The sequence below is a fragment of the Phaseolus vulgaris genome, chromosome 4 (genome assembly GCF_000499845.2).
Source record: "Phaseolus vulgaris cultivar G19833 chromosome 4, P. vulgaris v2.0, whole genome shotgun sequence".
In the NCBI taxonomy this organism is placed as follows: Eukaryota; Viridiplantae; Streptophyta; class Magnoliopsida; order Fabales; family Fabaceae; genus Phaseolus; species Phaseolus vulgaris.
In genome coordinates this window covers 24,254,679-24,326,767 of record NC_023756.2, presented here as the reverse complement: position 1 = coordinate 24,326,767, position 72,089 = coordinate 24,254,679, and the positions used below count along the sequence as shown (strand labels likewise).

Below are 72,089 nucleotides of genomic sequence, written 5' to 3'. Positions count from 1 at the left end.
AAGAGGCCCCAGCACCAACCCTTTAAGAGGCCACCAAAATGCTACATTGAGGCAACCACTAGAGTCATAGTCAAAGAGGAGTCAAGAGGACACTTTTTACATATCATAAACTCTAGTGTGTAATAGCTTTTTACTTTCTAGTCAAAATAGCATAGGAGTTTTAATGTGTAAAATGTTTAAATTCTAATTAGGATAAATTTTGGTTCCTAAAAACCAACCTAAGTTAGATTAGGGTTTCTAGAACCTACTAAGCTAACTTAAGCCGGTCACTTTAGGCCTTTAGGCAACCTAAGAGACACACCATGTCACGCTTGCCATGTGTGCTCTCATTTAGGCGCCAACTTCATTTCATTTGGAGCACATTTCCCTTTCATTTGGCTTTTCATTTCCGGCCTCCTAGTCCTATATAAGGAGAGCTTGGGGTGCTGAAATTGTAAGATTAATTTGAGTAATGAAATGCTGCCAAAATGTGCCATTCTTACTCCTTGCCTAAACTCCCTTGGGATTTAGGTCTCTTAATCTTCCAAAACCGCAACCTCAAAGAGAGTAGGCCTCACCTCTCTCACTTTCATACTTCTCATGCACCTCCAAGGCTACCATCACTCCTAGGAGAGCCTTGTCCACCAACAATCCATGGATGCTTCCGTCAATTCCACCTCAAAACCGCAAGGATGAAGAACTCAAGCTATTACAGGGCCCCCAACGGATTCTTCTTCATCATCCGAAGCGATCTGAACCACCCCTTCGTTCAAAGGGGCTTGAGGTGAGACAGCTCTAACCGTGGCCAAAGGGATAGCCTCGATTGGAGCTGTAGAAACAGGTGCAACCCTTGGAGAAGCAAGGGCGGGAGTTGTCGGGGTGAAGCAGTTGTTGGTAGGGTAGGCGTGGAAGCTGCCTGGGGCGTGGTGGTAGAGGTAGGGGGCGCAGAGGGACCCGTCTTGTTTGCAGCACCACCACATGTCAAGAGCCCAGCCAGCCTGGAGTGTTTCTCTTGGGTCATCACCATGGCTGCACCAAAAAGGAGTAGATAAGAACGAAGTTAAGCAAGCATGAACAAGCTAAGGCGTAAGAATTAGTTGAAGCAATATCAGTTATCAGTTAAGCATGCATGCAAGTGGAAATGTGAATGAGAAAGCGTATGCATAGTATATGGGTAGGGGGTGGGAGAGCAAGTTCCTATACCCAAATAATTAGCAAGGGTGGTGGGGTCGCACTCATGCTTGATAAGGTTAGCTGTGTTGAAGACAATGCCCAAGCTGGCCAAGACCTGGCACATTTCGCGATCAACTGATGAGAGCTCGTCCAGAGTCTTGGCCTTTTTGAACTTGAGCCTTTTTGAACTTGAGCTCCTCCACCCAGTACAGTGGGAAGCCATCGAGGGTTGTGGGGTCGTGGTCAGAGGCGCACACCCTAAAGAATTTTCCTCTAAATCCTTTGTAGGATTGTTGAAAGAGGGTGAAGAGAACTCTCCCAGTGACCCCGCTCAGGCTCACCCAGAGATTGTTTCCAGGGCTTTTGGCTTCAAAGAAATGAAGGAACACGTCGAATGAAGGGGTAAGGCCGAAACTCCCTAGAAGGATGGAGAAGGCCTTGATGAAGGCCCAACTGTTGGGATGCAGCTGGGCAGGGGCCACATTCAGCTTTATGAGGAGCTCCCTCTCGAAGTTGTTGAAAGGAAGACGTTGCCCTATGTGCTTGAATACCGTTTGGTAGAAGAAGAAGAATGGCTACCCGTTGTTGGAGCGATTGTCAACACAAACGGGTTCACCGGCGGTGCAAGGGTGAACGGAGATATAAGCGTCGTGTTCCCTCCCAAACGCTTTTCCTACGGGTTCGCTATCGAGGTGGGCCCTCCAATCTTCGACATTGAGTAGGGTGGAAGATTCGGCAAGAAGCCTATCGGAGGCCCAAGTATAAGAAACTCTGTAGTTTATGGAAGGAGGTGGTGGGTTGGCCGTGACTTTGGTTCTCGCCATGGTCGAGGAAGCTGGGGAAAAGAAAAAGTAAAGGTTCAACAAGGGGAGCTATGGCGTAAAACTAGGATAAACCCAAAAACCCTACCCACGCGAGAAACCCCCGAGAAACAGGGGAACAAAGGAAATGCAGATGAAAACAAGAAATACGAGAATTTAAACAGTCCCAGACAGTTTATCAAAGCAGATTGTTAAGAGGTAAGGGCAATCAACGGAGAAAAAAAGTACCTTATGTGGTTGATCGGAGAAAGTTCTAGTCTTTGATGGAGAACGAGAATGCAGAGAGTCGCGGAGAAGATGAAAGTTTGTGTGAGAAGTTTTGAACGATGAAACAGTGAAGTGGAGCGTGTTTCAGAGTAACTTAACGTAAACATGGAAACTCAAACAACGTTGAGCCTCAACCTTTGGATCGAACCACGTGTAAGCTGTTTAAACGTGGGAAGAAAGTGCCTTTAGTGCACAGTGCACGTCCAGTCATGGAGTGCCACGTAAGATAATCGGGCGTTGCCATAGTCTCTTCGCTGCACGAGTCAACAGCTCGAGACTGGGGGGCTTGTGTACCGTCCAGGCCTCGGCCTCGGCCATTGACCAAAAGTCAAAGAGGGACCCTGCAGGTTGGGCCCGCAAAGGAGGTTCAGTTGACCAAGGAGGAGCCTTGTCAGGCTCACGAGTAAGGGGAACCGAGGAGGAGGCGGCATCGTATATGGGCGAGGAGGCCTCGGGTCACGAGTCAAAAAGAGGTGGTTTGAAAGCCACACATCAACCATTCATACGGAAGCGGCAATATGCCCCACCGTTAGAGAGCTACTGGGACCGATACGACTCGCCAGAGTCTCGTTCCAGGGGCGATTGGCAAGCACGGCACGTGAAGGGGCAGAGTGCGCTCAGCATGGATGAGTCCTCTGATATTGAGCGCATGAGTCGACGCCTGAGTGGTCATCCCGCGCCAGATGCATTTCGAGAGGGCAGCCTCGCGCACAGGAATTTCCCTAAGTTGGGTTACAGGGTCGCGAAGGCGCGCCTGCAGTAATGCTTAGGTCAGAAGAAAACACATGGCAGAAACACTTAGAAAAGGTATATAAGCCTTTCTGAAAAGCTAAGAGAGGTACGTTTTTACGACTGACACACTTTTCTAGAGACTTAGGCATTTCTGGCAAGCTCTGAAAGGGAGATAGAATTTTGTTAGAAAATCGTTAAATTCAGTTACGCGCTACCAAGAACACTAAGCTTGTGGTGTTCCGCGACGGTAGCGCGGTGGTGTTTTCAGCCATACTGACTTGAGCGTCGGAGTGCAAACGGCCGCGAGGGCACCCTTTGCTCTTTTGTTTCAGGTGCTCACGACGGAGGAAGGAGAGCAAGATTGAGCGAAGACGAGGGAGCTTTCGAGACGTGGATCGTTGAGACGCACAATGACCTCTTAGCTCAGCCGGTAGAAACAGGTATCTTTTTAAAGAAGGAAAACTTTGTATACCTCAAGGAACACATAGAAAACTTCTTGTAAAAGAATCTCATGAAGGAGGTCTCATGGGCCATTTTGGAGTTGATAAGACACTAGAGCTTTTAAAAGGAAAATTCTTTTGGTCAAAGACATTGTTTTTGATGTATATCATGTTTAAAAGCTAAGTCCTAATATAATGCCTCATGGACTCTATACTCCTTTACCTTTTGCAAGTGCTCCATGGGAAGACATTAGCATGGATTTTATTCTTGGACTTCCTAGGACTGCAAGAGGTTTTGATTCCATTTTTGTGGTTATGGATCATTTTAGTAAAATGGCACATTTTATACCATGCCACAAAGTGGATGATGCAAATAATATCTCTAGACTCTTCTTTAGAGATGTGGTAAGACTTCATGGACTACCTAGAAGCATAGTGTCCGATAGAGATCCAAAATTTATAAGCCATTTTTGGAGAACGCTTTGAGCAAGACTTGGAACCAAATTGAATTTTTCAACTTCTTATGATCCTCAAACGAATGGACAAACCGAAGTTGTAAATCTATCTCTTGGTACTATGCTTAGGGCAGTCATAAAAGGCAACCACAAATCTTGGGATGAGTATCTTCCTCATATTGAGTTTGCATACAATAGAGTAGTTCATAAAACTACTAATATTTCTCCATTTGACGCTGTTTATGGATTTTTACTCCTTTAGATTTGTTGCCCCTTCCTAATCCACAAGAATTTGTTCATAAGGAAGGAGTAACAAACGCGGAATTTGTTAAGAAAATGCATGAGAGGATTAAAGAACAAATACAACAGCAAACTGAGAAATATACAAAACATAACAATAAGGGGAAGAGAGAGATAATTTTTGAAGAAGGAGATTTAGTTTGGCTTCATCTTAGGAAAGATAGATTTCCAACTAAGAGGAAGTCCAAACTTAGTCCCCGAGGTGACGGACCCTTCCAAGTCCTCAAAAGAATCAACAACAATGCATACATTCTTGATTTACCTGAAGAATATGGAGTTCATCATACTTTTAATGTTGTGGACTTAATTCCTTTTGTAGGAAGTAATGAAGAAGAAGAAGTAGCAGCATTGGATTTGAGGACAAATCCTTTTCAAGAGGGAGGGGATGATGGAAGAAGCCCAAGGACAAGTCCAAGTGCAAGCCCAACAAAGAGAAGATTCGGGCCTACCACTAGAGCCATGGCCAAGAAGGATAAAAAAGATTGGAATACTACTACTGATGGCAGAAAAACCTTCTTGTACATGTTTAAAAAGCCATAAACTCTAGTGTAGAAGTAGGATTTAATTTTGTTAAAGTAGAATAAGAATTTTTACTTGTAATTTCTTTTTAGGTGAAATTTGGTACCTAAAAACCAACCTTGGTTAAATTAGGGTTCTTTGAACACCTAAATTAACAAAGGCCAGTTATGACAAAGCCTTGGAGAAGAGAGCACATGTTCCATGTGCTTAAAGCTTTCCATCACATGCTCCATATGCTAAGTCTCAAATTAGGCGCCAAATGCAACACATTTGATTTACCTTGTATTTCATTTGTATTTGACTCTTCCAATTTTAGCCCTCCAATCCTATATAAGGAGGTGCTTGGGTCATGAAATAGCAAGATTATTCTAGAGCAAATTGCTGCTAAAATTGTGCCAATTTTGCTCCTTGTCTCCTACCTCACTAGGATAGACATTTTAATCTTCATTCTTCATCTTTGCCAAGTGAGATGGCCTCACCACTCACTCTCCACACCTAGCATGCACCTTCAAGGAGTCCACCACTCTTCATGAGTTCCTTGCTCGTCTTCTTCCATGGATGCTTCCGCCAATTCCACCAAAGAAAAGCTACGGTTGAAGGCACACCTTCATCACCTTTTATGCACATCACAGATGGTTTCTCCCTTTTGCATTCTAAAGAGTTCATACTCTTGAACCATAGCATGTTTTCTAGCTCACTTGACATCGTTTGTTCCTTCATGTGTGACTTATAGGATGTTCCACATTTCCTTTCAAGAGCTACACTGTGAAACCATGGAAAATTCATCACAACTCAAAGTAAAGGTTATTATATTCTTGGCAATCCAATCAAACTTGGCTCTTTTACTTTCAGCCTCAATCCACTCAGATGAAGGTTTATCAATTAAAACCTCATCTCTTTTGACTTGAGGTATAAAGGGACCATTTTCAATTGTTTCCCAAATACCCTTATCAGTTGAATGCATAAAGATTTCCATTCTCACCTTCCAAAACTGGTAATTAACCCCACAAAATAGTGGTGGCCTGTTTATGGAAGCACCTTCCCTAAAAGGCATTTTGTCAGCCATCAAAAAAATTTTCAGTAAAACAAAAACATGAACTTGAGTATTTTTCAAGAACCTAGCTCTTGATGCCAATTGTAAGAATAGATGGATTAAACAAGAGGGGGGTGAATTATTTTATGAAAGATTTTCGCAAAGACTTGATTTAGAATTAATATTTATCAAACAATCCAGATAAGCAATTAAGGGAGGCAATTAAACAATCAAATAGAAACTGTTTTCAGAATTTAATCGGTTAAAATTGTGTTTAAATTGGTTATTTATACCAGCAGTAGAAATATAATTATCAAACAGTTGCAAGGTGAGAGAGATAAAGAGATTCACACAGTAGGAGTTATACTGGTTCACTCAACCTTTAGCTACATCCAGTTCTCATAATAACCTCTGAGTTTCACTAGTAATCAAAACCAGATTACAACAACACACCACAAAGAGGTGACCTTGAAATCCACAAGATCTACTCACCCTCTTTGCAATACCAAACACCTCTAGACAGAAGTACTATTACAAGAATCTACACAAGGATAGAAAACACCTGAATTCGCACAATACAGGAAACCCTGTGATCAGATCTTGTTACCACATCAAAGCTGGAACAACAATCTTGCACTTTGAAAAAATCCTTTCAAAACACAAATCTCTTTCTTTATCTCAAATCTGTATCAATACTTGTTATATTTTTTGTTGTTTTTGCTTTGAAAGAAGGGCTATATTTATAGCACTTGAAATGTAGTCGTTTAAGGCACTTTTAATCAAGTGAATCAGTTAAAACAAGTTTTCAAAAAGTTATTGTGAAAACATACATTTAACCGGTTGAATGAGTCAGGCAATTGCATAACTAATTCAAAAAGCAGTTTCAAAACCTTAAGCCAGCTAAGTGACAAATATCTTATTATTTCGATAAATCAACCGGTTGTTTTCCCTTTGCTTGGAAAAAAACACTTTGTTTCTTTTAAAACTGTTTGATCAAGCTTTGTGTAGGATTAAGAACTAATCTTAACAAAGATTCTGAACAATCTAATCTAAACTCAAACCAAAGAGTGGCATATCTTCAAGCTCCATGTGGATTTGAAACATCAAAGCTCCCATGTTCAACAACCCTACCTTCTATAACATGTGAAATGGTGCGGCATTGACCAATGTCAACACCTAGCCGCACCGTATTTTGTGTCTTCCCATTCTACCCTTTTTTCTTCTCTTCCAAGGCTCCTAAATCTATAAATAAGGAGGCCTGCCTCATGTATTGACAAGTTGAAATTAGAGTAAAGAAATTTTGCACAGTTTTTGTGTGATTTGTGAGTGAGTGAATCTCCTCCTAAATTGGTCTTATCTTGTGATAAATGAGCTCTCAAGTGGCGGCCTTCCATGCACTCTTCTTGGTGATTCCATCCCATCAAGTGGCGTGTCTCATCCTAACTTCACTTCCATGAGTTCTTCTTTCATATTCTCTTCCATTAATCCATTCCATTTTGATTGTGTCAATTCGGTTTTCTATTCTTGTTATTTGTTTTGTTTCCTTGCTTACAATTTGGTCCATGTTCTTGTTCATCTAGTGTTTGTTAAATTTTTGCACCATATTTGTCATCATTCTCGCCATTGAATTGTGTTTTTCCTTTGCATCTGTGAAATGAACCTTCACATCTACTTAACCACTTGTTAAGTTAATGTCCAGTTGGGATTTTCCTTAAGTTCTAACCTATAATTGTCTTAAAATCCAAATCTAAGTAAAGTCTCACCATACAAATGAACAATCCTAAAATCAACTCACATCATATTATTTTGAATATGAAAGATATAATTGTTATTGTTTAAATTTGTTGTGATATTATTGTGAAGATGAAAGATATAATTGTTTTTGTTTAAATCTGTTATTGTATTGGACAAAGTGCTCAAGTGCTCGGGACCTCGACTCACGGGTGTGAGTGTGGTCAGCTCAACTATTGGGCCATGAGCCCATCCCATCTTCATTGGTAAGCCTGGTGATGGAAAAGGCTCAAGCACCACTTCCATTGAAAGCCCACCAACATGTCATATTAGGCCAATCACTAGGGTCATGGCGAGGAAGCTTCAAGAGGATTGGGACACTACCACTAATGGCAAAGAGACCTACCTACACATGCTCAAAGACGCCATAGTCCCTAGTGTAGAATAGCATTTAAAATTCTTGTCAAAATTAGCATAGAATATTTATTTTGTAATTTCGTTAAAAATGACAATTGGTACCTAAAATATCAACCTAAGTTTAATTAGAGTTTCTTAAACTCTTAATTAAACTTAGGCCGGTCCAAGCTAGCCCAAATTGGAGCGTAAGTTCTAGAATTCATTGCACATGCTAGATTCTAGAACATACCTCCCATGTGCTCAAACTTTAGGCGCCACTTTTCATTTTAGATTAGCTTTGAATTTCCCTCTCTTTTTGCCTTGTGTAAACCGACCTCCAATGCTATTTAAGGAGTGCCTTGGCTCTTGATTTTGGAAGATTAATATACTTAGAGAATTGCTGCCAAATTTGAGCCAATTTCACTTCTTGTCTAGAAACCTCTCAAGGTTAGACTATTGATCTTCAATTCTCACCTTACCAAAGAGAGATGGCCTCACCACTCTCAATCCTACCTAGCATGCACCTCCAAGGCCACCACACCTCTTAGGAGGTCCTTGTTCATCATCCTCCATTGTGCTTCCGCCAATCACCAACAAAATCTCCAAATCATGAAGACACTTCTCCATCACCTAGGAAGGATAATTTAAATAAAAGAAAATAAGAAGTTAGTCACGTGTTAAAATAAAGTTATTAGTTAAACATATACGCTAAGCTGTTAAAATATGATACACGTTAATATACACAGAGTTGTTATTTATGTAAATATATGCACAAAGTTGTTAGTCAAAGATATTGTCATATTTATTATATGGTGAGCACCCGAGAATAAGGGTGCACGAGATTCCCTTCTACAGTTAGCACCGTGAGTAAAGGTGCAAGTAAGCAGAATATAGTTTGTTATGCTGTCAGTTGAGATTATATTCTCCTGAGAAAGTTTTTAAAGAGATAAGTTATAAAAAGGGGTTAAGACCCTCGGTAAAGGTATGCAATTTTTGAATACTTATCTTTGTTTCGTATGCTCTCACTGACTTGATCGTCGGAGTGTGATCAACAAGTAGAGCCTCCTCTATCCCAACGGAGCCACGTTCCAGCGCAACGAGAAGAAGCAGACATCTCGGTGAGGATAGGTAGGTTGGAGGAGGAGCACCCCATCATAGTCAACAAGCGAAAAAAGTCAACTGGCGAGAACAATTATCATATTATTTTGAAGATAAAGAGATATTTTATCTTTTGTGATAATATGCAAGTTAGTTATATATTAATTAATACATGTTAGTTACATATTAATTAATAGTTGTTGAGAATAAAAGAGGAACACCCGGAAATAATGGTGCACAAGTTAAACAAAATGTTTTCCTGCTGTTAGCACCTGAAGATAAGTGGTGCCCATGAGCAGGTGGTTTTCTGTTATTATTTTATGCTTTCAGTAGAAATTATATTCCCGTAAGTGAAAGTTGTTAAACGAGTAAGCTATAAAAGGGGCTTGAGACCCCAGGTAAAGGTACGTTGTTTCTGAATAATAGACTGAAACTGAATACTTATCTTATTTTAGTAAGCTCTCACTGACTTGATCGTCGGAGTGTGATCAACAGGTAGAGCCCATCTGTCCCAACAAAGCCACATTCCAGTGCAGCGAGAAGATGCATAACAGAATCTAGAGAGGTTAGAAGCGGAGCTTTCCACTTAGATCAACTGACGAGAAAGTCAACCAGTGAGAACAAGAATTATTATTGTGTCTCGTGATCTTATTAAGAATTCATCAATTATACCACTGATCTTTCTTAAGTTTATCAGTTTATCAAACTTTATTTGTGATTACTTCCTTTATTAAAATTTTTGTTATTATGTTTTCAATTCTTAATTTTTTATTTTAATTGATTCCAATCCCTAACTTTAAATTCATAATTTTTGTGTTAATTTTATTTTGAATCTTATCACTAATAATATAATGTACCAGACACTCCTCGGACCTCGACGTTGACCACAGTCATGGTGGGTCCACGAGGAGGACGGGCCAGTGTCTCGCGAGGCACGTAAGTCAAGGTAGCTGAGGTGTAGGCAGCATCGGGGTGAAGGGCGGGGAGGCCTCGGACCTCGGTGACTCAAACAGTAAAGATGGGCCGAAAAAGGTGGTTTCCAGGCCACACTCTAGTTATCAGTAAGGGAGAGGCCTAGATCACGTGGGGTCCATGCATGGGGTGTGGATGACGCGGTAGGATGTAACACAAACAAAGAGACACTGGGAAAGAGACGACCCATAAGGGTCACGTTCCAAGGGTGATCTGCATGCATGGAACGTGAACAACTAGGGCACTCCCTGGGCGGATGGCCCCAGAGATTGGGTGCATGAGTTGGGGCCCAAGTGGTCATCCCGTGAGAGGTTGCACTCCAGTAAGGGAGTCTTACGCGCTAGATGGCTCTAAGAGTGGGTGATAGTGACGCTAAGGCACACCTACAGTAAGCCTAATTATAGTTAGCGAAAGGGGTGGGAAACCCTAGAGTATATAAAGGGTAACAACAAACATAATAAGGTACGCAATTCTAACGCGAAGTAATACACAGAGAGAATACACACACAAAGCTCTCAAAGTTAAGAGCGTTTTGGTGTTTCATAGCCCTAAGTTTTACTTGAGCGTCGAAGTGCAAACGGCCGCGAGGGCGTCCTTTGTCTTTGTGTTTTCAGGTGATTCAATAGGAGGAAAAACACGTACGGACGTAGGGGTTCTTGGACGCGAGATTGTCGTAAACGCACGAAAACGTTTAGGGTCAACCGAAAGAAACATATGTAATAAGATCTTTGTGTTAATTTTTTATCCGATCGGTCATCGGTCGTAGATGACGTCAGCAGCAGAGAACCACGTGGACCACTCGCAGGGTGACACGTGGACCAGGTGACAGAGAGACCAGGGAGGCGATCGCCAAGAGCGGTGATCGGGGTCAGTAACCAGGGGACCATCGGCAGATCAGGCGGCAGAGAGGTCAAGAGACAGATCATCCAGAATGGTGATCGGTGGTCAGCAGCCAAATGGCCACCAACAGACCAGTTCTCAGACTAACGCCTGGGGGCAGAACGCGAGAAACAAATAAGCACTGATCAGTCATCGGGTGCATTGTCATCAGGGTCTCGTGTTATACGCAATTAAACTGGGACTGAGGTTCCCAGCGAGAGCGTTACGCATAGACCTCGCATGAGCACATCTCAGGGAATCATGCACGAGAGTGGCCTGAGGGAACTAGTAAACCAGTCAGTGATCGGTGATTCCCTCAACCCATTACGTGCGTGGCCCCGTGAAGGGTAAGCTGTATACGCAGGGAGCAACGTTTGGTGAGTGTGCCTAGACCAGCCACACCTGACGTTCTCCAAAGAGTGTGCGGTTTACCCGGGTGAGAGAAATATCCTAAGTTACTCCGCAAGGGCGTAACTTAGGCACACAAAGAGAAGCGCTAGAGCCCTTCCAGTAAGTGACACGTGTGTGGTTAGATGTGAGTTGCAGGCCTCCACGTGTCATCATCTGAGAGGGGTGCGGTCCAGACAAAAGTGCACTCCGTACCACTAAGGGTACAGACAGGCGCAGCCAAGCGCAGAGACGCGCAGACATGCACAGACTCTCACGCTCTCACTACTGATTCTGCAGGTACACTGTCTCTGAAAAGCATAACAGGGTTCTGACACATGCCAGAAAAGCATAACAGAATTCTGTTATGCCCAGAAACAGAGAGAGAAACATAAAAGAGGGAATCAGGGAGAGATGAGGGATACGAGAAAAAAGAGAGCAAGAGTTTTTCACACACACTGCTAGTTTTCTCATCTTTGGTGGTTCTGTGGACTAACTTGATCGTCGGAGTGCAAACGGCCGCTAGAGGCGTCGTCTGTGTGTTTTGCAGGTCACATTTGGAGCACCAAGAGAAGGTTCTGAGGGTGATTCTGCAGAAGACGCAGAGCAGAGAGTGCTACGAAGCGATTCCTCCACGTTCGAGTTGCCGGCAGGATCATTTGGCGCCCACCGTGGGGCCCGAGTGAATCGTGGTCCCATATACACCACAGTTTTGAAGCTTACCAGAGTTTTGAATCGTGGTCCCAACTTCTTTGATAAGGAAAGATGCCAAGGAACAGACAACCATCACCTGCGCCATCTGCTGACGAAGGAGCTGTGACAATGGCGCAGGTCCTGGAGATGGTGCGCACGCTGCAAGATAACGTTGCGGCGTCAAAAGCTGAACAAGAAAGGATGCAGACGGAGTTGGCTGCGTCGCAAAGTAGGAACGACGAGCTGAATCGCGTCAACGAAGAGTTGAGAAGGACGTTGCAGGCACAGAGGGAACACGTGGTGGACAAAAGGATGGCTAGGCAGCCGTCACCACCAAGAGCGTTCCCCATGCCATTCTCCCCTGAAATCATGGGAACCATGGTGCCTCCCAACCTGGTGGGGGTAAAAGCGTCGTTCAAGGGGGTAGAAGACCCGGAGGCGCATCTAACGGCATTCCACACCCAGATGATGTTGTCTGGAGGCTCAGATGCTGTGTACTGCAAAATGTTCATGAGCACATTGAGCGGAATCGCCATGGAGTGGTTCGTGAGTTTACCAGAAGGGCATATCACGTCAACAAAGCACCTGCAGTGGTGTCATACGACTTGTTCGACGTGCGTTAGTACTAGGGTGAGTCGCTGAAAGACTACCTCAACCGCTTTGGAGCACAAGTGGTTAGACTGCCCAGCAAAGATGAAGATATGCTGGTGCACGCATTTAAGAAGGGAGTGCTGCCTGGCCCCTTCAGCGAGTCTCTCATCAGGAACCATCCCAGCACCTTTGCAGACATCCGACGACGTGCGGTGGCGCACATAGTGGCAGAAACAGAGGTTTCTGAGAAGAGGGGAAGTGCTGCACCACCGAGACCGCGTGGTGGACCAGGAAAACCACAGCAAGCAAGGGTGCATGAAGCCAAGGAGGGGAAAAAGGTGCGGGAAAAACCTCCTCCCTATGCACCAGGCAAAGAGCAGAGCAGGGGGCGTGCAAGGGAGAATAACGCACCCCCAAGATACAACTTCATGGTGGGATTGGCGGACCTCATCGCCCTTCCCGCTGTAGCAGCAAGACTACGAGTACCGGAGAAAACTGATAAGGTACTGGGTAGAAAGAAGAACGAGTAGTGTGAGTTTCACCAGGCCTTTGGCCATACACTTCACTCCTGTTTAGCGTTGGGGCACCAACTGGCGGAGTTGGTGAAGTCTGGCTTCCTAGCAGATTACCTGCGTGAGCCGCAAGGTGATCGCGCGTCAGGATCCCAGACTGGAGAACAGCAGCATGAAGTCCCTGTGCACGGGGAAGTGCAAACCATCGCAGAAGGCTTCTCTGGTGGGGGATGCACAGCGTCACAAAGAAGGAGATACACTCGATCGGTGATGGCGGTAGATGCGGTGAATGAGAGTCATTACCCTGAAGTAGACATTATCTTCAGGAAAGCTGATCTACGGGACATTGTCCTGCACGACAACGACCCTGTGGTCATTTCTCTCATCACAGCGGGAAGACGAGTGCACAGAGTACTCGTAGATCAAGGGAGCTCGGCAGACGTCATGTTCTGGCCAACATTCAACAAGTTACAGTTGTCCCCTGATCAGCTGAGGCCATATATCGGGTGTCTCTACGGTTTTGCAGGAGATCAGGTAGAGGTGCGGGGATACATTGAGCTGAGGACAACGTTCACTGACGGAACGACAGCCCGCACTGAAAAGATAAAGTACCTGGTGGTGAACGCCCCTTCTGCGTACAACATTTTGTTGGGTAGGCCAACACTCAATAGGTTGGGCGCAATACCATCAACGAGGCACATGAAGTTGAAACTGCCGTCGATGGAGGGAAACGTGATAACCATCAAGTCGGATCAGGCTGAGGCAAGACGCTGTTATGAGAACAGCCTGAAGCAGAAGAGAAGTGTTTGCCACGTCACCACGAAACCACCACCAGGTTCGCGCGGAGAGCGATCGGTGGTTAGGGAGACACAGGGCGCTCAGAGGATGGAGAATGCTGCGGTGGGGGGCTCCCAGGTAGCCCAAGTTGAAGAAGAAGAGGAAGACGTCATCGCTCCTCGCGAGTCAGGGATCGCGAGGGCGGTCATCGCCAGTGAGAGAAGGCCCCACCCAGCTGAAGGATGGGTCGAAGTGGACATCGGGGGGAAAAAATTCAAATTAGGGGAATCCCTCGTTGAAGAAGAGTGAAGGCTGATCGTGGGTGTGATTGAGAAGCACATGAATGCCTTCGCATGGTCAGCATCCGACATGCCAGGAATCGACCCCGATTTCCTTTGCCATCGTCTGTCGATGGATCCCAAGGTTCGACCTGTGCGACAAAGGCGAAGAAAATTCAACGAAGAGAAGAGGAAGGTGATCCACGACGAAGCGCAGAAGCTCCTTGCTGCAGGGCACATCAGAGAGATCCAGTACCCCGAGTGGCTAGCGAATGTGGTGCTGGTTCAGAAGGCAAGCGGCAAGTGGAGAATGTGCGTGGACTTCACTGACCTCAACAAGGCATGCCCCAAGGATTCTTACCCTTTACCCAGTATAGATGCCCTAGTTGATAGCGCATCGGGGGGAAAGCTACTCAGCTTTTTGGATGCTTTTTCAGGGTACAACCAGATCAGGATGCACCCCATGGATGAGTGCAAGACCGTGTTTATGACAGAACGGTCTTGCTACTGCTACAAGGTCATGCCATTCGGGTTAAAGAACGCGGGGGCTACCTATCAGCGGCTCATGGATAGGGTACTCTCGCCCATGCTGGGAAGGAACGTACATGCCTATGTAGATGACATGGTGGTTACGTCCCAAGAGAAGAAACATCATGCAGCTGATCTGGAAGAGCTATTCACCACCATTGCCAAGTACAGGCTGAAGCTCAACCCTGAGAAATGTATCTTTGGTGTGGAGGCTGGGGAGTTCTTGGGCTTCCTCTTAACAGAGCGGGGAACCGAAGCTAACCCCGAGAAGTGTTCGGCAATCGTGGCAATGAGAAGCCCAACGACGGTGAAGGAGGTGCAACAACTCACCGGGCGCTTGGCAGCTTTGTCCCGGTTTATGTCCGCTGGAGGGGAGAAGGGTCATCCATACTTCCAGTGTCTTAAACGCAACAGCAGATTCCTCTGGACACAGGAGTGCGAGGAGGCCTTCATCAAGCTAAAGGAGTATCTGGCGAGCCCACCAGTCTTGCGAAAACCCCAGGTAGGCATCCCTCTTCGTCTATATTTCGTTGTGACGGAGAGAGCAGTCAGCTCAGTCCTGGTGCAAGAGCAAGACCAGACCCAGAGGACTGTTTACTTCGTGAGTAAGGTGCTGCAAGGCCCTGAAACAAGGTACCAGGCCCTCGAGAAGGCTGCCCTGGCAGTGGTGTTTTCAGACAGAAGACTCAGGCATTACTTCCACAGCTTCACAGTGGTGGTGATGACTGATCTGCCTATCCAGAACGTGTTGAAGAAACCTGATGTAGCAGGCAGGATGGTCAAATGGGCGGTGGAATTATCAGAGTTTGACATCCAGTACGAGCCCCGAGGACCGATCAAGGGGCAGGCGTTCGCAGACTTTGTAGTCGAGTTGTCGTCGATCGCGACACCTGCAGAAGGATTAGATTTCCGATGGGTATTATCGGTGGACGATTCCTCTAATCAGCAGGGGAGTGGCGTTGGAGTCATTCTGGAAGGCCCAAACGGGGTACTGATCGAGCAGTCCCTCCGCTTTGCCTTCAAAGCTAGCAACAATCAGGCGGAGTATGAAGCCCTGATCGCAGGAATGTTGTTAGCAAGAGAAATGGGAGCAAGAAATCTGCTGGCCAAAAGCGACTCTTTGCTGGTCACCGGGCAGGTTACAGGGGAGTTCCAAGCAAAGGATCCCCAGATGGCAGCCTACCTGGAGTATGTACTGCTCCTGAAGACGTCCTTCACCGAATTCGAATTGGTACACGTGCCAAGAGAGAAAAATGCCAGAGCAGACCTGCTTGCCAAGCTGGCCAGCTCAGGCAAAGGGGGGAAGCAGAGGACTGTCATTCAGGAGACCTTGAAGGTACCGCGAGCGTTCGTGTCGGATAATCAGGTATTCCATGTGTGCAAATCAATGGAGCGTCTAACGATCGGTCATCGGTCGTTGACCCAAGAAACGCTGAGAGCACCGAGGGTGAGATCGCGACCGTCGAAGACCGATGAGTCGATGGAGGTCCATGCGGAGAAGGAACCCGACACCTGGATAACGCCATACCAGTTATACTTAGAAGATGGTGTACTCCCACTCGACGTGGCAGAGGCAAAAAGGATAAAGAGGAGTTCAAGTAAGTTTACTCTAATAGATGGAAACCTCTTTAGATTTGGATTTTCTCACCCTGTGCAGATCTGTGTGCACGGTGAGCAATGCACCAGACTCATGTCTGAGCTGCACGAGGGGGTGTGCGGAAGCCACGTAGGTGGTCGCGCTTTGGCAAGTAGAGTACTCCGCGCGGGGTACTACTGGCCAAAGCTGAAGGAAGATTGCATAAGGTTTGCTCAGCGATGCAAACAGTGTCAACTGCATGCAGACTGGCACAAGGCACCCCCTGAGGAGTTGAGGTCCATCCATAGCCCGTGGCCATTCCACACATGGGGAATCGACATCCTAGGACCTTTTCCCCTGGCGATAAGGCAGATGAAGTTTCTCATCGTGGCCATCGAGTACTTCACCAAGTGGGTGGAGGCAGAACCAGTCGCACACATCACCGCACAGAAAGTCGAGCACTTCGTCTGGAAGAACATCGTCTGCCGCTTTGGAATACCCAAGAGGTTGGTCTCCGACAATGGCACCCAGTTCACGAGTCATCAGCTGAGGAAGATGTGTGAGGAGTTAAAAATACACCAGGTTTTCGCTTCAGTGGAACACCCACAAACCAATGGGCAGGTGGAGTCAGCAAATCGAGTACTGCTCAGGGGGTTGAAGCGAAGACTAGACAAGGCCAAAGGAGGCTGGGCAGAGGAGGTCCCCAAAATTGTATGGTCTTATCATACCACCCCACAGTCCAACACCCATGAGACACCCTTCAGCCTTGTCTATGGGACAGACGCCATGATTCCCGTGGAGATACAGGAGAGCTCCCCCAGGTTCTTGAACTTCGTTGCTGAAGAGTCCAATGAAGAACGAAAGGTGAATCTAGACCTGCTGGACAAAGTGCGAGAAGAAGCCAGAGTCAGTGCTGAAGCCGTAAAGAGAAGAGTAGAGCGGAGGCACAACTCTAAAGTGAGGCCCAGGCGCTTCCAGGAAGGTGATCTGGTGATGAGAAAGGCGCATCATAATGACATGCAGAACAAGTTGTCCCCAAAGTGGACAGGCCCGTACAGAGTAGTGGAGACATTGGAGAACGGAGCCTATCGCCTAGAGACTTTGGAGGGAGGAGCAATCCCCAGAACGTGGAACGCCACCCATTTAAAATTTTATTTCAGTTAAAGTTGTACAGTAATGGCGTTCTCGCGCTAAAAGATACATGCTTTGTATGTGGTGGAAACAGTTGAACAGACAAGGGGGCACTCTTTTCCCTAAGGAGGGTTTTTAACGAGGCCACCCAATTAAAGAAAAAATTTCCAACATATCAAGTGTGCTCAAGTATTAAAGTTAAAGTCCTCCTTGCCCCAGGTGCAAGTGCAGGTGATTGGTTAGGCCCTACTTGCCCTAGGCGCAAGTACTGACACCGATCTAAGTCTTCCTCACCCCAGGTGTGAGCGCAAGCAGTTAAAGGTTCGAAAAGCCAGGGGAGCTAGTAAGACCAAGGGAGGGAAAGGAAAGGTTTTGACAAAATGTCCTTACCCGCTTGGCATGCACCAATATTGGCCCAGTAAAGCTCTTAGTCTGAAACCCTTCTCACCCCAGGAGTGAGGCAGGGAATGAACGACTCAACGCCCCGAAGGGTGATGACCTTGGGGAAAGTAAGAGGGGTTAGCGAGAAACACTTTTATTTCCCCAAAACAAGGCATCACCTCGAGCGATCGATGTCAAGGTTCTCTATGCACTTAGCGCTAGAGCGACAGAGAAGCTAGGTGAAGATCGAAGAACGATCACTGATGAGTCGTCAGTGATTGGTTAGTGGTGCAAAGCAGCGCACAAGAACTGTTAAACACAAGGCTAAGGGAGTAGCTAGTCGTGATCAAGTAGAGGCCAAGAACAAGGGGGGCAGATCGCGCTAAGCCTAAGCTGGTTAACACTTAGTCATGCGCAAAGTGAAAGACAAAGCTCAAGATCGCGCTAAGCCTAAGCTGATTAACACTTAGTCGTGCGCAAAGTGAAAGACAAAGCTCAAGATCGCGCTGAACCTAAGCTAGCTAACAGTTAGTCGCGTGCGTAAAGAAAGGTGAAACTTAAGAAAAAATACAAGAGAAGAAGCTCATACAAATTGAGAGTTTATCTTCATAACCAAGTTTTATACAAATTTTGAGTTCTAAGGAAAGTGGTGCTGAAGTGAAAATTTACAAGAAAGAGAAAAGTTTAAGGGGCAGGAGGGATGAGCTTTCCATCCACCACTTCGTGATAGATGCTGAACTGCGAGAGGTCCAGGTCTGGGAGAACGCATCTGATTTGCTCGAGTGCTAGCTCGAATCCATCAGTAAGGGCATCAGCACCCACGTTCATCAAATCAGCCTTCTCCGCCTCCAGTTTTTGCTTTGAGGCCTCCGCAGCATCTCTCTCAGTGGTAACGGCAGCAAGGGAGGAGGCAGCTTCAGACAGTTTGCCCACCACCTCCTCAAGTCTCTTCTCTCCAGCAGCAGCTGCTTCCTTGGTGGACTCGAGCTCCCCCACTAGTTGAGAATTCAGTTGGCGTAGGGAGGAGGTCTCGGCCCGTAGCTCCACCACCGCGCAGTCCAAAGAGCTAACAGTCTGCCCCCATCAAGATCTCCGTCTTGATGGTCTCTTGGACCTGCGCTAGGTACTCCTTCCTAGCTTTCTCCACCATGCCCCGCATCAGCTCTACAGACCCTTGGGCAGCTTCGAAGTCACTTCGCAGTGACTCCTTGTCGTGCTCAAGATCCTTCACCCTCTTCTCCAGGGCTAGTTGCTTGCGATGCTGGGTGGAAAACTCCAGAGAGAGCACTACCTGCTTGGCCAGGTGCATGTCCACCTCATCACCATTCCATTCGACGAGCTCCCGGTTGCTTATGAGCTGTCAAACCAGGGTGATGACCCTGCTGAAGTTCTCGTGACTGGCCCCAGAAGCGCTTGGGCGCGAGCTGGACCCACCACATTCAGCAGTGGCGGTAGAGATTGGCAGCAGTGGTGGTGGTGCACCCCCAGTTTGGGCAGAAGCACCCCCAGCAGGATGAGCAGATGGACCAGGTGATTGGCCTGCTGGGGGGAAGATGGCAGTTGAGAAGTTGGAGGCAACTGCTGGCATGGAGAAGGAAGGCAGGTGGGCTCTGAGGCAGGTTGAGCACAGGGAGGTGGGGGAGACCCTTCCTCTACTTCCACCACCTCGATCTCTCCAGGCTGGAGAGACGAAGCCCCCTCGACCACTGGCATCTTCCTCTGGCGGTGTACAAGAGGAGAGCCAGAACTTTCCTCTTCAGTCGAGGCAGCAGCAGCAGCAGCGAGTGAAGTAGAAGCCTTCACCAGTCTTTTTCTTTTCCTCCCTTGCTCGGGGCCTTCAGCTGGCGCGACCGAGAGAGGGGGGGCTGTAATGGGCTCAGTTGTAGAAGAGGAGGAGCCAGTGCCCTTGGTTCCCCGACGCTTGGCAAGCTCTAACAAGGCCAGCCTCCTGTCTTTCCCCGACATTGAGTCTGCATAGATGAGAAAATGAAGAGTTAGATGGCCAAGTTATGCAAGTAAGTCAAAAAACACATAAAAGCATGCATGAGAAGGTGCAGGTATCCTAAGAGGTGGAAGAAAAGCTACCTATATACTTCTTCAGGGCCACCACATCGAACTCATCTTTGATGAGTCGAGCAGAGTTGTACTTGGCCCCCAGGAGCAGCCCACATAGCTCGTGCTCGTAGGGGGCCATAGCTTCGAGGTCCCTGGATTTTTTGAATTCAACCCCAGGAACCCAGTAGAGGGGGTACCCCTCAAGTAGATTTGGACTTTGAGGGGTGGCAGATATCATGTAGAACCTGCCCTTCCAGTCTTTGAAGGATTGCTGGTATAGGCCCAGGAGCACCCGTCCAGCAACCCCGTTCAGGCTAACCCAGGACCTGTCCCCAGGGTTCTTCGCTTCGAAGAAGTAGAGGAACACGTCCACGGAGGCGTTGTGCCCGAAATAATTGCAGAGGATCTGAAATGCCCGGATGAAGGCCCAGGCATTGGGATGAAGTTGGCAAGGCACGACGTTCAACTCCATCATCAGCTCCTTTTCGAAGAAGGTGAAAGGGAGGCGCAGTTTCAACCTCTTGAAGATAGCGGAGTAGATGAAGACGAAGGGCACCCCATTGGTGGCCCTATCGTCCGCGCAGATGGGCATTCCTCGAGGAGGAATGCGGATTTGGATATTGAAGTCATTCTCCCTGTCGATGGCGCAGGAAGGCTCATCAGGATTGTGGCTCAGCAGGGACGTGAGGTGGCCCTGGGGCAGTAGAGTGGAGGTTTCAGCGAGCAACGCCAGGGGGGCCCAATCGTAGACCCTGGCATTGTCGTGGTAGGAGGTAGCCACAGGCGGTGGTGGAGCTGGCGCACTCGCGGAAGGCTGTGCACCAGAAGAAGGGGCAATAATACGCGCGGTTTGTTTCAAGCGAGCCATCGCGAGATAGCTGCAAATGGAAGAAAAACGAAAAGTCAGAATGAATGGAAGAAGAGGGAATGATGAATGTTTCGGTGAAAACAGAGGGGGGAAAGGAGAAAGAGATGCCCAGGTGAAGAGAGGAAGAAGAAGAAGCAGAAGTCAAAGCGAGAACGTGAAAAGAACCCTAGCACGGGTTCGAGAGAGGGAAATAGAGAAGATGAATGCATGATAACCAGAAAGATAAATGCAATCGGTAAAGATGATCTAAATAGACCCAGGAAGAAGAAAAACCATACCTTTGGATGATCGCAAGAGTTCTGGAAGCAGAAAATTTGAAGAAAGATAGGTGCGCAGGGGAAGAGTTTGCAGGGGGTCTGAGAGTCGATTGAAGAAGATGAAGTAACAGTGAAGGAGCGCGCCAATTTGAATAAGAGAAGCGCTAGCGACACACCACGCTGGCCGTCGATGGGGCCACGTGTCGCGAGATTAAGGAAGGAAGTTCAAACGTTAAAGAAGCCGCACGTGAGGTGGCACGTGATGCAGTCCCACTTGCCACGTGGACTGAGGGCGCGACCACTTAGTCTCTTCGCTGAGAACGAGTTCTCGACTCGAGACTGGGGGGCTTGTGATCCGATCGGTCATCGGTCGTAGATGACGTCAGCAGCAGAGAACCACGTGGACCACTCGCAGGGTGACACGTGGACCAGGTGACAGAGAGACCAGGGAGGCGATCGCCAAGAGCGGTGATCGGGGTCAGTAACCAGGGGACCATCGGCAGATCAGGCGGCAGAGAGGTCAGGGGACAGATCATCCAAAATGGTGATCGGTGGTCAGCAGCCAAATGGCCACCAACATACCAGTTCTCAGACTAACGCCTGGGGGCAGAACGCGAGAAACAAATAAGCACTGATCAGTCATCGGGTGCATTGTCATCAGGGTCTCGTGTTACACGCAGTTAAACTGGGACTGAGGTTCCCAGCGAGAGCGTTACGCATAGACCTCGCATGAGCACATCTCAGGGAATCATGCACGAGAGTGGCCTGAGGGAACTAGTAAACCAGTCAGTGATCGGTGATTCCCTCAACCCATTACGTGCGTGGCCCCGTGAAGGGTAAGCTGTATACGCAGGGAGCAACGTTTGGTGAGTGTGCCTAGACCAGCCACACCTGACGTTCTCCTAAGAGTGTGCGGTTTACCCGGGTGAGAGAAATATCCTAAGTTACTCCGCAAGGGCATAACTTAGGCACACAAAGAGAAGCGCTAGAGCCCTTCCAGTAAGTGACACGTATGTGGTTAGATGTGAGTTGCAGGCCTCCACGTGTCATCATCTGAGAGGGGTGCGGTCCAGACAAAAGTGCACTCCGTACCACTAAGGGTACAGACAGGCGCAGCCAAGCGCAGAGACGCGCAGACATGCACAGACTCTCACGCTCTCACTACTGATTCTGCAGGTACACTGTCTTTGAAAAGCATAACAGGGTTCTGACACATGCCAGAAAAGCATAACAGAATTCTGTTATGCCCAGAAACAGAGAGAGAGACATAAAAGAGGGAATCAGGGAGAGATGAGGGATATGAGAAAAAAGAGAGCAAGAGTTTTTCACACACACTGCTAGTTTTCTCATCTTTGGTGGTTCTGTGGACTAACTTGATCGTCGGAGTGCAAACGGCCGCTAGAGGCGCCGTCTGTGTGTTTTGCAGGTCACGTTTAGAGCACCAAGAGAAGGTTTTGAGGGTGATTCTGCAGAAGACGCAGTCGCGTAGACAGGGCAGAGAGTACTACGAAGCGATTCCTCCACGTTCGAGTTGCCGGCATGATCAATTTTATTTAGAATAAATTCCTAATGAGATTTCAAGGAACAAATTTTCTCTTTATAACTACTTTTTTATTCTAACAATGAACATTAATGTTTCAATCTATCTTATATTTATTAAAGTAACATTATTAGATCAATAATCATCGAACATGACAGTTTACTTTAAAACATGAAATTCCATCACAATTTTGTTATGCATGTTAAAAGATGAAATTGTATTTAAAATGTTGACTGACATGTGATTACTGCTTACCATATCAAAATAATATTTAATTATAATTTAGGTTATTTTTAAATGTTTTAAAAATACAAATAAACATGACACGACGCTTGTCTTTTATAGTTATTAATATAATTTTAAAATGTATTTAAATTTTAAAACACAGAATTAATATGAAAACCTGAAGCAGATAGTTTAAGGCAAAAAAAATATAATTAGTTAAATACATAATTAAGTCATATTGTTATACATTTTTTATGTTTAGTTATATGATGAAACAATAATAGAGAATAAAAGGGAAATAAATTATCTCTATCCAGAGAAAGACAGATGGATGGGTAGTTGGCATTGTAATGATTTTAGAATCTCTAACAGATTCAGTTCTTCTCCATGATTCTGTCCACGTGATCAGTTATCATTGGTCACTCTCATCACTACAAGAATCTATCACCGTCCAAAATAAACACAAAAGAAATAAAAAATAATCAAAACTTAATTTTTTTCATATATTAATTATTAATTGCATTAACTATATGCATGTAGTAAGATCATAAATTTTCTTATATATTGGGTCAGAGAGTTCCTTGTTTGCAAGCTTTCTTTTGTTTCACACCATTTTTTTTCATATCCAACCATATTCTTGGACAAGTTCTGATTTCCTCTTCTGCTTCCAGGGTCAGTTCCCAAATCCCAAATTTTACTCTTTTTTTATTTTCTTTTCTTCTTTATTTGGGCTTTTTGATTTTTGATTTTGGTCTTTCTGCAACTGGGTTTTGAGGATTTTGTCATTTTTTATGCATTATTTCTGCTTAGGTTTATTGGGCTTGATTTTCTCTGCAACCTTATCTGCTTCCAAGGTGAGTTCATGATTCATCATTTTGAGGTTTTCCTTTTGTTGATTCTGAAACAGTTCTCATTCTTTGAGTTCGTTGGATTCTTCCTTTGTTGCATCTCTCAGCTTTGATCACTGCATCGAATTTTCCCTGCCGAAGTTTGCCCTGTTTGAAGCTCCGAATATATCTGTTCATCTAGTAAGATCCTGTAATCCGAATTCTGCTAACGGATTTTGTGTTTTTCCTAGATCTGATTATATTTTTCAGCGGAAGGGCTCTTAAATCCTTTTTTACGTATTCGTAATGTTTCCACTTCCGACTTCTCTCTTTCTTAGATGGATTTTAAAAACCTAATTCAATACGAGAAAGGCGAACTTTCAAACCAAGATCATCATTTATGATGTTTTCTCCCAACTGGGTCAGCAAGGGTTTCTGCTTTCTCTATGTGCTTTTGCATTTATTGCATGAAGTGAAAAACTTGGATGAATTTCTAAATTCCCATTTCATCAATTTTTTTGTAGAAATAGTTATCCTTCAGGCAGGACTATCAATTGGATCCTTAAGGCCTTCTAGTGTTTTTTTTATCATATGGGATGGAAGAACTTATTTGGTTGTTCAAATCTCCAATTCTTGATAGTTTTTACCTAGAACAGTCGACTTTCACCCAGGATCATCGATTATAATGCTTTCTCCCAATTGGGTCATGGAGGTTTTCTGCTATGTTTCTGTTTTATTGTATGGTATCGAGGAACTTGGGTAGAATTTTAACTCCCCAAATAAATATATTTTGTACCAAAAAACAGTTAATTTTCACACAGGATCGTCAGTTATATCACCAGTTATATGTTTTCTCCCAATTGGGCTATCAAGGTATTCTAGTCTCCCAATATTGCAATGGATGGAAGAATTTAACTCTCTGTTTCAATTTCCCCTGTTGTTTTCTTCAGAAGCAGAGCTCTGTTTTTAACTGATCTTTGATCAAGGATGGCCATAAAGGCAATTGAGTTGTTGAAAGGAGGTGCAAACCATGAAGAGATAATGGAGGTTCTTGCAGCGGTGGCTGCAGATTTGGGAGATGTAATAGATGATGTGAACTCTTTGCAGGTAAAACCTCTAAAGGGAGCAATGACCAATGAGGTTTTTGAGGTAAATTGGCCAACCAAAAGTGATGGTCATCAGAGAAAGGTTCTGGTTCGATTATATGGTGAAGGTATTGAGGTTTTCTTCAACAGGGTTGATGAAATCCAAACCTTTGAGTCCATGTCAAAGCATGGACAGGGTCCACGCCTTCTTGGACGGTTCACCACTGGCAGAGTTGAGGAGTTCATTCATGCCAAAGTATGTAATTATCTTATTGTGTTTTCCTCTTCTGATTAGATAGTTTTAGGGTAAATCTCTGTTTTAATTCTTAACATTATTAGCACAGCACCAATTATTTTAGTGACGTTTTTATATAAACTTTATTTTGGTAATTGATTTTACAAGACACTGTTTAAGGGTAAATAGTACATATACATACAGTGTAAAAAGTGATATTCTAAATTTGCTAATTTTTACAATAATTGCTTCAAAAGTTATACTAATGATTTCTTATTGGTTGAAAGTATAATTATCATGTGCTATCTGAAAATTAACCTTATATTATTAGGTTCTTTGTAGATAAATTATCTGGGATAGTAATAGATAAGTGGATGCAATGACTGCATTTAAATTGATGGTTTCTGTGACTTGGAGAATATATACTTAAAATAAAGTCACTTTTGCTTTTCCAATGTCCTTTATTATTCCATTTAAAAAGTTTTTCTTTGGCCTTGGCTGTTAGCTTTTGTATTTTTTTCTCTTTTCCTTTGGACGAATGGAGGGTGTTAGCATTCCCTGTTAGTTATTTAGAATAAAAAAGAAGCATCTTTTGCATATTAAATTGAGTATTATTGAGTCAACGAGTGCTCCACGATACTTGCTTTCACATTCTTTTTGCTCCAAATTCCAACCACCCTAAATGATATTTCTTACTTTATCGATGAAGACTTATAAAAATTCTATTAAAGTAAAAGAGTTATAAATGAAAATCTTATTTTGTCCTTATCCTATCTTCTTTTGAGTCCATATGTTGACTATTAGTAAATATATATTTGTAATTTATGCAATCAGGCCTTTATTTGAAGACATCATTTACCTTTGTTTTTCCTTCTTCCGATTAATTAATTCAATAAACTCTTCTTGAATTTATTAAGTTCTCTATAAATTAATATTAAATTTTGAATCATTTAATTTCTTTAAATTCTCTTGCATATCTTTTCATAATTTTTAGTTTTAACTTTGTATAAGATAAATTTACCTTATCAAGAAGCCTATTTCATTTTTATGTTCTTATTTTTCTATTATATAAGTGCTTATTGAAGTTCAAACAGGCACGTCTAGGAAATTCAATGGAAAAATAAACAATATTTATAATTTTAGAAACTAAAATGAAGATCTAGCTGTTAATTCTTACATCAAAACCACGTGCTTTGGAGATAACTATATTTGCTACATAGTGTTATAATATAAAAGTGGCTGCAATGATTATATTCAAACTGATGCTTGTGAGAAGGAGAATAATTGCATGATGTAAAATCACTGTTTTTCCCTTTTCCGTTTTATTTTATTATTATATTCAATCAGTTTTCTCTGCATCGTTGGACATGGCCCTTCACTTTTCTATTTTATTCTCTTTTCCTTTGGATGAGTGGAGAGTCAACATATCTCTCAGATGAGGAGCTGCTTAATTTTGGCATCATAAACAACAGTGCTTTTTTGTAGTTTCCATGATAGAGATACAGAGATTTCTACCTGAAAAGGAAAAGCTGTCCCATTTAATAGCTAGGAAGATTTCTTTATCCACCCAGCTCAAAGATGGACACTTTGTATTATGTTTAAAGACTGAAAGACTTTATTTATATACAATGAAAAAGCAAAATTAGTAAGACAAAATGCTGTTGATTTTGAACAGTTCAATTAGAGGAGTTTTGGTGTAATTTTTTTGTGATTGTCTCATGACATAGATTATCTGTTAGTAAGTAACCTGATATAATCCAAATACCTGTAATACATTCCCCTTTATTTTCCTGTGGATTAAAATCAATTTAACAGACTAGGATAATTGTGTGTAACATGCTTTTTCTTTTCCTATTTTGGATTTTTAGACACTCTCAGCAGCGGACCTCCGTGACACTGAAATATCTGCTTTGGTAGCATCTAAGATGAGGGAGTTTCACAATCTTCACATGCATGGTACAAAGAAGGCTCAGCTTTGGCAGCGATTGAGGTAATAAAATAATAGATATCATGCTACTCTTCAAAAACATTTATATTGTTGTACACAATTATATAAGCCCTCTTTGTTCAACCAGGAAATGGCTTAGTCATGCCAAAAGTCTGTGCTCTCCAAAAGATATCAAGAAGTTTGGCCTGGATCATCTAGATGCTGAAATAAATATGCTTGTGGAGTTGCTATCGCAAGGATATCAAGAGATTGGTTTTTGTCACAATGATCTACAATATGGTAACATAATGATGGATGAAGATACAAGAACAATCACTTTAATTGTAAGCTATATATTGCTATATTTTAGTTATTTATTCTATTTTATTGGCTTTGTTGATGTTCTTTTTAAAACATTAATAGCAATGCAAGATATGAGCTACTTTCTCTCTATATTATCTTAATTTATATTCATAGTTGTGATGGATAAATTTATCTATATTGTTGAACTTTCACACTCTTATTTAGTCATCTTTAAAAGGTGTTCATCAAAAGTTATTGGCACAAGTATTATGACACTTGAGTTCCTTAACCAAGGTTTGATTGAGATTTGTTTTCCAACTTGCCCATGAAACTGGAGATACCACTTTACTCCAAAAATGTGCCAATCGAGTGAGGGATTAGTTCGGTGTCAAATAAAAAGTTCTAGATACCTCTTTTGGTAAAAATATACATATAAGAATTGTAACTGAATACCATGTCAAATATTGTTTTTTCATATTTCTTCTATCATATTTTTCTATAATGATGTATTCATTCCTATTGTTGTTTTTCAATGATACAGGACTACGAATATGCTAGTTACAACCCTATTGCATACGATCTAGCAAATCATTTCTGTGAAATGGTGGCAAACTATCACAGTGACCAGCCTCATGTTCTTGACTACACTAAATATCCCGGTAAGTTAATTGTTGATATATTTTACAGCCTCCATTACATTTTAGTGCTTCATTTGGTTCCCCAACTTTATGCGTATTTTATTCAGATTACTCTTCTGAGACTATAAATTGTATGACAGGTCTTGAGGAGCGTCAAAGGTTTGTTTATAATTATTTGAGTTCTGAAGGTTAGTCCACTAAAATTTTACTCCAACATACCACAAAAATACATATTATTGGAAGAGATCTGGATTTAGGTAACCGCTATTGATCTATTCCCAGCTGAAAGAATTAACTTTCTCTACAATTTGGTTGACCTTTGATATCACTCAATCTTTTTTAGTTTCTATACTTCGATTGTAATTAAAATAAATTGTAAAGGTTTTTTACCCTGAATATCCAATTTTATATTACTTCAGATCAGAAATTATTTCTTTTCTTAGAATTACTTCAAAAAGTCATATCTCAAATTATTTTTAATTGGTTGACATTTGTAAAATTCCTTAGATTAATGATTCAATTAAAAAAAAATCTTGGAATACAACAGGGAAAATCATGTTTGTCCTAAGTATGAATTGTAACAGCGTTTACACTATTGATCAGTCTGTCCTTGCAGATGTGGAGCATGCATTGCATGCATTTGTTTAACTTATTCGTAGGCACGATGCAAGTTCCCCTTATCTCTTCAACTTCAATGTGAATGTAATTTTAAGAATTGTTTTACTGACCAAGGATAACTCTCATTAAAGCTTTGAAAATCATGTTTCAAATACTGAAGTCATTTCAAAGACGATGCTTCTGAATTTCATACATGTTTACCAAATTTATTTGGAAATTTATACACAGGTAAGAAACCAAGCAACAGTGAAGTGGAACAACTACTTAATCTTGCAGAAAAATACACTCTTGCCAACCATCTATTTTGGGGCTTATGGGGACTTATTTCGGTATGCTATGCTTTTCCCTTTTTCGAAATATGTTTTCATCCTTTATCTAGAATTTCAGTTTAAATCTTTGTAAAAATATAGTCTCTAACTATGAACAAAATCCATGTCACTTTTGATAAATGAAGGGACTAAAGTGTATTCAAATTTTTTAGACGAAAAAATATATTACCCTTTTTATTCTTCTTTCTGGTTACACTTTGCTGCAGAGTTATGTCAACACAATTGACTTTGACTACAAGGAGTATGCAAGGCAGAGGTTTCAGCAGTACTGGTTGAAGAAGGCTACTCTATTGGAGTCACCTGGTATCATTTCTGAGTATGGAATGATAAATGGCTCACACCATTGACATGATTGCTTCGTATGTATTTAGTTTAGTTCTCTTGTATTGATTAATAATATAGATAGGCATGCTATGATGCATAAAATCTGTAAATACAAATAAGTATAATGTGTGATGGGCTTTTGCCATGTTAAAACAGTTATGTTAGTAATCCCTCCTTTTGGGATACGTTGATGAATGAAAGGAAATTTCCTAGTTGTGTTGTCATTTGCTAGAGATGAAGTGTTATGCAGTGAATGAAATTTTTGGTAATTATATAAATATGAAGAACAACCTATTTTTGCCACATAAGACTTAAAAGAGCAAACGAGAACTACAATTTATATATTTGGTCTTTTTTTTTATCATGTTTTGAATTGGATCTTGCGATTGTTTATCTTACAAAAAAACCTTTATAGCTATTATATTAGAACTAAATACAAAAGGACGAATCACTTAAAATAATGAAAACCTTATGTCAGAAAGTGTGAGAAATTATATAAAATTATTGATAACAACTAAATGACAGATGGTTATGGTCACAGTGATGTTCAGTTTTGTTCTTATGTTGTGTCATGTGACAATCCTACCCTTTACACACGTTTTAAATAAGACAACTTATTAACTACATTATTTGTTCATGATCTCTTCATTCACTACATAATGTAGAGTCTTCCCCTTATCAATAAACTGTTTTTCCATATCAAATTCACATACAAATTATTCAGTGGATTTATTATGAAATTGTGTGAAATTTATTATGTATGAATGTCATTATGTTTTACAAGCGTAAGAAATGGTCCTAAAGGATGTTTCTTCCTGTCCTATATTTTGCTTCCTGCCATAAAAAATGTGAATTGACAAAATAAACGTTGAATGTGAATTGACAAAATAAACGTTGAGAGGTTTTAAGAGCCCAAGCACAACGTCTCTTTCTTTGGCTTTTTCGTTGTCATTCTTTAGAGCAAGCAACGATAAGTATTCTAGGCGATTGGTGATTTTAGTGCTGGACATAAACAAACATGTGTACTTCCCAACGTCATTGCAGTGGTTAGTGAGTGGTTTTGAAAATTTTTGTTAGAGAAGAAAGATAAGGTTTTTTTTTTTTTTGTGGAATTGATAATATGTAATATTTATGGAAATGATAAATCTGGAATGAAATGGAAGAGTGCATGCATATTACATTCTGAAAATGACAAAGTCTTTTAACCACTCTCATGGAAGGGATGGAAAAAAAATGCTCCTTGCATATAATGCACTTTTAGTTCAAAAACATTATTTTTCTGAATACATTCTCTTTGGTAACTGAAAAAATAAATTGATGTCACGTTAATTATAAAATTAAGAAAATTCAAAATATATTCTTAGTATGTCTAATAAGTCTTCAAGCATAACTATTTACTGATAATTTAGTTTTCAAATATATATTAATGCCCTTATTTTAGTAACATGAATTTATAAATTTAGACTAAAGTAATTACTACCTTCAACATCTAGAGTTTTCACTTTTTGATAGACAATCCAACAACACTTTACAAACCTTATTTTCTTTGTTCTGGCGGGCTAGTTAGAGATACTTTTATACAACTCAAAAATATTATTTGACAGGTTTTATAGCGAATAGGGAATTTAATTAGAATGCAAGACTATTTAATCATGAATTATTAGTAAGATAATTAACTTTCACAATTACATATTTAAAGTGATTTTTAATTGTTTTCGAACGAGGTTGAGGCCAAGAGAACGATTGAAACCGCTCTTTTGATTCCTTGGTCTTCAGCTCCTTTCCCTACAAGCTCCTTCCTCTCTTCTACTCGTTCCATTCCTCGGCCTTCATGAAATCCTGACTCGGATGGTACCTGCAAAAGACACTCCGATACTCAAGTCAAATTTAGTATTCAGCACTCGGTATTCTGAGTATTGTGTAATGACGTACCTGACTCTTGAAATTTGTGCTATTTATATTATTTTAGTGGGCCTTCCTTACTGAGATGGATTAGGGAGCTAGGTCACATTTAGGAATGTATTACCTAGCTCTTGATTGTTGATTAGTCTATCTAACTTCGCTTAAGCATAATTGTATTTGTGGTGTCAGTCGACCCATTGACGGAGACCGAGGCATGGTCTCGGTCGGGCAGACTCTACCAGTACACTTGCCCCCCAAGCTCGAGGATGGTTAGTCCGAAGAGTCTTTACCCGGGGTCTGACACGACGATTGGGATTCCCAAGGTCTGACGTGACGTTGGGCGACGCGTGGACATGTGATATAACGTATATTAATGAGGGTTTTTTTTGCATCATTTGATGAGGATCGTTGGATCAAGAGAGTGTCGAGACCCAAGGCTATAAATTGTGGTCCCATACAGTGTCGAGACACTACTCTTACCCTCTTGGACATCTGAAAGCCTTACTCTAGCGCGTTGCTTAACGTACGTCCCAAGAGGTTAGTCATATCCTCTCTGTCTTCTTCGTCTTTTTCCTTCTCTTCTCCTTTGTCTCCTTCGTCTTCTTCTCCCGACTCCTCCACGACCGAGTCCTTATCGATCGGGACAATCCAGGTATTGCACCCAATGGAGAATGTAGCCAGGGGGACAACCTGGAAGGTGCTACCGACCGATCAGGCTCCTTGGAGCAATCATCCCCCCTCTTAGGGCTTGACTGGGTAGATCCTAAGGTGACTAGGATCACCTCCTTCTTGAGCGAGGTCTCCATTTCTGATATTTTGGGGAGGGTACCGATTTGAAGTCAGATGTTGGCTATGGTATCATGACCATTCAACCCTACCAACCAATCAATACCATATGTATGGGTCGGTCTCCTTTCGAACGTCCCTTTTTCTTTCTGTACTCTTGTTTGTTTTCTAATTTACACACTTCTCTTCCTTTTGACAATTTCACGATGAGCGTCCTTCAGGCGCTCAACGTGGCTCCTTCTCACACTCCTGCCACCTTTCTTAGCTACTATACCTCCCACCCGGCCAAGCCTGTTATTTGGCATTCACTTAACAGTTGGTCGGGTAACGTTCTTTTCAATTCCTTCAACACCTCCTATAAGAACTTCAAGGGTGAATTTTTCAAAGTTTTTATCCAATTCAAGGACATGAAGTTCTTTTTTTACAAAGTCGGTCGGTCGAGGTTTCCTATGTTTTGGACTAGGAACCCTTCCAAGTTTAGAGAGTGGACCCAGTCGACCCCAAGTGCCGAGAAGCGAGAGATTTACTCTCTCTTTAATAAGCTCCCGAGAAAACACCCTACACGGAAGCTGCTGACCGTGTACAAGTCATTTCACCATTGAACGGCCTTCCAGGGAATGTTTGTGTTTTCTCTTGTCTTGATCGTTCATTTTTATATTTGACTTATGTTCTTTTTCTTTTTGGCGCAAAAACCATGCATAACGATGTTCCCCAATCAGATAACCTAGTGACTGCCTTCCATGCGAGTGCTTTAAAACGGGGCAAAGGTCATGGAAGCATAAAGATTGTGGCCGTCGGCAACCGCTCGGCCACTGGTGTCAATTCCTCGGCCCCCTCTGGTAAAAGCAAAAAGAGGCCAAGGGAGGGGGGTAACATAGCCACAACCACTCGCTCCCCGAGCACCATGCCGACCCCCCTCCTCCTCGTTCTTCTTCCATCGTTGTTGACTCTCCTACGCCGACTAATGAATTTGACCGCCCAATCGTTGTTGTCGAGGATACCCCCGAGACTTCGAGGTCACCCCTATCTATACTAGAGGGTGACTTGCAATTTTCCAAGGTAGTGAGGGTCGGCCTAAACTCCACTGTGAAAGATCTGATCCGGGTTGTTCCTGAGGGAGACCTACTTCAAGGCAGCATCAAGTTGTTCTGCCGTGGTCTCGTCATGGCCCGCTTGGGTGATGATGCCTGGGGTCGACGAGTTGAGGAGATCTCCCACCTCGAGCATGAGTTGGCCGAGGCCTCGGGCAACTAGAAGCAGTCCCTGAGGCGAACTCGAATTACGAGGAAAAGTTGGCTCAAGAGGCAGCTAACCGAGAGACTGTCGAGGCTAGGGCGGCTGAGTTGGAGCAGCGGGAAAGGGAAAGGGTGGTCGAGGTGGCCAAGTTGAAGGAGGCCTTGTAGAGGGCCGATAATAGGGTTTCGGTGCTGGAGGCCGAGAGCTTGGAGTTGCGGGTTGAGAAAGCGGCAGTCGAGGCTAATTTGGACAAGACCATTGATGACACGTTAATGTTGGGCCAGAGTTTTGACCAGGCCATCCGCCAGGCTCATCTACTTTACAACGGGCCACCACCTTCCGGCGACTTTGACCCCAACCTGGACGTGTTCGAAGACAGGATGGTGCCTTGTGAGGAGATGCGGGCCTTAACGAGGGCAGTCTGAGAGGCTCCAACCGAGGGTGTTGAAGATGAATACGAAGACTAAGGCATGGTCTCGGTGGAGCGGACCATTATATCAAAATTAAACTTTCATTGCACTAATATTGGCATTATTATTCAAGAGGAAAAACACAATTCATCTCATTCTTTCTATTATTCTCTCAAATAAGATAAAAGGAATGACATGTAAGAACAAATGAAATCCATCCAAATAAGTAGTTTGTACATCTCAGAAATCTGGTTTGGTTGGAAAAGAAGACCTTAGTTTATTGCTGAAAACAATTTTAAATGATTCCATAACTATAGAAATGTTATGATTAATTGCAACCCAGGTGTCTAATGTCAGGGAAAAAAAGTACATAATTAGCCAAAAGGATAGGCCATGGAATGAAGACTATGAACAACAGAGTCGATTATACCATGAGAATCACTGGTACCAGCAAATGTAAGGTGCTTTCGAGCTTCAGCTCTGTCAAAATAAAATGCACCTGATACCAGTTTCTCCTTTGGTTGTAATGTCAACCATATGACTGTGTCGGCACCTTCTTCACTTGTTCTAAGCTTCCCTGAAAGACTGTAAATAATTGAATCAATTATAGGTTATTCCAATGGTGCCAACAATAGTTTACTTTCTTTTCTATGTTGACTCTTTAAGTAATTTCAAGGATAAATACTTAAAGTTTAAGCAAGTAGGTGCATACTATTTGGACTTAAAAAATGTGCTGTAATTTAATTTAGACCTATTTAGACAAACATCCCCCGTTAGAACTTTTAAGAAAAAAAAATTAAAGTAACTTTCCAACAAGTTAAAATTAGTTTATACATAAACTATTTGTTGAAGTTCTCTCGTAGTTGCTCTCAATTTTACTTTTAATAAAGAAGCTCATCCAAACAAAGCCTTAATAATAAACACCAAGAGGTAACAAGAATCAAATCCATGCCTTGTTCATTTATGGTTTTTCTTAATTTTGGGAAAAATCATTCCAGTGTTCTCAGAGGAAGTTGTCAATAAAAAATTGTTAATTCCCCCAAATAAGCTAATTCAAATAGGAAGGTACATAGAAAGCTTTGTACTGAGTCAAAAATCAACTCTGTATGTGAATGGTTTCCTTGTCCAATGTCTTACAGCAATAGTCAATATATTCTATGTACAATTATAGCAGTAACAATGCTTACGATTTCGAGAAGCTTGGCAAACTCTTTGCAACCCCAGGAGTCTCAGCCCAACCTGGGTGCATTGAGTAAAATCCTATCCCTTTGTTCTCATATGTTTTGGCCCATTTTTCTGTTAATGCAACCTTCCATATCAGATATAGACACGATTAGTAATCTTACAAAAATACAGACATGAAAAAAGCATCTAAGATTAGTGTAATCTATTTTAATTGCCTCCAAGATTCCATATAGGAAATAAGGATCTAAAACATATGAAATGCACAGACATGAGCAAACAAAATCTATTTCACTTGCTATCAGAGTACTAGTACTGACTTTGTTTTTGTTTGTATGAATATATAGAGAGGGTTATGCATGACAAAATTGATGATTATCGTTCTCTTCTACTACAAACAAGTAATCCATATGGTATCACAAGTTATGAAAATAGTTAAAAGCTCTTAAAGCAAATGAAGAACAGCCTTGGCAACTAGAATGATGTGACACTTTTTATGTAGAGTGTACCAATTGAAGGTAGATCGAATATAACTACATAAATCACAATACACTCATCTAATTGGTTAAGCCCAAAGCTTATACACTTCAGAATAGAGTCAACTTTTGAAAACTAAGAACTAGATAGATACAGTGCTCATAGCACCAACTGAATACACAAGACTCAATTTTTCCAACAATAAATTACATAAGCAGACCTATGAGTTAGTCGATAATTCAATCGAGTTTAACAGTTTATGCATGGTTAGTTATCTGACGGACATGAGCAATACGCTTGGTTCAAATTAAAGTATCATTATTAGACACACTGAGTTTGACAAATTATAAAAGAATATAAGTAGTTAACAAAAACTTGTGAACACATCACAGTTGATGGATAGAAGCACTTCCTTCTGGTAACCATACAGATATTTTTCTGGAGGTCTACCACCTAATATTTGTCAAGCCATACCATATATGGGTGCCTAAATTTATACGGATCATTAACTGGGAGGTGCAGACAACAAATAATCCTATAAAGCAAGATTGTTGAAGGAACAAAAAGAATTCCAATACTTGTGGGGAGAAAATCAAACCAAAAGAATCACACATGGTAGCATTATCGTGTATTGCGTAAGTTCCCCTTCGATTCTTCAAACTACTCTCGTAGCATTATCGTGTCGTCTTCTGCGAACTTCATATGGGTTGTCAAGGCCACCGCACCCAACATGTTCAGGGAAGATCACCCCAAAAGCAATTTGTAAGTTGAAGATGCGTTAACAATTATGTACTTGATGGTAATCGTCTTGGTCGCGCTTTCATCGGAGAAGGTTGTCCTCAGCTCAACGTACCCTCATACTTCTACCTGATCTCCTGCGAAGCCGACCAAACACCCATCGTATGGCCTCAACTGGTCAAGGGATAACTGCAAGTTGGTGAACGTTCCCAGAACATCACATCAGTTGAGCTCCCCTGATCGACCAAGACTTTGTGCGTGCACCTTCTGCCCTACAGTGACGACATATATCACCACTGAATCATCTTCATGAGGAACCAAGTCTTCCAGGTCAGAACTCGTGAAGCAGAGAGTGGGTTCTAGAGGATGATCAAGTCTACTCGTATCCAGGGACATCACTGCTCGCGCGAATCGTTTACGTTTGGAAGTCGAGCTTCCTCCTCCGGAAAATCCTCCCGAGATGGTGTTCAGCTCTCCGTGGACCGGTGTCTCATGTGTTTGGTCCCTGATAGCAACTTTGCACCAGGCATCTCTTTGCGACCCCATGTTCTGATCCGTCTTTTGGGGAAACTTTAGTTTGTCTGCTACCCCTGGCATACTCAGGAGTGGTTTATAGGATACTCGGAATTTGGGCCGAGTTGTTGATTCTTCCCTGGCCTTCACCTTGGGCTCATCTTTCTTGGTTACATATGGTATGTGCCTCGAGTTTGTTCTCTTCTCGGCGGAGGTTTCATTGACCCGCAGGGGCCAATCTCGATTGCTCTCCTTAGGCTTAGATTGCCTTGAGTGAGAGTTGTCGTTCTTCCTAGGTACGACCTCTTTCGCCTCGATGTGGGCGACAACTCATTCACGTACCTCGAAAAATGCCTCCGCTAGATTCCTAATTAACGAATCACTGAACGGTCCTGCTGCCATCTCTTGTTCAAAGGCGGGGATCATCATCTCTTCATCATGTGTTTGAAGTCTTACCCTGACCATGCAGAACCTATTTAGATAATCTTTCAGTGCCTCTCCCTCCCTTTGTCTAATGCTAAAAAGGTTGTACAACCTCGGGGGCTTGACCTTGTTGACCGATAACTGTTCTCTAAACATCCTGGAGAACTGAGGGAAAGAGGTGATTTGACCATCCGGGATCCCACTAAACCATTGTAGGGTTGTGCCTGTAAAAGTGCCAATGAACATCTTACATCGGATGGCGTCCGATCCTTCAAAGGATGATCATTTGAGCATTGAATGTCATGAGATGATTTTCAGGGTCCTCTACTCCCATGAAAAAGGCGATTTTAGGCATGATATAGTGAGGTGGCACGGGCTCATCCATAATTTCCTGCGATAATTGATGGAAGAGGGCCAAGCTGAACCTCCCATGAAAGACAAGAGCCAAGACAAGAGCGTCTAGAGCCAAGCCAAGAGCGTCTAGAGCCAAACCAAGAGCGTCTAGGACCAAGGCAAAAGCGTCTAGGACAAGGGCAAGAGCACATAGGACCAATTACTAGGTCCATGGCCAAGAGACTAAACGAAGACTTGGACCAAGCTACGGATGGAAGAGATACTTATTTGTATATGTTCCATGAAGGCCCATCAAGTGTAGCTTAGTCTTAATTGTGGTGTAAATAGCATAGCCTTGTGAACCTTTGTTTAATTTCTGCAAATTAGGATTAAGGAGGAGTTAACCTAGATTAGCTACGGTTTCTAGAACCTCCCCACTAATCTAGGACCGGCCATGTGCAAGTTAGAAGGCCATGTGCACCCATGTGCCATGTGCCTCTATGTGCTACTCTTTTACATTTCATTTGGCTTGCATTTGCTCATCATTTAGATCATCATTTTCGGTCCTCCTTAGCCTATAAAAAGAGGAGCCAACCTCATGTATTTCAAGATTAAATTGAGTATTGTTATGCTGCCAAACTTGAGTCATACCTTACTCCTTGCCTAGAATCTAGGTTTTAGTCTTCAATCCTTACACCTTCAAAGGGGCTGGCCGAACCTCCCTAATCTCACACTCTTCATGCACCTTCAAGGCACCCACACTTCCTAGGAAGGCCTTGTTCCATCAACAACCATAAGCTTCCGCAAATTCACCCTAATTTCCACCAAGAAGAAGACCTCAATGCCATCAATAATGACTTGGGATTATCTCTCGATGACGAGTTCAGAGATTGTTCCCTGGTGGAACGATGGTCACGTCGGTGCAGGCTCTTCCGCAATTCCTCATTGGTTTTGCACAACTCCTCATTGGTTTGCACGTGTTCCCCATAGTTATCCGAGAGGCCTCGATTTCTGCCATCGTACGATCTTGCAGAAGCTTTTGCTCAGCTCATGCTTCCTGCTCGGCCTTGGCTTCTTCTTGGATTCGCTCTTGCTCTCTTTGATATTCTTCGTTCGCCTCTTGGAAGACCCTCATGGACTCCATGAGTTGTTGTAAGGCGAGGGCATCGCTTCCTTTGGATCCCAACAGGCCTTGTCTTGTGTTTCTCATCATGTCAGAAGGCTCAGTCACAAATGTGGATGGGATCAAGTATTATCGGGCCGCACGGAGGCGCCAAATGTTCTCGTCGGTTGACCTCGGACGCATTGGGTGGGCGAGCTCCTCTTTACTCTTGTCTCCATTTGGTGCTCCAAGATGTCGCTCCACTGGGACAAAGTGGGTTCTACGTGTTGATCACACTCCGACGATCAAGTTAGTGAGAGCATACAAAATAAATATTCAGTGTCAGTCTCAAGTATTCAGAAACAGCATACCTTTATTAGGGGTCTCAACCCCTTTTATAGATATCCCTTCAACAGTTTTCTCCAATCTCAACAGAGTAAGATTTCAACAGGGAGAATATAATCTCAAAAGAAAACATATAATCATAATAGAAAAACATATTGCCTACATGCACCTTTATCTTCGGGTGCTTAACAACAATAAAACATTTTGTTCACATGTACCTTTATCTTCAGGTGCTAACCACTATATTCCCAACAACTTTTATTTATATTTAATTAGCATATATAATATAACCAATCTGAATATTCCTTCTATTTAATTATCTTTTTTGAGCTGTCTACCAGCATCTGGGCCTAGCTCATGGTCCACCCTTTGGGCCCATACTGGCCCCAAAACCAAGCTGACCTAAACGCTTGGACCGAGCCGAGCTCCTGGCCAATACACTACCAATGGGGTACATGTTGATCCCACATCTGATATCTCTATTTGATGTGGGATCACCAACACTTTTCACTTATTATTTATATACACTAGCATGTCCCACTTCTCAAATACAACTGGTTCAAAAATGTTGGGTTTGTTGACAAAAAGAATTTTCTATGAAATGCAATTCATAAGATAAGTTCAAGAGGTTCTTGTGCCTCCTAACAATTCATAACTCCACAACCTTATTCTCCACCAGCTAGGTATAATATAGCCTATAACTCTTTCCTAATAATCTTGAATAGATTCCCACCGTGATAGCAACCTTCTAACTGTACTAACTGTCACTTCAGTTTATTTGCCCCTAATCATTAGCTGGCCAAGTCAAACCTTTATTCCCTACATAAACCCTTTCAATTAGGGGTTTGCTTTTGTTAAATCCAAGACGAACAGAACCTAGTTTAAGTTTTGATTAGTGCAAACAAATATTTGTTTTCATCTAAGAATAGACAATATTGTTTGTCTTAATAAAGTCTTCTTCTCGCGCATAAATATATCAGTGGAAAGAAATAGATGAAATATATTTCTGAGATATCTTACAAATGTGATTACAGTCTCTATTTATAGACTGTTTTACAACCTAATTAAAGAAAGAAATAATAGGCAATGAAAGCCAGAAATAATGAGTGTTTAAAGCTGTACAAATCAAATAAAATCAAATCACTAACAAATCTGTCCTAATAAATATAAAATGGAATCTGCACTTAATTATAACATAATTCTCCTGATTATGCAACACTCCCCCTCAAGTTGGTGAATGTATATCTATCATTCCCAACTTGCAAGTAAGATCTTCGAATTGTTTTGTGGGAAGTCCCTTAGTAAACATATCTGCCAATTGGAGTCTTGAAGGGATGTACTCAGTGGCTATAAGACCATCATCCAACTTCTCTTTAATAAAGTGTCGGTCTATCTCTACGTGCTTTGTTCAATCATGTTGAACCGGATTGTGTGCAATACTGATAGCGGACTTATTATCACATGCTAAACCCATAGGAGCTTCATATTTTATTTTTAGGTCATCAAGTATGATCTTCATCCATAAGAATTCACACACCCCTTGAGCCATGGCTCTAAATTCTGCCTCTGCACTTGATCTTGCAACTACATTTTGCTTCTTGCTCCTCCATGTCACCAGATTTCCACCCAAGAACATGCAGTAGCCTATGGTGGATCTCCTATCAATAATCGATCCTGCATAGTCATCATCAGTATATACTTTCATGGATAAGTTTTCCCCCTTTTTGAATAGCAATCCTTTTCCTGGAGAGGCTTTTAAGTACTAAATAATTTTATCTACTGCCTGCAAGTGTCTTTCTCTTGGATCATGCATAAATTGACTAACCACACTAACTGCATAGGCTATATCTGGCCTAGTGTGTGAAAGATAAATGAGTTTTCCCACAAGTCTTTGATATTGTGTCTTCTCCACTTTTGGGTTTTCCTCATCATTCCCAATCCTATGATTTTGCTCTATTGGCACTCCAGTGGGCTTACAACCCAACTTACCAATCTCTTTGAGAAGATCAAGGATGTATTTCCTTTGAGAAATAAAGATGCCCTGTCTCGAGTAAGCAACCTCTATCCCAAGGAAATACTTCAACTTCCCAAGATCCTTCATTTCAAATTGAACAGCTAGTCTCTCCCTCAAATTTTGTTTTTCAATCTCATCATCACCTGTAATAATCATATCATCTACATAGACCAAAAGTAGAGTGAGTTTACCATTCTGAGAATGTTTTATAAACAGAGTATGGTCACCTAGGCTTTGTCGGTACCCCAAAGATACCATAGCTTGAGTAAACCTTCCAAACCAAGCACGAGGTGATTGTTTAAAACCATATAGGGCCTTCTTAAGTCTGCACGCCTTATTCCCTTCATTAACAATACCATAACCAGGTGGAATCTCCATGTATACTTCTTCCTCCAAGCTTCCATGCAAGAAGGCATTTTTAACATCAAATTGATGCATTGCCCAACCAAAGTGTGCTGCCAGGGAGAGAATAATCCTGACGGTATTCATTTTTGCCACTGGAGCAAAAGTCTCCTCATAATCGATCCCATAGGTTTGAGTGTACCCTTTTGCAACCAACCTTGCTTTATACCGATCCAGTGTGCCATCAGACTTATACTTAACTGTGTATATCCACCTACAACCCACTGCTTTCTTATCTTTTGGTCTCTCTACAATCTCCCAAGTCTCATTCCTTTCTAACGCGCTCATTTCTTCATTCATGGCTCGAATCCAGTTCTCATCTTTCAAGGCTTCTTGTACCGATGTAGGGATTTTGATAGAATCAATAGCTGAAAGAAAACTCTGGTGCTGCATAGAAAGTTTTTCTGTAGACACAAATTGGGATATAGGATATTTGACACAAGATCTTTTTTCTTTTCTCAAGGCAATAGGTAAATCATTTAGGTTAGGTTCAAAACCAGTATTTAAGGTGTCCTCAAGAGTCTCACTGGTATGAGTTCTTACCTCCGGTTCAGACAATTGAAGTTGTTGTTCGACCAGGACGGGTTCTTGTTGCCTTCGCTGATATTGTTTTCCAAAATATTTGTCTTCATTATTCTTCTCTGATAATGATGTTGGTGCAGGGTCTTTGTCATCCTCCCTAAGAACGAAATCCTGCAACAAAGGAAAAGGTGGCAACTCAAGGTCCTCAGCTTCTTGAATACTCTCCCCCTGAAGCTGAGAACTAGGAAAGAAAGACTCTGTTTCATGGAAGGTGACATCTTTGGAAATATAAACTTTACGACTTTGAGGATGATAACATTTGTACCCCTTTTTGTTGGGGGCATAACCGATGAAGACACATTTGATGGAACGAGGATCTAACTTACCCCGATAAGGACTATGAACATGGACAAAAGCAGGACAACCAAAGACACGATTCTGAAGACTATTCAACATGGGAATAGAAGGATAGAATGTGGTCATAACCTGAATAGGAGTAACACCCTCTAGAACCCGAGAGGGTAATCTATTAATCAAATAAGTGGCAGTCAGAACTGCTTCCCCCCAGTAAGATCTAGGAACAAATGTTTGGAAAAGTAAAGCTCGAGTAACCTCAAGGAGATGACGATTTTTCCTTTCAGCAACCCCATTTTGTTGAGGAGTGTCCACACAGGTTAATTCATGAACAACTCCATTTTCCTCAAGGAACTTGGAAAGGTTTTGGTTCACATATTCTCTTCCATTATCAAAACGCAATCTCTTAATTGGACTTTCAAATTGTGTTTGAATCATTCTGTAAAACTTTACAAACAAGTGAAAAACTTCAGACTTATCTTTCATGAGGAATATCTAAGTAACCCGAGTACAATCATCAATAAATGAAACAAACCATTTTGCACCCGAGATATTAGGAATAGGTGAAGGTCCCCATACATCTAAATGAATAAGATCAAAAGGTTTAGAACTTTTATTACCATTGGGAGGAAAAGTTGTCCGATGGTGTTTAGCAAACTGACAAACATCACAATGAAATGACTCAGCAGACACTTTTGTAAATAAAACAGGAAATAAGGACTTTAGGGTACTAAATGGAGGATGACCAAGACGTCTGTGTTGAAGCCATATCTGAGAGGATGACCAAGATTCACGACCTTGCTGAAGATTAGAAGTGTGTGCCTGTAGTCTAGCACCCTTTTTACTTTCTTCATATAACCCGTCCTGCTCTTTAGCAATTCCAATAGTCTTCCCCGTGGCAAGATCCTGAAAAACACAATGGGAAGGAGAAAATACCACTGCACAATTTAAATCTTGGGTAATCTTTTGAATAGACAAGAGGTTATTGGATAGTTTGGGAACATGAAGCACATTTTTTAAAGGAAATGAAGGTTGAAGGTGAATGTTACCACGACCATTAATGGGGGTAGTGGAACCATTAGCAACAGTAATATATGGCTTACCGGATAAAGTAGTGTAGGATGAAAAAGAAGAGGAATGAGGTGTCATATGATCAGTAGCACCAGAGTCTATAATCCAGATATTTTCAGTACTAGAAGCATTAAAGGATAAAAAACTAGAACTCTTACCACTCATAGTAAAGGAACAATAGTTAGATGGCTTACTAAGGGAGTCCATGAGAGTTCAAAACCAACTGAGTTTTTCAAATTGGCAAAATTTGATCCTATTCACACACACAAAAAATCCGCCGGAAAAATGTGGCGATTTCTGGCGGCCGGCGGCGGTTTCCGACGAGCAGTGGCAGTTCCGGCGAGCGACGGCAGTGGTGGTCGGTGGTGGTGGTCGGCGGTGGTGGTCAATGGCGGTGGCAGTAACGGTCAATGGTGCAAGGTGGTGGTGGTGGTCAATGGAGAAAGGATAAGGAAAATAGAAAGTTGCAGCAATGAAGGCTGTCCAAAAAAAAAAATAATTGCAGCAATGAAGGCTGTCAAGGAAAATGATTACAGCAATGAAGGCTAAAAAAAAAAAAATTGCGGAAGCAGAATCTCCTAGATCAGGAGCTCTGATACCAAGTGGAAAGAAATAGATGAAATATATTTCTGACATATCTTACAAATGTGATTACAGTCTCTATTTATAGACTGTTTTACAACCTAATTAAAGAAAGAAATAATAGGCAATGAAAGCCAGAAATAATGAGTGTTTAAAGCTGTACAAATCAAATAAAATCAAATCACTAACAAATCTGTCCTAATAAATATAAAATGGAATCTGCACTTAATTTTAACATAATTCTCCTGATTATGCAACAATATCATATGTAATTACGTCATCTATCTGGATTTTCCTTTTCATGCATCTGTTTAGCAGCATGTTGCATCTGATAAGTGTTATTAGAGTGACCATATGTTTGCATCATCTGCTTAAGCTACATCTGATATAAATATTCTCTCGTAATACACAGTTAAAGACTACATCTACTTAATCATTTCCAACAGAATGTCCTTGAAAAAGGCAATCATCTCCACTAGACTTTTCGTGCTTGGTCTTGAAGTTTAAAATACGCAAAAGTCAAGATATACAGAAACGAGTGATCTACAGAAGAAAAAACAACAAACTCTATGAACCACCTACAAAATCTGAGCCACCTACTTTCTGCACCAATTGTGAAGTGACTACTGCAGAAAAATGAGTAAAGTGTGCTATCAAAAAACGAGACCAATTGGTTAAAGACATTAAATGCCCTTATTAAAGAAACACACAGAGCACTTAATGCAAAACAATCAAGTACTACAGCGTTCACCACATGCAAGACAAAGAAAGAGAACCACTGAGACAACAGCTAGTTGAAGCTTCTCAGTATAAAAGGAGAAGAAGACATAGAAGTTACAAGGAAGGAACTCTTTCGCTATTAAAAATTTCATCTTCTTCCAAGCAAATATTTTCTTTTCTATAAATAGCTCTTTACTCTTTTGCATATCCAGAGAGTATTTAAACTTAGTATGCCATATCTTGTACTCATCTTTCAGGACCTAAAACCTATGTCAAGATTGGGCAAAACTTTTATCTTTTTGTAAGAACACCATTATCTATAATCCAAGAGCATATTGTTTGTGAAAGAATAATTGTGTGGTTAGCTTAGAGAAGCTAAGTAAAGAATACTTGTGTTGTAGCTAAGAATACTAATGCTTAATAGTTGTTAGTGGAACTTGATTAGTTTGCTCAACAACTAGATGTAGTCTCACGTTAGACTTAATAAAATCACTTTAATCTTTTCTTCTCTTTATCTGCTTGTGATTTATTAAACTAACCTTGAGATTGTGTTTTATCATTTGTCAAAACAAGTTTAAACCAAGATCATCTGTTGTGCTTATTTTCATCTGCACACATATTAGACTCAGTCGGATTTCTCCTTCATTTATATAAAAGTGCAGACGATTGCTTCCCTTTTTTTGCAAAAAAGGTTTAAAAAAACTTTAAAAACACAATTCAGTCCCCTTGTGTTTTCTGCGTTTTATACTATCACTAACTAAATGGGTGGAGCCACATAATAGACACATATTTTGATTATTTGACCATCCCTTCATAGGATGGTAGTTCCATAAAACATGAAGACCAATTACAAGATTCTTTCTAAATTTCCTAGAAAAGCATGAAATTCCATTTGCTCTATTAAAACTATCTCCATTCAAATTATAATGGATCTTAACACAAAGGTAGATGATAATATTTAAAAGGTTAGGATGTTATAGGAAAACACATTTCTTACAACTGGAGGAAGTTAGCAAATCCATCGTCATCAATTACAATGTACACAAAGAAATAAGCTCACAAAAAACAATTGAAAGGTTAATGAAACAGTCAGTAATAGTTTCAGCAGCAAGCCCTCCCTTTAAAATCTGCAATTCCTTATATACTCTTTAGACCAGGTAAGATATTTCATCACAATTTAAAGTTATAACGTAAAACAAGAAATAAAAGTACCCAATGTAGTCATTAGCTTAACTGACCTGAACACGCTTGTTTCGAGCATATTGTTTAACCCCGTTAAAATTGCTGTCTGAATACTGGGTATAAACAACCAAATAAGTATGTCATAATCTTACAAATGATTGAGTAAGCTGACAATATCATAACACAGTTACCTGTAGATCTTTGGTCAAAGGAGAAGTATACATTCCACCAGAAGAAACTGTAATGACACGCGCATCAGGGGAAGCTTTCTCCAGTATTGGAACCATTAATTCTGTTATGGTGTAAGTTCCCAACACATTTACAGCAAAGTTCAACTCAAACCTGGACTATGACAAATTACATGAAAAGTCACCAAATCAAATCAGGGGTTATACAGGTAGAATTAACAATTTGTCTATTCCCGTAAGAAACAAAAATTACTCACCCTTCTGGTGTGGTGACTCGATTTTGCTCAAGTATGCCGGCATTGTTAACCTTGATGCAAGAAATTATGTCCACATTAGATTTTACTCAAGAGAATAGGCTAACTTAATATAATTACCATGTCAATAAAGCTACATTACAATCATGTTGGGAAGTATTATATTTTGTTGAAATACAACAGAGAATTTACCAACACATGAAGTGGCACATTTCTTTTAGAAAACCTGGAAGTGAATGACTTGATCTCATTGACAGAAGAAAGGTCACAAATCTGCAAGATAAATTAGTTAGTCATATAATATCATAATGGATTAATTTCTAAATGATTTCAGTTTATCCACTAAACTGTGGGAAGTGCCATTATAAAGCTCATGTACAATGAATGGAATTAGAAAATTCTGATGTTTTTTATTTTGAAAGTTCAAAAGAAAAAAGGATTGATGAATTAAAATACAAGAGAAGAGTAATACCTCCAAATGAACATTTTGGTTGCCAGTTCTAGTTTGAATTTCAGAAAGAGCAGCCTCTCCTCTCTCCTTATTACGACATACAAGATAGACAGTTGCACCACTGGTGAAAATCATTAACAATATCACATAATTACAAACTTAAGAGAATAAAATTCCAAAAACAAACTTAAGAGAAAGTTCAAAACCGCTTTGCTAGACCCTCAGCCGTTGCATAGCCAATTCCAGAGTTAGCACCAGTAACAATGCAATTTTTCCCAGGCATTTGTATTTCCATGTCCTCTGGTTTGAAGTTCCTAGAATGATCACTACAAAAATTTTGATTTATACATCAGCCAAGAACATAATGAGGCTAAATAAGAACAACACTAACAAAAGCTATCTGCTTTATATTATTCTTGTTGAAAATATATGCCTAAATATCTGTTATTTGAATTAGTTTTTAGGATACTTTTATGCTATGTTTTCAATTATTAAAATATTGTTAGATAAAGAGAAAGAAATATATATGTAGAGAGAGAGAGTCCATGAATAAAATATTGTTGAAGCTGTTCACATATTACACCTCTTATCCTTCTCAAATGTAAATTTAAGATATAAAAACCAACAATTATGCTTTCCTTTGGATCGGTTTCTGCTATTCAACTTAGACAATAACTAGTGGCCAATATTCTTCTTCATTCTCAATTTCTGCTAGTGTTTTTGTTATGCAATTTTCAAATATCTCAGAACCAGGGTCAGACTCAGTAACACACATATATTCAATCCCGTAAGTTCCCCAAATAATTCAAAAAATATATATAAACAAAGGGATAAAATATACTTTAGGCCATTCAAGATTTAGTCAAAATTTGTTTGTCTATACTATTAAAAAAATGTGGATTTGGTCCTTATATTTTTTAATTCAAGTGGATTTCGTCCCTAAATAAAAAAAAAAAAATCAAGTATATGTTTAAACGAGCTTCTCTATAAACCCTTCCAAGGGAGAAAGAAATAAGAAGGATCAAAACGAATTTGACTTCTTTCTAAACTAAAATTAGCTTATATACAAAAATTAGAAGAATTATGAGATAACTTACACAAATTAGCTCATGTATACGCTAATTTGAGGTTATAATAAAGATCTTAGTTTTCTTCTTATAAAGAAATTAGTCCAAACAGATCTTATATGATTGAGACGAAAATCTACCACGTTCTAAAATTATGAGGACAAAACCATCAGTTTCAAAATATAGGGACTAAAACCAGTTCTGATCAAATCTGGAGATAACTGGAACACATTTGTTCCTTAACAAAATTATCACAATTCAAGTCCAGAGTTAATGTTGTTGAACCAAGCCACACATTCCTCAATCTTAAGAGTTAGATAGCATATAACATCATCATAATAATAATAATAATACTAAGTGAAAAAGAAATAACAAAAGGAACTCACAGGAAAGCAGCTTTGGTGAAATTTAGGTACCCAAAAACAGAAAAAGCCGTTTGTCTCCATGTCTGTTTGAAACAGAAAAGTATGAAGTTTAAAGCGCCAAAAAGAAGAAGCAATGCAAAAGTGAGTGGGAATTGAGAAGTTGACCTGGAGAAGAACCATGGCGAGTGTTACAGTGGAGAAGTGAAGTTGAAGTTGGAATTGAAACGTTCCATTCTTCATTAGCTAAGCTCACGCTGTGTTCCCGTACGTCGCATGTTTTGGAAGAAATTGGAGACAACAAACGACGTGGCAGAATCTTCACCACTATTTCAACAAATGACTTCTTAACCATCCTTAGCAATCGAAATATTTTCAATTCATGATTAATAATATTGTATAAGAAACTAAATAAAGATTTCCAAAATAATATCAATATCTAATTTTACATCATTAATGATTATATTCATATTACCGTAAACAATTTGTTTACTAACGAATCATTTACAACAAATGAAAAATAACAAATGTTTCATGTGATATAATTAATAAAAAACTGAAAAATAACATAAAATCTTAAGTAAAATTAAAAGAAAAGATATAACCTTAAGTCAAAAAGAAATAACGATATAAGGTTGAAGAGATATATTATAACATATGTGATTCTATTAATAGTAATTGTGTCGGGATGTTTTTACATAATTGAGTGCTTTTTAAAATGTAATTAAAAAATCATTTTTAATGTGTATCGTAATTCTATATCGTCTCTCAAATCACATCTATCTAATAATTATTTTATCGATTTTCATATCTTAAATTACTTTCGAGTTAATTTTCTTTAAGTTTGTTGGATTTTCTCGAGTTTTACTAATTTTTTTATTTTTATTTTTTTTAGATGCACGACATTTTTCGAGCCTTCTCAGTTTTTATGTTTCATACTTTATATTCCATTCAAATCTTGAAAAAAATTTCCAAACAGTTGCACCTGATAGAATAATTCTTAGAAATATGCATGTGTCAAGAGTCATTGAAGTTACTCTTTTCCCTAAAAATTTGTTATTGAAAATTCTTCACTGTAAGAGGTTCTTAGACTTGGTAACTTTATTCTTGTATTGATCTTGTAAGAGGTTATAGAAGATAAGCTTAAAGTGAACTACCCTGCCAAAATTCTTATCTACACTTTAAACACTATGTAAATATGTAAGTGAGAAAGTTATTTTCTAAACAATACTTATTGTATGCAATTTGGAGAAACAAATAAAATAATATTCATGTTATAAATCAAGAGTGATCATGAAAATATTTACATCTATTGATTGACAGTTAAATTTTATATGGGATGTTTCTTTCTGTACCTTGTCAAATTTGTCCCATCAATTAGGTGAATGACTAAAATACCTCATCTAATTCTTCATATTTTGAAAAAAAAAATTGGAAAAATTTATTTCGGAAAACACAATTTTTAAACGTGCATAGTACATTCTAAAATGTTTATTCCAAAATATATTTTATTAATTCTAGAATGTATGTTGAAGAAACATTATAAAAAAATAATTGAAAAGTCATTTTTAAGAGAGGTAAAAAAAGTATCTTCCATATTGGTGGGTGCAGGGAGAAATTTGTTGGGGGTGCAGTAAGAAGCATCCCTTGACATGTGATCAAGAACTGGAAATATTCTTAAGTTAGAATAAACCAGTATAGGTTGTTTCTCTCTACACCATATCATATGCACCCAACATTAAATTAAGTTGCAGAGGAGTTTTTTTTAATTGTGTTATGCATTTTGAGTGGAGGTGATGGTGGTGAATTGGTTCCTATGGTGGTGGAACGAAGTCATTATTATTAGGTGCGGTGCAAATTTTTTCTGAGATCAGGAAATCCATTTACGTTTTGTGTTTTAGCTAATAATGGTGTTGAAGAGTTACCAAATCCCGATATGTGGAAGGCTTCATGTTTGCTTACAGATGCATAAATCCAAAAGTGGTTGTTATATACTCTGAATTTGGATATCCGAAAAGTCATTTTCGTGCTTCATTTAAGCTTTCAGATGGTCATATCCAGAAGTAAGTTATGAGTTCTGAATTTCTACTAGTATATGGACCCGTGCAATGCACGGGAATATTTATAATATTTATTATTTAAATAAAAATATTATAATAATAAATCTATATATTAAAATTAAGAATTATTTTAGAGTAAATTAAAATTATAAATCAAAATTACATCAATTATTGAAGTATTAGTAAAGAAATAAGAAAAATCAAATCGATCAATTATTCAATTATTAGTAAACAATTAAGAATACATAAAAAAACAAAAATAAAAAATTGACCCAGTGTATTATATTTATTGTCATAGCAATGTATAAATATATTTAGATAGATGTTTTCTCAAATTTAAAAGGGAAGGCAGGTTTCCATAAATAGTAAAGTTTTGTTGTTGTGAATAATTGTGCTTTAGCGTTTTCTTTTTGAAATTGCCAATGGGTATTTTGTAGCCTGAGCATTTTCTTGTTCATCAAATTGGCAAAGGGTGTTTTGTATCTGCAAAATATAAAGCATACATAATCTTTTAGATACAATATTCATGAGGTAGTCATATATTCATAATTTTATAAGTCATATATTCATGTAGTTGTCTTATAGATGTTAACCACATAGAAAATGGTAAACACATTGTTTCAAAAACAGCAAGCCAGAACTTAAATGTATACACCTACATGTATGCATAATAATGTAAGTCACTGTATTCTGTTTTCATATTATTAAATAAAGACTTTTGACATAATAAATTGTAACATAATGCAATATCTCATTAATGATAGGAAATACTATTATAGAATAAATATGAACTTCATTACTTGTGGCCAAGTGTATTTAAGGCTCAATTAAGACAACAATAATTTCATGGGAAATGTAAATAAATTCGATAACAAAAGAAGTAAGATGTATTTTTAAATTCAAAGCTTTATAACAGAAAATATACTCAGTAAGAGAACAAAACATACTAAAAATAATACAAATGGACTACATAGTTGCTTTTCTTTAGGTGCTATAATATGAGGGTTGATCAATATTGTATTCAATGTCAACATATCTCATTTCGCATATGATGTTAATTGCATCATTGCAAAAAATAATAAATAAAAGAGAAATGTCAATAAAAGAATGGACAATTAATAGAATTATGTAAATATTGAAAATGAATAAGAATGATTTTGTACCTGTCATAGGTTTTTGTCTCAGTAGTTTAAAGAAATGTACTGCTCAAGTTAATAGTTATGAAACAAATAAGATAAAATAATATGATACAATAAATTTAATTAGCAAAAGTTCTATGGACTTTTGATGATTATGCTGCTTGTTTTTATAAACAAAGAACCATACAATTCATAATTATATAATATATAGATCTTTGTCCCCGTGTCCCCGTGTCCCCGTGTCCCCGTGTCAGTGTCTATGCTACAAAGATTAGTAGTCCACAAATTAATTATAAATAAAAAGGAATGACTAAATTTTTGCCATAACAAATACATTACAATAGAAAAAAAAAATTGAACAAATTTACATTATATAAATAATTATCTAATATTATGTTCCCATATAGTATTTACGAAGAAAATGAAGTACTATTCACCAACTTCATGTTAAGTTAATATGCAAAAATCTCTCAGAATAATTATTGCAATTAAAAAATTAATTCATTATATTATACCAAGTACACCTATAGTAAAAGTAATAAAAAATGTGTGGTCTTGCAAAAACATAGTTTAGGCGAAAATCATATTAAATTATGAAGTCACATTTTGTCATATAAATTAATACTTGTGCACATAAATCTTTATTGTCAATTTATATAATTCATAATTATATAATATATAGATTCGTGTCCCCGTGTCCCTGTGTCCCCGTGTCCCCGAGTCCCCGTGTCAGTGTCTATGCTACATAGATTAGTAGTCCACAAATTAATTATAAATAAAAAGGAATGAATAAATTTAACAAATACATTACAATAGAAAAAAAATAATTTGAACAAATTTACATTATATAAATAATTATCTAATATTATGTTCACATAAGAAATTTACGAAGAAGATGAAGTACTGTTGACCAACTTCATGCTAAGTTAATATGCAAAAATCTTTCAGAATAATTCTTGCAATTAAAAAATTAATTCATTATATTATACCAAGTACAATTATAGTAAAAGTAATAAAAAAAATGTGTGTTTATTCCATAAACATATTGTAGGCCAAAATCATATTAAATTATGAAGTCCCATTTTGTCATATAAATTAATACTTGTGCACATAAATCTTTATTGTCAATTTATATAATTCATAATTATATAATATATAGATCGGTGTCCCCAGTGTCTATGCTACATAGATTAGTAGTCCACAAATTAATTATAAATAAAAATGAATAAATAAATTTTTGCCATAACAAATACATTTCAATACAAAAAAATAATTTGAACAAATTTACATTATATAAGTAATTATCTAATATTATGTTCCCATAAGATATTTACGAAGAAAATGAAGTACTCTTCACCAACTTCATTCTAAGTTAATATGCAAAAATCTCTCAGAATAATTATTGCAATTAAAAAATTTATTCATTATATTATACCAAGTACACTTATAGTAAAAGTAATAAAAAAATGTGTGTTTCTTCGAGAAACATATTGTAGGCGAAAATCATATTAAATTATGAAGTCACATTTTGTCATATAAATTAATACTTGTGCACATAAATCTTTATTGTCAATTTATATAATTCATAATTGTATAATATATAGATACGTGTCCCCGTGTCAGTGTCTATGTTACATAGATTAGTAGTCCACAAATTAATTATAAATAAAAAGGAATGAATAAATTTTTGCCATAACAAATACATTACAATAGAAAAAAAAATTGAACAAATTTACATTATATAAATAACTATCTAATATTATGTTCCCATAAGATATTTACGAAGAAAATGAATTTACATTAAATAAAGGTCTTATGGTGAGGAGGATCACTTCACATGGAGCTGAATAAAACATAATCTAAGAAGTCGAGGGAAACCCCAATTAGTAAACTATTCATGAGTTGAAAAATCTAAATGACTGAAAACTTCATTTATTTAATGGTATTTGATATTTATAAATTTTCAATTAACGTTTATAAACTAAAATAACTTTTATTTGTGTAAAACATTAAATCATTTAATTTTTGTATTTATTTAAGAATTTGAATGAAATGCTATATAATAGTAATCTTGGACATTTTATATTAATCAGAAAGGTAATTAATGTTGTTAAAATTTTAAAATTTGAAATTCTGAAAAATTAAATATTTGAACATTTGTAATAATAATAATAATCTTGGAATTGGAAATTGTGTGTAGGAGAAGAAGTCAGAAAAAGAAGACATGAATCACAAAGGTAATTAATGTTATTAATGTTGTTGAAATTTTAAAATTTTAAAATTTTAAAATTTGAAAATCTGGAAAATTAAATATTTGAAAATTATTGGTAATAATAATCTTAGAGTTATAAGTGTGCAGAAGAAGTCAGAAAAAGAAGATATAAATAAAAAGGTAATTAATAATCTTGGAATTGTAAAAATTAAAAATATGAAAAATTAAATATTTGAAGATTATTAATAACAATAATAATCCTCGAATTGGAAATAATATATGCTAATATGCTTAAATAAAATAAACTTGAAAAAATTAAATTAAGTAGAAAAATTTATTTTTTTTAAATTATTATTTATGTAGAAAATAAAATAATTTAGGATTCTTATTTGTTTAAAATTTTGAAAAACTTAGAAATCTTATTAATTTTATATTTTTATCCAAGAGAAATTAAATAATTTAGAATATGGATATATTTAGAATTTTGAAATTTAATTAATTTAGATTTTTATTTAAAAATGACATTATATAATTTAATTTTTTTATTAATTTTCAATTTTTATTTAAGAATGACATTAAATTTTTGGGACTTATATTTATTTAGGATTTTAAAAACTTATAAATTTTATTTAGCTTAGATTTTTATTTAAGTAGGAAATAAAATAATTTCAAATTTTATATTTATTTCATATTTTTAACTTTAATTATCATTAATATTTTATTTTATTGATTAATTTGCCAATATTATAATTTATAATGTGTTCATAAAATCAAATGGAAACAAAATCAAAGAGATTAACTTTGTTATGATTTGGCAGTCTTTACTCTATTCCATGATATCTGTTTATACATTCATATAAAATCAAATTAACTTCACGTGTTATGGTTTGAAAATCTTGATTTATGATTTAAATTTAAATTATGGTTTAAGTGAATATTTGTTTTACTGCATTAACAAAAACATACTATCGAGTAGTTACTAAAAATTGTATGAAGAAAACCAACACCGTATACATTGTCAAAATTAGTATAATTCACTATAATTCAGTACAAATTATGTGGAGCTGGACACAACAAATTAGGTCAACTACAATTTAAAATTTAAAATAAAAAAATATAATTATATAACATATTACATTGAAATGTGAGAAGGAGAAAACAAACCAATAAACAGCATTCGCCAAAAAGATAAAAGACAATACAAAACTCCATCAGAAACTTCGATCGGAAAAACCTAGAAAAGCCAGTAACTTTGAACAGAAAAGCCTGGAACTTTTAACATAAAACGAAGAAGGTCAAAAATAGTGGAGAAAACAAACCATAAAACAGATAAAGAGTATCGTTTGAAAAGATAATAGACAAAAAATATCAAAACACAACAGAAATGTGAGAAGGAGATGAACAAAGGATAGAATAAATTACCTGAATCATGGACAATGAAAAGAAGAAAAACGAAGAAATAAAAAATGGCTCGAAATAGCTCGAACAGAAATAAAAAATGGAGATTAAGGATGAGCTAAAATGTTGAACATAAAACAATACAAAACTCCATTAGAAACTTCAATTAGAAAAACCTTGAAAAGCAAGAAATTTTAAAACCTGAAACTTTGAACGGAAAACAAAGAATGTTAAAAAGATTGGAGAAAACAAACCATAAAATAGATCAAGAGTATCGGTCGAAAAGATAAAAACGAACAACTTTAATCAAAAAATCCCAAAAAATACAAAAACGTAACAAACAGAGTACAAAAAATATAAAAAACGCACCAGAAATGTTAGATTGAGATGAACAAAGATATAAAAGATTACTTGTTCCATGGAGAATGAAAAGAAGAAAACCGAACAAAAATAAAAATGTTGATCTATACAACACCGTATATATATAGTAAAAAACAATCGTCATTTCCATTTCAAATTTCAAAAGAAGGTGCCATTTCTACATATGTCTAATGGTGATTTTAGGCAAAAATGTTTTCCAATACAGTAGCTCTGCAGTTGACGAAATGGTGAAAAAGAGTACAGGAAAAAAAATGAGAGAAACGGACAAAAGATTGAGATGCGATTAGGGTTTGAGAAAAAAACGGGATGAGAGAGAAAAAGGGTTTTAAAGAGAGAGGATTGAGAAAGCAAAATGAGAGAGAATGGGGAAAACAAACGGAATGAGAGAGAAAAAAAATGAGTTTGAAAATGTGCTACGTGGCACGTTCTGGTTGGCCCGGATGTGTTGTGTTGATTGGTGAAAGTTTTTCTACTTTTGGTATTAAATGTTTTTGATTTTTTTTTCAAAATTTTGTGGAGAGGACACATGTTTAAACTTACCCTGAGAGTTCTCTCCATTTGTATTATGTATAGATGCCTTTGAAGGAATGAGGTTCAAATGAATATGAAATAAATCGACGAATGCAATTAGAAGAGGACGAAAAGAGAATGAACATCAATATGAAATGCACATAATAATGGATGAAAATAGTACACTTCAAACAATTAAACCGGATGAACATCAATATCAAAGAAATCTAAGAATCGAATGAGAAGCAGAAAAAAAAAGATATTAAATGCAGTGCAAAATCAATCCAGAAGATGAGGTATATGTAGTCCGAAAAAGACGTCACAATTCATCCGAAATCAAATTTGAATTTGAAAAAACATTACCTTGTTTGTGATTTATGATTCTTCTGCAAACACAGTTGCGAAAAAAGACCCCAATTTAAGCTTTGTTGATAGAAGAACAAAACCCTAATCCTCCCTTATGAAGACATTGCTTTTGGGTCAAATGTGAATCACTGAACCCTTTAGAAGTTCCGTAAGAGTGACACAGTTGCCAAAATGGTGAAAATGAGTAAAGGAAAAGGACATAAGCAAGGGCGGAAGGGCTGCCATTAGGGTTTCAGATAAAAAAGAGTTTCAGAGAGAAAAACAATAGAGAAAATGGAATGAGAGAGAGAAGGAAAACAAAACGGAATGAGAAAGAGAAAAAAGTGAGTTTTAAAAAGTGCTACGTGCCACATTTTGGTTGGTCCAGGTGTGTTGTTTTCATTGGTGGAATTTTTTCTACTTTTGGTATTAAATGTTTTTTATTTATTTTTTTGTGAAAATTTCTAGAGAGGACACATGTTTAAACTTATCATGAGAGTCCTCTCCATATTTCCATCACCAATCTTTAGAATCCAATCAACAAATTATTTGATATCCCCAACACTTCCAACTGATTCCTGACTTGTTAATCTCACATTCTCTAGAAGTTCCAAAACTTTGCAGTATTTTCATAATTGAGAAAAGTTTATTGTTGCCTTTACAATGTCGTATCTTGAACCCTTCGTGTCAACAAATAAAATTTGCCTAAAAACACCTCATAATACAGCAAATTTACCATGAGAAGGCTTGTTACTATTTTGTTCATCTACAACCTTCATAATAATAATATCATAAAATAATTATAATAAAAATAGTATAAAATTGTATATATTAATTTTAATTAACATTTTTTAGAATGATTTGATATAATGTAATGTGTAGATTTTGAAACGTATTAAATAAATTGTACGTGTGAACAAATCATTACATATTAGTTAAAATAAATAATTTAATAATTTTCAAATATAAATAATTCAAATTTTCAAATAAATAAATTCTTAATATAGTAAGTGTAAGTCATTATTAACAATGTTTACTGTTGCAACAATCTTTACTTTAAAAGTAATAAATTTTAATGTTTTTTATGTAGAGTTTATCTTTACTTTAAAAGTAATAAGTTTTAATGTTTTTTATGTAGAGTTTGTAAAAGTAGCATTGATTTTAATTTGTGACTTTATTTGTACATTTGTTAACATATTATAAAAAAACATTTTGTTAAATTAGAATTACTTAACAAATACATATTAAAATTTGAATTATTTAAGAATTTTATTGATTTTCGATTTTTATTTAAGAATGATATTATAAATTTTTGGATTTTTTTTTATTTTAGATTTTGAATAATTTAAAAATTTAATTTTTTTAAATTTTCATTTAAGTAGAACATTAAATTATTTAGATGGAATTTATTTTAGATTATTATTTAAGTATGAATATTAAAAAATTATGGATTTATATTTATTTAAGATTTTGAAAATTTTATTTATTTAATATTTTTTAAATAAAAAATAAATTAATTTAAGATTTTTATTTATTTAAAATTTTGAAGAACTTATAAATTTTATTTATTTAAAATTTTATTTATTATACGATTATGACGGTATGTGTTAACATATTATTATTTTATTATTACTATTATTAATATTTTTTATCATTATTATTATTGTTATTTTTTATGTTACACTGTAATTAACTTACCTATACCTATACTTATAGCTTTATTTTACAATTTTTCTGAATACCAATACACATATATACACATATACATAAACATTACACATACCAATATACATCATAACCATAACAATTGTCATTTCAATCATTTTCAATTCAAATGTCCATTCATACCCTTTAATATTTAATCTAATTGATTTTAATTATTTAATTCTTTAATATTTATCTTTATATCTTGATATTTATTTATTTCTTTTATATCTTTATCTTTATATTTAATATTCATTTAATTTAAAATTTATTTGTTTCTTTTATTTATTATTATATGACTGTGCAAATTTTTTTTATTTATTATACGATTGTGTGGGATAGTATGTAGTAAGAGATTATTATTTTTATTATTATTATTATTTTTATATAAAAAGCTTTCATGTTAGGCTCACTATTCTATTTAACATCTCAGCTAGACTTATACATCAAGTAACAACAATCATATTAATAATATTACTATTATTATTATTCTACATAAAAAAAAATAAAAGAAAGACTTTACGTATAAAATAGTTGACATAATAATTATTCACAAATATTTAACATTTATAGTCCATACAGTACAACAATTATAAAGTAACATATTGAAATAAAAAATACAAAATAACATTCCATAATAAGATTTAACATGAAATTACATAACTTTAGCATGTAGGTAAACAAAACTTCATAACTAAACCAAAGTAAACGAAATTAATTTTCTTTATAGAAGATTACAATAATTTCCAAATGTCCCAGGTACTATTTAATTAAATGTTCCCAAAAAATAATAGAATTATAGAATTATATTCGTCTCTTAGCAAGCAAGTACGTCCAGTACATTTATATGAGGGTTTAATATATCTTGTAGTACTTCCTACAATATAATCTTATAATGTTAGTGTAAAATAAATAATATTAATTTAAAAGTAAAATTAAATACATTAAATTTAATTGAATGAATAAAAATGTATATTTCTTTTTTTATCAACCTTATTTCAGATTTTTATTTAAGTAAAACATTAAATCATTTAGATTTTATATTTATTTTTCATTTTTATTTAAGTAGGGAATAAAATAAATTAGGATTTTTATTTATTTAAAAAATTGAAAAACTTAGAAATTTAATTAATTTAGATTTTTAGTTAATAATGACATTAAATAATTTAGGATATGTATTTAGTTAAAATTTGAATAATTTAGAAGTTTTATTGATTTTCAATTTTTATTTAAGAATGACATTATAAATTTTTAGATTTTTTTTATTTCCGATTTTGAATAGTTTAGAAATTTATTTTTTTCATATTCTTATTGAAGTAAAATTTAGATTTGGTATTTATTTTAGATTATTATTTAAGTAGGAATGTAAAAAATTATGGATTTATATTTATTTAAGATTTTGAAAATTTTATAAATTTTATTCATTTAATATTTTTTTAAAATTAAAAATAAAGTAATTTAAGATTTTGTATTTATTTAAAATTTTGAAAAACTTAAATTTTTTATTTATTTAAATTTTTATTTATTATACATTGTGTAAGATAATATGTGCTAAGAGATTATTATTTTTATTATGACTATTATTAATATTTTTATTATTATTACTATTGTTTTATCTATACCTATACCTATAGTTTTATTTTACAATTTTTTCTAAATACCAATACACATATATACACATAAACATTACCCATACCAATACACATCATAATCACTTTCATTTCAATCAATTCCAATTCAAATATCCATTCATACCACCTGCTTATTTAATATTTCATATTTAATTTAATATTTAATCTAATTGATTTTAATTATTTAATATTTATATTTATATTTATTTTTATATCTTGATATTTAATATTTATTTATTTCTTTTAAATCTTTATCTTTATATTTAATATTCATTTAATTTAAAATTTATTTGTTTCTTTTATTTATTATTATACGATTATCCAAAAGATCTTAGAAAATTCTCCGCTATAAAAATAAAAAGACTGCAAATATTGACTACTGTAATTAAATTTGTTTCAATGGACAAAATCCTAAACACATACATAAAAGATTATTCTGTCAGTACTTTCAGAAATAGAAGAAAAATGAGGAAGTAATTACCTTAAACAACTATATGAATAAAAATTTAATTATTACATTATTTTAACGTAAACATTAAATTATAATTTCATATTATTATAAGTATAATTTCTGTACATGTATTTTAAAAATATAGATTATTAACATGTGTATTTCTATATTTTTTTATCACTATTTTCTATATCTCTAATTTTTTTATTACTATCCTATGTGTATTTTTATTTTTATCTTTTAAAGCCTAAATCCTAAACTAAAATACATAATACACAAATTAATTTTATTATTTCTTTAATTCTATTCAAAAATTGATTTTTTAATGTGTTTATTTAATGAAATAATGACTTAATATTTAATGAAAAATGAATGCGGCCCTAATATTTCTATAATCAGAACGAACTTCTATTTTATTATTATTGTATTGTACATATTAAAAATAATTACAATAAAATTTTGTCTTTATACATAAATATAGATATAAATGTTATGAAATTATTATTAAATTATATGCTTCAATAAAATTAATATTATGTGTGTAAATAGTATAAGAATCAGAAAATAATTATTACATTATTTTATTGTAAACCTTAAATTATAATTTCATATTATAATTTTATTTTCAAATTAAAATCAAACACACATTCAAACCAAAACAGAACGAAACTTAAAATAGTAAAAGAAGCGAAACATTGTTTTAGCAAAAATATATTGCCAAATTACATTTAGAAAAAAAAAAACAAAATTCTTGAGTATTACAACACTAACAATACCCTAATATTATTAGGGATTACCCCAGCCTCAAAGATCAACTTATCACCTTTGTGAAATGCATGAATTTGACAGAACTCTCTCCATCCATACCCGAATTTTACCGAAGACTTCGGAGGTGCTCTTATGAGAACTTTGCAATTTACTTCACTTTTATGGAGGTAGGATGTGTGGTTGTAGTTTGACATAGTAGAAGAACACACCAAAATAAGAGAATGGTTAGAATGCAAAAGACCAGAGAAAAAAAGAAAAGAAAAGAATGGTATTAATATTGATATTGGAATTGCGAATGAAGTCTGCACAGTCAAAATCTACTTCAGACAGTCAAATCTACTTCAGAACGTCATGAGAATATATGAATTAGAAAGGTAATTAATGATCTTGAAATTTTAAATTTCGAAAATCTGAAAAATTAAATATTTGAAGAGTAATGATAATAATATTGGAATTGGAAATAAGTGTGCGGCAGAAGTCAGAAAAAGAATATATGAATCAGAAAGGTAACTAATAATCTTGGAATTGTAAATTTTGAAAATATGAAAGAATAAATAATAATAATTAATAATAAATAATAATAAAATGAAAGCTAATAATACACAAACACAATTACCTCTTAAACATTTTCAAACTTGAATCAAAAGAACAAAACTGGATTGGAAACCTGCAGATGAAATGGTTGAAAAAAGTATGAGATGAACAGAAGAACAAATGAGATGAAGAATTTAAAATATCAAAAGCAAGAAATAAATAGAAATTTCATGAACATATGCCTTACAAAACTGGAACACAACTGGTACAAATGAAAAGAGCAAAAGAGATGTACAGAATAAGCAATAATCTTGAATAGAAAATACAAAAAAAAAACTGCAATAGAAAACACAGAAAACACTTGAGATAAAAGAGATGTACAGAATGAGCAAGAATCTTGAACAAAAAAAAAAAAAACTGCAATAGAAAACACTTGAGAAAAAAGATATGTACAAAATGAAAGAATCTTGAACAAAAAATACAAAAAAAAAACGCATCAGAAAACACAGAAAACCCTTGAGGAAAAAAAAAAGAGATAAAGAGGATCAGTAAAAAAGATAAAAGCAAGAAACTTTGATAAAAGAGATGTATAGAATGAGCAAGAATCTTGAACAAAAAAATACAAAAACAAAAAACTGCATCAGAAAACACACAAAACCCTTCAAAAAACCCCGTAAAAGAGATGAAGAGGATCGATAAAAAAAAAATAAAAGCAAGAAACTTTGATAAAAGATATTTACAGAATGAGCAAGAATCTTGAATAAAAAATACAAAAACAAAAAAACTGCAATAGAAAACACAGAAAACACTTGAGAAAAAAGAGATGTACAAAATGAAAGAATCTTGAACAGAAAATACAAACAAAGTTGCGTCAGGAAACACAGAAAACCTTTGAGGAAAAAAAAAACCATAAAAGAGATGAAAAGGATCGGTAAAAAATAAAAATAAAAGCAAGAAACTTTGATAAAAGAGATGTACAGAATGAGCAAGAATCTTGAACAAAAAATACAAAAGCAAAAAACTGCAATAGAAAACACAGAAAAAACACTTGAGAAAAAAAGAGATGTACAGGATGAAAGAATCTTGAACAGAAAATACAAAAAAAACTGCATCAAAAAACACAGAAAACACTTGAGAAAGAAAAAACCGTAAAAGATAAAAGCAACGATCCGTTAAAAAGATAAAAGCAAGAAACTTTGATAAGAAAACCCTAGAAAAAGCGAAAAAACATAACAAACAAAGAACAAAAAATATGATAAAGACAAAAGAAATAATGGTAAAAGAGATGAAGAAAATTGGAAAAAAAGATAAAAGCAAGAAACTTTGATCAGAAAAATCTATAAACTGCATCTGCTACGAAAACATGTAAGAAACCGAGAACAAAAAATGTAAAAAACAAACCATAAAATAGATCAAGAGAATTAGTCGAAAAGATAAAAGCAAGAAACTTTGAAAATAAAAAAAAAATATAAAAACATAGTAGAAATGTGAGAATGAGATGAATAAACGGTATAAAAGATTACCTCGTTCATGGAGTGCAAAATCAATCCATAAGAGGGGGTATATGTAGTCCGAAAAAGGCGCCACAATTCATCTGAAATCAAATTTGAATTTGAAAAAACATTACCTTGTTTGTGATTTATGATTCTTCTGCAAACACAGTTGCGGAAAAAAGACCCCAATTTAAGCTTTGTTGAGAGAAGAACGAAACCCTAATCCTCGATTCAGAAGATATTGCTTTTGGGTAAACTGTGAAGCACTGAACCCTTCAGAAATTTCGTATGAGTGACAGTTGCCAAAATGGTGTAAATGAGTAAAGGAAAAGAAGAGAAGCGAGGAGAGAAGGGTTGTCATTAGGGTTTTAGAGAAAAGAGAGTTTAAGAGAGAGAATGGAGAAAACGAAATATGATAGAGAGAAGGGAATCAAATCAGAATGAGAGAGAAAAAAGTTACTTTTAAAAAGTGCTACGTGGCACGTTTTGATTGGTCCAGGTATATTGTGTTGATTGGTGGAATTTTTTCTACTTTTGGTATTAAATGTTTTTTATTTTTTTTTCTTAAATTTTGTGGAGAGGACACGTGTTTAAACTTACCCTGAGAGTTCTCTCCATTTGTATTATGTATAGATGTCCAAAATAGTGTGTTGTAAATAGTATTAAGGATCGAGATCTGGAACTTATTTATGTTTGGTTACGGATCTTGGCATCCGAAGGTCATTTATATTATCCAGGTAAGCGTCTGAATGTCCAAATCCAGAAGTAACATACTAGTTCCAGACTTGCATATTTGGAACTTTGTGATTTGACTTATTAATATGAATATTCGAAAGGAAAAGTCTTTTAAATCAAGGATAAAACAGACATTTCATATCAGTGTGTTGGATACAATTTGAATTTATCTAGTAAGGGAGAATCAACCATCCTGGATATACTCTATGGATTTAGATGTAGTTAAATTATAATATAAAAAAAAGTAAATATTTTACTTTTTACCGAATTAATTTTATAAGATTAAATTTTATAAAATTTAATTTAATTTAATTTAAATTTTATTATTTTAATAATTTTTTTCTTAAAATATAATTCACCATATAATGAAAATTGGCGGTGGATCTAATAACATAGATGATTGAAAGTGCATTCTTAATACTGATTTTTTTTTAACAATAATAGTTTACATAATAAATTTAGTTTTAGTTTTCCTTGATAAAAATCACAATTGAAAGCTTACATACTTCAAAATCAAAGTGGTATAAACAAGTTTTTTTTTCCTACTCTAACAGTTTGAATAATCCACAGAACATTTTTTTTATAATTCAACTTTTTGAAACTAAAATAAAAAATAACTTCGTTCATTTTTTTAGGAGTGTTTACCAGCTTTTTGGTTTTTTTTTTTTTTGTTAATAATACATTGACAACCCATATTTTTTATACAATCACATTACAATTTCCAATATTATTATTTTAATATTTTTTCTTATCATTTAATTCAAAACTTACCCTTTAATATATATATATATATATATTTCTAATCTCGTCACATCAAGAATTGTATACAACTTCATGGATTGTCAAAATATCAATTTCCCCATTACATATCACAAAACACAATATCTCACCAAAACGTCAGGCGGATGCGCCCATACTTTCAAAACCACTCCATCACGATAACAACTGACTACTCCATTTTTAAAATTTTATCTAAACCTGACCTTGCAGGACGAATGATAGGGTAGTCAATTGAGCTTTTGGAGTTCGACATCCGGTATGAGCCTATAGGTACCATCAAATCCCAATGCTTGGCTGACTTCTTCGTCGAGCTCACACCTCTACCATACCTCTCGGCCAGATTATTCTCGTGTGAGGGTTGATGCCTAGAGAACTATTGAGAAGATTCTTCTATCACCTTCTATCGGTCGGTCGTATTTTCCTCAAGCTCCCTTCCTTCGCTTTTCCTTCCTAGCCTCGGCTCTCGGTCTTCTCGTAATACAGACTCGGAGGGTACCTGCAGAAAACACTTTGACGCTCAAGTCAGCAAAGACGTTCAGTACTTGGTTTTCAGAGTAGTGTATATGATGACGTACTTGATTCTTGGAATGTGTTTTATTTGTATTATTACCTTTGACGGACTTTCCTTATTGGGTCAGGTTAAAGAGTTGAATTGTGTTTAAGGTGCATTACCTAACTCCTAATCACGGATTAGCTTCGTTGACCTTGGTTGAACGTAATTGGATTTGAGTTATCAGTCGACCCAACAAATGTGGACCTTGACTACATTCGGTTTGCCCAATAACGTGGTATCAGTCATACGGGCCTCACCGATACATAATCCATCCCACACATCAATCTTCCTTGATATCCCGTGTATAAATCTACAGTTTCCATTGTACTTTTGTATAAAAAAAATTACATGTCAAAAAAAAAAAAACTAAACCTAAAGAATATAACAAGAATAACTGATTTCAGATCCATACGTCCGGAATTAGCACATGCATTCCGGATACCAACATTCGTTTGATATGCATCCACTGAAACACGCTTCCAGATATCATCGTCCGAAACTATCAGTACCTAATAAAAATAGCTTATTGGATACAGATATCTGGATTCACGTTTTGTTTATTCCGCCTTCAGTTATCCAGAAAAGAAAAATAGCACTTCCAAATATATGGATCCGTAATGTCTTTCCAAACACCAATATCCAAAAGGTCTAGTTCTGCCATTTCCCCCACTATACCTTATTCAAACCCACCTACTTACTTCAAAACTACAACCAAGCTTCTAAGCGCATACCCCACCACCATCAACCACTTGTAATGTCGTCAATGCCACCACCAAAAACCACATACACCACAACTTCACCTAGCCACCAAGCTTCTAAGCACATACACCACCTCCACAGCCACCTGTAATGTCGTCGGCACCACCACCAAAAACCACGTACACCACAGCTTCACTAGCGACTCCGTGTACTTTAGTTTTTATTTTGCAAATGTCAATAATTGTGGAACTTGTCAAATTATGTTGGGTGCAAGTCAGAAATGAATTAACCTTTATTTTATTTATTTTTTATCAATAAAAAAGTTAAAAACCAATTTAGTTTAGTTTAATTATTTTTAACACCTTACACTAAATGGAAAGTATAAATGTACTTCCTTTCAATGATGTGTAGTATATAGCATTCAAAATTTAAATTTTGCAAAGCTAGAGAAAACCATCATAATAGATATATTCCTATTTATTTTATAAGCAGTAGCGAAAACACAGACGCAACTGCGCCTGCGTATCCGCATTTTCCTTTTTTACTCAACTTTCACGATGATAAAAATTTAATATACATACAGAAATAATTTTGGATAAGTCAAAAATAAAAAATAAAAAATAATATGTAAAAGAAAAATGATGAATTGATTTAAAAAATCTCTTTTTTTTTCTTCTCCGGTTTGAGTCTCTTTTTCTTCAAGTTTTTTCTCTTCTTCCATTGGTAATTTTGGGATCGGAATGTGTAATGATGTTCACGTTAAAGTTAGGATTGACTTATGGTAGATAGAAAAGAATAATGATTTTAGAGTGAAGAGAGTGATTGAAAATGAAAGTTAACCTTAAAATAAGGAATTAAGTAAAGAGTAGGAGAGTCAGTTTACATATAAAAACTGTACATTAATTATTAAATTAAAAATAATTTTTATTTTTTAAGTCATTCATATAAAATGAAAAAATACTCCATTATACTAATAAAATAAGATATATTAAATAACAATAAAATCAGACAAAATTTGTGTGCACCAAAAAGCTGTTATAATGATAAATTCCTTTTATATATAAGTATAGATATATGAACATTTCCTCTTCCACTTAGAGATCATATACATACAATGCACACCTCAAACACATAATGTACATATACAGGATATTCTTAATCAAACGACTAGCTCTAAATTTTATTGGTAAGATTCCTAAAAGATAAAATAAATTTACAAACATTTCCATAAAAAAAGATTGAAAAGAAACAAAAAATGAATGAATCTAATATCTAGTAGTGGCAATGTGAGAGTTAGAAGTTGCAGCAGCTATAACAGATTCTCCCTGAAATTCTGCAAGTTATTCTCCTTTACAACTCGTGAAATATCCCTGCAACAGAAGGAAGAACAGGATTTTTACATCTATATCACGAGCATGTTTTCAGAGAAGTTCAAGAATAATATTGAGATCAAGACAAGTAATAGCTGATGCAATCCCAATATAGAAACTGAGTTGGTTATAAAAGTCATAGTAGTCAAAATATATATGAAATGAGGTATTGACAAAATTTGTGGACCCTTTTGAAAATTTTGGAATGATTCTTGGACCCATGTAATGTTTTGTTTAAGATTGTCCTTGTTAATTAACATTGTTCATAGACCTGTTGCAGAAATATGTTGACAGGAGGAAACAAAATCAAAGCCTTTGAATGATTGGAACTCAATTTCTAGTAATTTTATAACCAAGCTTACACCAGGTTTAATTAGTAAATTTTTTTAGGATTGTACTCCAACCAATATTAAAGTGCAATAAACAAATGAATCCAGGGAACAAAAAAAATGTTAAATGACAAGACTTTGAGAAATTGGTAGCCAAGAGTAATTATAGGCTTCATTTATCTCATTTTTCTTGATGAATATTGATCCGGTCGGTCATCGGTAGTCGATGACGTCAGCAGCAGATAACCACGTGGACCACTCGCAGGGTGACACGTGGATCAGGTGGCAGAGAAATCAGGGAGGAGATCACCCAGAACGGTGATCGGTGGTCAGTAACCGAGTGACCACCGACAGATCAGTTCCAAGATAAACACCTGGGGGGAGAACGCAAGAAGCAATAGAGCACCGATCAGTCATCGGGTGCATGGTCATCGGGGTTTTGTGTTACACGCAGTTAAACTGGGACTGAGATTCCCAGCGAGAGCGTTACGCATGGACCTCGCATGATCATATCTCAGAGAAAGAGGAGCTGCTCGCCGGTAGAATCGTGCACGAGAGTGGCCTGAGGGAGTTAGTAAACCGGTCAGTGACTGGTGACTCTCTTAACCCATTACGTTAATGACATCGTGAAGGGGAAATCGTTTATGCAGAGAGCAATGCTTGGTGAGTGTGCCTAGTCCAGCCACACCTGGCGTTCTCCTGGGAGTGTGCGATTCACCCAGATGGAAGAAACGCGCTAAGTTACTCCGCAAGGGAATAACTTAGGCGCACAAAGAGATGCGCTAGAGCCCTTCAGGTAGTGGCACGTGTACGGTTAGATGTGAGTTGCATGCCTCCACGTGTCACCATCTGAGAGAGGCGCGGCCAAGATAAAAGTGCACTCCGCGTCGTGAAAGGTACACACCCACGTTTTTACTCATTTTGGTACGTTTTCGCACAATAGCGTAACAGAATTTTGACACACGCAGAGGATAGCGTAACAGAATTCTGTTAGGCACAGACACAGAGAGAGAGAAAAAAGAGAATCAGAGAGAGATTCAGGGACATTTTTTGTTGGTGGTTCTGTGACCTAACTTGAGCGTCGGAGTGCAAACGGCCGCTAGAGGCGCCGTCTGTGTGTTTTGCAGGTTGCGTTTGAAGTTCCCGGAGAAGGTTCTAAGAGCATTCTTGCGAATAGCACAGTTGCATAGGCGGGGTAAGGAAGCGACAAAGCAATTCCTCCACGCTTGAGTTGGCGACAGGATCAAATATTAATGAATTGTTTAGACACTTTCTAACATCTTAAGTGGTAAAATCCACCTAATTATTGTCATTGTTGTTCTGCTGGATGAACATGAGCTCAAAAGAGAAAAAGCAACAAGAAAAACATGGGTTTCTACTTCCAAGACCAGTTATGCATTATTATGTACGGCCATGCTCAAACCAGTAACCCACTTTGGGAAAGATGTACAGTCATGCATAATTTACACATGGCTGTGCAAGGATGTTAGCATTCTGCAACAGTAAAGAAACATCATGCTTATTATTAAGAAGTGGACTTTAAGCCTAACTCAACCTCATAAAACCGACTTATGAGGTGAGGTTTGCACCCACTTATATATAATGAATTGTCTCAATCTCTAGTGGATGTGAGATCTCCAACACACTCCTCACGTCGAGAGTGACAGCTCGTGCGTGGGATAACATATGATGAGTGGTCCGATAATGGGTAGCCTGATAAACCCAACAAAAACTCGCTATGATAGACTCGAAAATGGCTCTGATACCATATTAAAAAGTGAACTTTAAGCCTAACTCAACCTCGTAAAACCGGCTTATGAGGTGATGCACCCACTAATGAATTGTCTCAATCTCTATTGGATGTGGGATCTCCAACACTTATGATTGGTAATGTACTACGACTATACATACTCTACAAACCCCTACCATATATGGGCACATGGCTCAAAGAATGGTCATGCATGCTTCCACAAACAAGAGTTAACCATTATTTTCAGATTTCATCTCAAAATCAATTGGCATGAAGTGAAGTTACTCAATAAAGATATAAACAACATCCTGAGAATTGAAACAACTGATGTAGAACTTTCCAACAATTATAAAAAGAAAGGAAGAGTGAGAAGGGCATCTTTTTCTTTGCTTTGTTTCAATTTGTTTTTCTGCAGAGTGAATGATAAACCCGTTTCAAAATAGGATTCTTAGACTGGTAGAATTATTTGGTTTGGGAACAACGCTAGTCTTTAAGATACTATATCTGCACTTTAGATCCATGTTACATTGCCCAAGGTATAGTCTAACTAAAGTTGATTTTTACAAGGGTTATGATTCTCAACTTAGTTCACTATACCTAACTGAAGTTATTTTTGCAAGGGTTATGATTCTCATCAAGAGTGAGGGGGTTGAATTCGATGCAAATTATTCATTTGAAAATTCATGACACAAAAAGCAATTCACCTGTCCAGTTAAGCAGCTAAGTTCCAATTACTCAAATTTGTTATGACTTGTTCATTTTGTATCTCTGCATCAGTAAAAGTTAGAGCTCGCTGTAGTTTCCTAGGAGAGAATGCCTCAACCTCAACCATATATGTGGCTGTCACAGGTCTGTGATCGGACAGTTTGAGCTCTGCCCTTCTGTAAGTCAACAACTTCATCCCTTTGCCATATGAAAGAATACGATCACACCTGAAAGGTGATTACAAAGAAGCAAAATTCATCATTGGAAAGACGTGTATCAGATACGACTTGTTCATAAACAATGAAATTAGGTGTAAGGACATAATGAAGTCAAAACATTTGACCCCACATCATAAATAGTATATGAGATTTAGTAAGACCCATGCATAATCCAAGTCGCTGTGCAGATATTTGTTTAAACTTGTGATTGGCACAATTATAGTAAAATAGTAGTTCATGCTGAAACTAAAAACTGAATAGAATTGCAAGTCAAACAAAGTAAACAACCATTCTGTTAGGAACCAAGAATTATAAAGAGAAGAAAAGAAAGGTTTTTATTGAATAGAAAGAAAAGAACAAGAAATAGGAGATCACTCCCTTCTTCAAGGGTTTCCCTTCACAAAGAGCTAAAGCTCAATCTACAAAAATATTACACACTCCCCCTTCCCCTCTCCTTCTTATTTATATCTAACTAGCAAAACAAATAACTAACTAATGACTATTCTAATTCTAACTAACTCCTCCTCTATGTGTAACCTAACAGTACACTCTTCCAAAAAAACAACCTTGTCCTCAAGGTTGAAACAGTGGAACCTTGTCTCCGTGGCTCATCTTCAACACCACAATCTCTACGCTTCCTGAAAGTATTGTGATATTGTCTATCATAGGGAGAGAACCCATTGGCTACTGCATGCAAATTCAGGTCTGGAAGCTTAGGTGGTGGTGGGAATGAGAGGGGGTTTTGTATAAAAGTCTCTGCACCCAGTAAGTTGAAATTCCTGAAATTCCAAGATTCTGATGTCATTGATGTTCTAGCCACCTTCATTATCAAATCTTGATCCCACAATGATTTCTTATGCATATGAAGTAAATCTGAATTTGGGAAGATGCGGCATCTCCACCTTCAACTTTCTTACTAGTTAGCTCTATAATTGGCCTATCAAGAAAAAGATCATTACAACACATAATCTTCACTTTCTTTATTGAAGCATCCCCTTTTGCCCTTATCATTTCAGTTTCTCTTGCAAATCTCACTTCATTGTTGGTTTTTTCTTCGCTGCAGAGGGTGTGATTCTTCATATCTGAACATTCTCCCACATCTTGGGTCTTCTTCTCTTCATCATTAACAAATTTCTCTCCTCCCTCTGACATTCTGTCCCTTTTCTTGATGTCCCACAGCAATTCTTTAATTTCTTTCAAGTCCAGAAGATTGGTGTCTGTTCTAACATATTTCTCTCCCCCTCAGACATTATGTCCCCTTTCTTGATGTCCCGCATCATTTCTTTCAAGTCCAGCATGCTTTCCTTCAACCCCACAATTTCCGCTCTCATTTCCGAATTCCATCTTCCCTGTTCGCTGATGAACTTCTCTACTGCCGCCATTATTTGTTCCATCTTGTCTTCCTCCCTTTCAGTTTTTCAGATCCGGCAGGTCAGACCAATTTGTTAGGAACCAAGAATTATAAAGAGAAGAAAAGAAAGGTTTTTATTGAATAGAAAGAAAAGAACAAGAAACAGGAGAGCACTCTCTCCTTCAAGGGTTTCCCCCTCACAAAGAGCTAAAGCTCAATCTACAAAAATATTACACACTCCCCTCCCCCTCTCCTTCTTTCTTATTTATATCTAACTAGCAAAACAAATAACTAACTAATGACTATTCTAATTCTAACTAACTCCTCCTCTATGTGTAACCTAACAATACACTCTTCCAAAAAACAACCTTGGCAACGATCAAATAACAAAAATCTCTAATCATTTGGTGCCTGATACATAAGTATAAGGCCATATGTGTAATGATCAAGCTAGAATATTTTCACTGCATAAAAAATGGATAGAACTAGAGGGATCATTATTGTACCATCCTAGGCTGAGACCCCCCTCGGCCACAGTTAAACCTCAATTAAACATAGGATAAAGAGGAGGATTAGAGGCAAAATTTTGCAAGTTGTCAGAGGATTAACCGGGAAAAACTGTGCCCAGGAACAAGAAGGCCCAATTCGTCCCTGTATAGGTTGACCCACACCATGACAAGGTACGCATTTATTGACCCTATAACTAGGTTGACCCACACTATGACAAGGTACGTATTTATTGAGCATTAATTACATAAAACCACCCAATACCGAAAAACTAACTTGAGGACCTTTTGCAGGTACCTGTCCAATATTCCCAACCAAAGACCGAGACCACAACAGGAGAACGACACCTTCCCGGCCCAAGCATGAACAATTATCATTATTTTAAAACATTGCTATGGTGATGCTAGGTACTTACACAAAACACTCATCTATACCGTGAGGATCTCCTACATCAATTAAGTTCAGAAGTACTTCCAATGAGACACCATTCAGAATTCTATATTCTGAACTCACTAGATATTTGGCATAAATTCCCTTGTATAAATTTCAGAGGTCTCGTACACAACTAATAATCCAGTCCAAATGATCCTTCCAATTATAGGGAAAAGAAAAAAGAAAAGAATGGGAACGAAAGCATTCATGGAACAAAAGATCAAAATTATGGTAGGGAACACTTGAGAAACAATTATGTTACAAAGTGTTAGAATATCTAAGAAAGATCTTATAATATCACTATTGCATCTTAAGAATAAAATGAATCTTAGGGTGTCTTTGACGAATATTAAGGGACAACACATGTAGAACAAAACAGTACAAGTAGCTGAGTCACAACAAAAACTTTGTTCTCTTTATTGTTTGGTAGTTAATGCTCAACATAACCGCTTTGAATGCTGTTTGATTGATGCGAATAAGTACTAAAAAGGTAAAAAAAAATTAGTGTAAAAAAAATTGATCAAAGAACCTTGGGAGT

The 72,089-nt window shown here is 37.2% G+C and overlaps 3 protein-coding genes across 14 annotated transcripts in view; 1 reads left to right on the top strand and 2 right to left on the bottom strand.

Annotated features, from left to right (window-relative positions):
* The first annotated feature begins 23,124 nt into the window (after positions 1-23,124).
* Positions 23,125-29,092, top strand: LOC137837474 (probable choline kinase 1). Of its 6 annotated transcripts, none has more exons than XM_068646464.1 (10): positions 23,125-23,266; positions 23,405-23,448; positions 23,550-23,622; positions 24,372-24,762; positions 26,610-26,731; positions 26,817-27,012; positions 27,513-27,630; positions 27,750-27,797; positions 28,456-28,556; positions 28,763-29,092. In XM_068646464.1, the coding sequence occupies exons 4-10, from the start codon at positions 24,409-24,411 to the stop codon at positions 28,901-28,903; spliced, it is 1,080 nt and encodes a 359-aa protein (XP_068502565.1). In that variant the 5' UTR covers positions 23,125-23,266; positions 23,405-23,448; positions 23,550-23,622; positions 24,372-24,408; the 3' UTR covers positions 28,904-29,092. The 6 variants fall into 6 exon arrangements, 3 of the variants coding, with proteins under 3 accessions (XP_068502565.1, XP_068502566.1, XP_068502567.1); XR_011085466.1 differs by having other exon boundaries at positions 23,129-23,266; positions 27,750-28,311; XM_068646465.1 differs by lacking the exon at positions 23,405-23,448 and having other exon boundaries at positions 23,502-23,622.
* Positions 29,093-33,412: 4,320 nt separating this feature from the next.
* On the bottom strand, positions 33,413-47,855 carry LOC137837473 (uncharacterized). Of its 2 annotated transcripts, XM_068646462.1 has the most exons (10): positions 47,665-47,855; positions 47,521-47,582; positions 46,274-46,393; positions 46,089-46,188; positions 45,809-45,889; positions 45,620-45,669; positions 45,366-45,516; positions 45,231-45,287; positions 34,402-34,523; positions 33,413-33,799 (listed from the first exon to the last, which is right to left on the bottom strand). In XM_068646462.1, exons 1-10 carry the CDS (start codon positions 47,737-47,739, stop codon positions 33,589-33,591), a joined length of 1,029 nt encoding a protein of 342 aa, XP_068502563.1. In that variant the 5' UTR covers positions 47,740-47,855; the 3' UTR covers positions 33,413-33,588. The 2 variants fall into 2 exon arrangements, with proteins under 2 accessions (XP_068502563.1, XP_068502564.1); XM_068646463.1 differs by lacking the exons at positions 33,413-33,799; positions 34,402-34,523 and adding an exon at positions 43,546-43,898 and having other exon boundaries at positions 45,231-45,280; positions 47,665-47,838.
* Positions 47,856-65,922: 18,067 nt separating this feature from the next.
* LOC137837472 (type IV inositol polyphosphate 5-phosphatase 3-like) overlaps positions 65,923-72,089 on the bottom strand; it is a 17,128-nt gene continuing 10,961 nt past the window's right edge. For 4 of the 6 annotated variants that reach the window (XM_068646456.1, XM_068646459.1, XM_068646458.1 and 1 more), the window contains 2 exons: positions 69,043-69,270; positions 65,923-66,259 (listed from right to left, as the gene is read on the bottom strand). In XM_068646456.1, the coding sequence (XP_068502557.1) occupies positions 69,051-69,270 (220 nt within the window). In that variant the 3' untranslated portion in view covers positions 65,923-66,259; positions 69,043-69,050. Of the gene's footprint in view, positions 66,260-69,042; positions 69,271-69,573; positions 70,669-72,089 lie in introns of those variants that run through there. The other 2 variants (XM_068646461.1, XM_068646457.1) reach the window with 2 other exon arrangements.

Excerpts from the sequence above, each read along its gene's own strand:
- LOC137837474 (XM_068646465.1), top strand. The coding sequence starts at position 24,409 with ATGGCCATAAAGGCAATTGAGTTGTTGAAAGGAGGTGCAAACCATGAA. Across the intron at positions 24,763-26,609 it reads AGGAGTTCATTCATGCCAAA|ACACTCTCAGCAGCGGACCT; the intron begins GTATGTAATTAT and ends TTGGATTTTTAG. Across the intron at positions 26,732-26,816 it reads CAGCTTTGGCAGCGATTGAG|GAAATGGCTTAGTCATGCCA; the intron begins GTAATAAAATAA and ends TTGTTCAACCAG.
- LOC137837473 (XM_068646462.1), bottom strand. The coding sequence starts at position 47,739 with ATGAAGAATGGAACGTTTCAATTCCAACTTCAACTTCACTTCTCCACT. Across the intron at positions 46,189-46,273 it reads GCTGAGGGTCTAGCAAAGCG|TGGTGCAACTGTCTATCTTG; the intron begins GTTTTGAACTTT and ends GATTTTCACCAG. Across the intron at positions 34,524-45,230 it reads CTCGAAACAAGCGTGTTCAG|GTTGCATTAACAGAAAAATG; the intron begins GTCAGTTAAGCT and ends CTGATATGGAAG.